The 60,948-nt window shown below is 34.2% G+C and overlaps 5 protein-coding genes across 9 annotated transcripts; 2 read left to right on the forward strand and 3 right to left on the reverse strand.

The window, feature by feature from the left end:
- Positions 1-1,503: 1,503 nt before the first annotated feature.
- Positions 1,504-4,263, reverse strand: LOC110848693. Of its 4 annotated transcripts, XM_035851461.1 has the most exons (5): positions 3,701-4,221; positions 3,329-3,632; positions 3,149-3,250; positions 2,329-2,780; positions 1,504-1,629 (listed from the first exon to the last, which is right to left on the reverse strand). In XM_035851461.1, the coding sequence occupies exons 2-5, from the start codon at positions 3,616-3,618 to the stop codon at positions 1,607-1,609; spliced, it is 867 nt and encodes a 288-aa protein (XP_035707354.1). In that variant the 5' UTR covers positions 3,619-3,632; positions 3,701-4,221; the 3' UTR covers positions 1,504-1,606. The 4 variants fall into 4 exon arrangements, 3 of the variants coding, with proteins under 3 accessions (XP_035707354.1, XP_021951653.1, XP_021951654.1); XR_004834741.1 differs by having other exon boundaries at positions 1,504-2,780; positions 3,149-3,245; positions 3,701-4,263; XM_022095961.2 differs by having other exon boundaries at positions 1,504-2,780; positions 3,329-3,641; positions 3,701-4,202.
- A 36,005-nt stretch (positions 4,264-40,268) lies between these two features.
- On the forward strand, positions 40,269-43,623 carry LOC110848376 (glycine-rich cell wall structural protein 1). Its single transcript, XM_035850975.1, has 14 exons — positions 40,269-40,361; positions 40,436-40,589; positions 40,697-40,801; positions 40,893-40,944; positions 41,011-41,171; positions 41,238-41,297; positions 41,482-41,517; positions 41,660-41,737; positions 41,792-41,845; positions 42,084-42,236; positions 42,312-42,326; positions 42,395-42,424; positions 42,829-43,038; positions 43,511-43,623. Exons 1-14 carry the CDS (start codon positions 40,269-40,271, stop codon positions 43,621-43,623), a joined length of 1,314 nt encoding a protein of 437 aa, XP_035706868.1.
- On the reverse strand, positions 43,504-47,618 carry LOC110849276. Its single transcript, XM_022096675.2, has 7 exons — positions 47,157-47,618; positions 46,406-46,570; positions 46,247-46,313; positions 45,646-45,891; positions 44,801-44,872; positions 44,472-44,717; positions 43,504-43,890 (listed from the first exon to the last, which is right to left on the reverse strand). Exons 1-7 carry the CDS (start codon positions 47,301-47,303, stop codon positions 43,871-43,873), a joined length of 963 nt encoding a protein of 320 aa, XP_021952367.1. The 5' UTR covers positions 47,304-47,618; the 3' UTR covers positions 43,504-43,870.
- Positions 47,619-47,893: 275 nt separating this feature from the next.
- LOC110848495 (lamin-B1) lies at positions 47,894-54,883 on the reverse strand. Its single transcript, XM_022095725.2, has 9 exons — positions 54,521-54,883; positions 53,269-53,519; positions 51,504-51,673; positions 51,021-51,153; positions 50,820-50,861; positions 50,144-50,317; positions 49,890-50,078; positions 48,206-48,468; positions 47,894-48,128 (listed from the first exon to the last, which is right to left on the reverse strand). The coding sequence occupies exons 1-9, from the start codon at positions 54,855-54,857 to the stop codon at positions 48,056-48,058; spliced, it is 1,632 nt and encodes a 543-aa protein (XP_021951417.2). The 5' UTR covers positions 54,858-54,883; the 3' UTR covers positions 47,894-48,055.
- Positions 54,884-57,711: 2,828 nt separating this feature from the next.
- On the forward strand, positions 57,712-60,612 carry LOC110849398. Of its 2 annotated transcripts, XM_035851596.1 has the most exons (4): positions 57,712-58,120; positions 58,925-58,936; positions 58,997-59,098; positions 59,556-60,612. In XM_035851596.1, exons 1-4 carry the CDS (start codon positions 57,795-57,797, stop codon positions 60,019-60,021), a joined length of 906 nt encoding a protein of 301 aa, XP_035707489.1. In that variant the 5' UTR covers positions 57,712-57,794; the 3' UTR covers positions 60,022-60,612. The 2 variants fall into 2 exon arrangements, with proteins under 2 accessions (XP_035707489.1, XP_035707488.1); XM_035851595.1 differs by having other exon boundaries at positions 58,925-59,098.
- The last annotated feature ends 336 nt before the right edge of the window (positions 60,613-60,948 follow it).

A 60,948-nucleotide genomic window follows, 5' to 3' on the forward strand; every position in this document is an offset into this window, starting at 1 on the left:
GGACACCGCGTTCGAATATAATCACGTTTTATGATCCATTTTTTTAAAACGTTTTAACGACAAACTTGATGCACATAGTCCGAGGCAAAAAATATATTAGTTTATACAAAAAAATTATAAAGTCAATGGAAAATTTGCATCTGTTCCATTTCCTAAACTTTAAAGTATAATTGGTTAAATGCATGCAGTTAATATTTCTCGATTTGTAAATGTAAGCAGCTCGATGTCGAAAATTTGTGTGCATTTAAAATGGCTACTAATTTGATAATAAGATTGTAGAGGATTATAACTAGATCAAGATTTAGAAGTTTCATGAAGGATTTATGCAATTCTGAATATTTTTTGGATAAAATAATATGCAATTTTGTCTCTGGGAAAACTCCAGATTTGCGTGTGTTTCAGTTTTATGATCCATTTTTTTACCCTTTAATGTGTAATTAATTAACTGCACGCTGTTAAGTATTTCTTGTTTTGGAAATGTTTCAGTTCGGCCTAAAAAATGTGTGTGCATGTAAAAAGTTTGTAATTTTGATTTACATATTAACAGTTTCATCATGATTTAGACATGCAATAGTTCAATGCTATTTTGTTGCAACTTTGAATTTCTGCTTGATAAAATAGAATTCAATCTTGTTCTTTGGAAGAAACAGCACTGGAATCTGCTCCAGTTGTTTCTAAACTTTTTTGATTTCTAATTTGATGCAAGCTGCTAAATAATAATTCTCCATTTGTAAATGTAGCAGTTCAACGTCAAGAATTTGTGTTTAAGTAAAAAGGATTTCAAAATTGATTAAAAGATGAAATCATCACACTCTCAAAAGAATCAATCATGGTTTAGAACTTTAATGCATTTTTATGCAATTTTGGATTTTCTACTGGATAAAATAATTTGCAATGTCGATTCTAGGAGGACTACCAACTCTGGTTGAGTTTTAGGATTCATTTAAATTTGATTCATGCTGCAAAATATTTCTCGTGTGAATGTTAAAGAGCTTGTAAATTTGATTAAAAGATGCTGTTCCACATGGATTCAATCATGATTTAGAAGTTGAGTGATATTTTTGTGGAATTTTGATTTTCTGTAAGATAAAATAGTATGCAATTTTGTTTCTGGGAGGACATGGTTCAGTTTTACTATTCATTTTTTTCTTAAGTTTAATAATGATTTTGAAATTCGATGTAATTTTTATTCAATTCTAATTTTCTGCTGAATAAAATACTCAATTTTGTCTGAGAACAAACATATTCGGATTTCCAGTTCAGTTTTAACACCAATTTTTTAAAGCTTCAATGTGCAATTAATTAAGTGCACGTTGTTAAATATTTCTCGATTTGGGAATGTATCAGTTCGGCGCCAAAAATGTATGCGTATGTAAAAAGGATAGAAGATTGATTAGAAGATGAATGCTTTAGTCGTAAAAGTTTATCGTGATTTACTAACAAATGAAAAATTATTAAAATATTTAAAAAATTATTAATTAAAATTATTAAAAAAATTGTGCGTGAAAAATTTAATGCAATTTGTATGCAATTTTTATTTTCTGCTGGATAAAATAGTATATGCAAGTTTATTTCTAGGAGAACACCCCAATCGAACCCACGCTTATTATACCGTCCGTTTGTAAATTGCTATCAAAGTAGATTTAAATTAATTAGCCAGATACATACATACCTTATAAATATAAGAATAAACTTTGTAAAAGATGGGCCAGATACAAAACTGATTGGGAGAAAAACGACCTCAGAAATGTCGACGAAAAATTTCAGAAACAAAATCAAATTGTCGGCTAAAGGGGGTGTCGTATTTTTAAGGATTGACTCTAATAAGTGGGCAATTGTTTGATGATACACATATGCAAAAGGTATCAAGTTTCATGAAATATTGTTGGTTATACATTTTCTAAACTAACGCTAAATCCTAAAATTGTTTGCAGATTTGTACTAAAACTGGAAAAAATCGCATGTCCTGAACATACTCAGGACTCATTTAATTAATCCGCTCTTCTTATAAACTCCAAACTATCTGACATTAGCCTAAAATAAAATAGCTAACGATAGATATTACCACTGAAAATATGAAGAATTCAATCCGAGAAGTTTCCCCAAGGAAATAAAACCCAACTATTTTAACGACATGATGGTACACCAAAGGTCTTGATGCTGCTCTGAATATAGTCATGTCAAACCCATCAGACCCATATGTTTTCCAGCGATAGCACCAATACGCCGTTTGAATAACAGCTGTAAGCAAGTTTAACGATATAAAGTCTTGCACCACTATAGTCGTAATTACAATCAGTTTTGCCACCCACCCAGCGGCAATCTTACTTTTAACAATTATTGTATCACTAACTAAATATTTGAGAATCCCGGGCCCGAGGAAGAGCCACTGAAATCTATATGCGTCCCCCATGACCTGACGGATCCGTAATCCTCCCGCCTCTAAAATCCTATGTACAGTTTGGGCACAATTGCCCCTACTCAGCATGTACGGAGTGTTTTTAATGTGCTCCCATTCTTTCATCATTTCTTCATAATTTAGCTTTATATCTTCCGGAAATAATATTACGCTGTTGGGGTAGCGTCCTTCTTCGCGAATATCGTCCCCCAAAGTGCGTTCAATATTACGCCGCATGGGTTTGAGAATTGCCTTGATAGTGGTTTGATCTTCATTACTAGTAGGCCATCCACTAATATAGGCACGATTAACCAGGAGCAGTGATGCGTGCCCAATTAAACCCCTTTCGGGTTCCCAATTGAGCAGGGCTGTTTGCGACTTCCTGAAAAAATGTTACAATTAACTAGCGTATAAGCCCGTCTAACGCCGGGCGATGGAGAATTATTAGCAGGAAATATCCCTCGGCTACGGATGCGAAAGTAAAGAAAGTCAAGTTTCTAATGGTGCGAAAACTCAAATCAATTAAATGTCTGATGTCCCAAGCTATATAAGCACCCCAGGATTACCACCATCAGACATTTAAATCACTTTTTAAAATTTAATTTATTTTGAATTTTCGTCCCATTCGAAACTTGACTTTCTTTACTTTCACTATATTTGCTCTCACTTCCGTTGCCGACAGACATTTCCAGTTTATAATATAAGATTATGATTTAGTTCCGGCAAAAATGTACTTTGCAATTTTCATACCAATCTTGTGGCGATTTAATCTCCGTCCCTGTTACGTTGTCCACGAAAGGTAAGATCGCCAATTGGATCTCACTTTGATCGTAAATAGCAAATTTCTCTGTTCTTTAAAAATAAATTTCATAAGATTTTAAAACACTTCTCAAAATTTTAAATACACACATACATAAGTAAATTAATTACATTTGAGATATCCTCCCCGTGAAATAGGAAAGCATTACAATTAAATATGCATAAAATGTCATGTTTTGGAACGATTCGAGGTCCAACTCCCTCTGATTGTTTTCATCTGCTACAACTTTAAACTTGTAGAAGATCGCAATCACGATAAAGTGACCGAACATAAGAGATTTATCGGAAGCGACTTCTAAGAATGAATATATCCCGACGAATGCGACTAATGCGAACGCAATAATTGTAGCTCGTGTCATGTAGGTCATCCAGGTGGTAAGTTCCTCCATTGATAACACCATTTTGAATGGCTGAACTAAAAAGTCTGATAATTAAAAAATAATACATTATGTAAGTTATATGCTACTATTCAATGCAAATTACCTTTCTTTTATTGACGATTACTAATAAAGTTGTATCGTTAGTTGTAATGTAGGAAAGTATATGTTAGATAAATACAAATGCATATTTGCAATGTATGTAGATAAAAATGAATAAATATAAGTTTCCCAAAATAATTTTACAAAATGAGTAACTACGAGTAGAGAGAATTCCTCTCAGTCAGAGGAAGGAACCAAATGTAGTGTGTGCAAAAATCCATGTCCATACAGGGTGGGAAAAAAAACTTGATTTAGCCAGAGGTCGGCGACGCCGGTAGCATTTTACGCCTACGATAAATTTGATTACGTATTCTTTGAACATTTGGGGACGCCGTCAAAAAATCACCAAATTTGCCCCGGCGCCGAGATTTTTCGACCTCGACCTCTGAAATATTATGGAATAGAGTGGTTTAAAAAATGGTTAAAATATTTATTTTGAGCAAACATTTATTTATTTTTTGTATTTTATGGTTGTTTTATTTATTTATTTATATTTTATTTATTTTATTACTAATTGAAAAAAGTGCATGTTCTGGATTTCCACATTTTTATAAATTTAATATCTCTAAATGATCATGAACTTCCGTCACAAATGAAATACATCTTGTGAAGGAATTATGCATACCATGCATCCTCCCTTCTCATCACTCTCGTCTCCATATCCATACATTCTTATCACTGTCCGGACAGTGACTCCAGCTTCTCTATACATTATGTTCAAGGACAAGGAGTAGCGTCGTCTCCTTCAGAAGGAGAAATACCATCCGCCCTGCAAGAATCACGGCAGAGAGGATTTGGCGTCGGGAGAAGTACAAGCTTCTTCTCACTCTCCGTATACTCCACATCTGCTGCATCTGCTGCATGTGTAAATGGGGTTAGTTTAAGTGAGCCAAACTGACATAATGCATGTTGATCTATACATACGCATTGATTCATGCAAACGCCAGGATTCCAAGAAATAGTTGGCCTAATACGATTACTTTTCCGTCCTAGCATAATTTTCACAAGACGAGTTCGAAAAAGTGTTTTTTACCCACCGAAATGGACAAATTTGACTGTCCATGTATTCAATTGTGTTAACTACTGGGAACAGTTATCGTACATATTTAATAATAAATATTTTTGGAATGGAACTACATACTCATAGTCTTCCTTCAAAAAATTGGGCCAAATTTCTGCTGGAAATAGCCGTTACAATGTTTAGTCGGAATATGCCAGAAATATATTACAATTCATCTCTCTCTTCCCTAACTGCTACTAGTTTACATCAAACCACATGAAATCCATCCTACTAAAAAGGTTACCTATGAGAAAAAACTAGTCGAGCTCGTGTGCGGACTTGCGCCAGCCTTGTACAAATCCTTTGACCTACAGCTTCCTTACACCCTGTAAATGTATGAATTCGTGGAGAACGTTAAGTCACTTTTTGTAAGTTACAGGATGTGAGTGATTCAACGTTATCCACGAATTCATACAGGGATTTCAATATATTACGTCATTATTTTAGTGGTGGGTGGTTTATCTCTTCCTATCTTTCCCATGTTAAAATTCCATATCCCTTAATGCTTATGTAGGGTGGGTGGGTGCTAAAATCGAGAATTTTTGATGACGTAATATATGGATGGCCCCATAATTTTGCCAAGTCTTGATTATTACACAGATAACTATAACGACTTGATGAGCAAAGTAAACAGTTGGTCCATTCTTGCCGAAAAAACATTTGGGACTTGTTTCTCCAGCGATCATTAAGTAGCTTCAGCTACTTTATGCGAAGACTTTGTCTGTCTGTCTGTCTGTCTGTCCGTCTGTCAGCAGGATAACGGAAGAACGGATTGAGATAATCGAAATCGGTTTTCGCCATTATACATATGACCCTAGGGGGAGGATCCTATCAACTTTTGGGGGCAACCGGACCACCCCCCTTGGCGCCAGGGGGTGTGGTCGGGGCAAAATGAGATTTATAGTGCAATTTGATCTATTGATGAAATAGAGTGAAATGAAGTGATCCCGAGTTGTGCCACACCCCCTCGGCGCCAGGGGGTGTGGTCGGGGCAAAATGAGATTTATAGTGCAATTTGATCTATGGATGAAATAGAGTGAAATGAAGTGATCCCGAGTTGTGCCACACCCCCTCCGCGCCAGGGGGTGTGGTCGGAGCAAAATGAGATTTATAGTGCAATTTGATCTATGGATGAAATAGAGTGAAATGAAGTAATCCCGAGTTGTGCCACACCCCCTCCGCGCCAGGGGGTGTGGTCGGGGCAAAATGAGATTTAAAAAAATTGAATCTATAGGTGAAATGGAGTGAAATTGAGTGTTTTCGCGATGTCATGGGAGTGGTTGGGGTGAAGTAGTCTGAAGCTACTTCCGTATGCGCGTTTGCGACGGTTTATTTATATATCCTACTTGTCTAGTTAAAATCTGCATACAGTTTAAGATTTCTATCTTAAAAGAACTAAATTTTTTGGTTGATAATTTAACTTTTTTGAAACGTGTTTGAAAATATTGCACGCTGCTGAAATACAATAGATTGTTAAGGAGTAAAGAACAAAATGAATACATGGTGTAAGTCATAAAAGGTCAGAGTTTTATTTAATACACTCTAAATAATTTGGAGATAAATTGTCACCCGCGGAGGTAATATAGATAGTGCTCTGTTTTTGGGTAAATATTAAGATGACGTTTTGTCACCAATGGAAATAAGATAATAAATAAATTTTAAAAAACAAACTTAGGTGAAGGACGCGCTTAAAATATTAAAACAAGAAGCATTACAAAATGTCATAAATCGTTTAATATTTACTAACTTTTACTTCACCGGGGGCCCAACTAACACAGGAAAAAAGGTATACTTTCAAGGATTTGGAACAATTATACGAAATGCGTAATATGTATTTGTATATTAAACTTGCAAGATTTGAATGATTATCTTTCAATAAATCGCGACACCTCTTATAGAGGAAATTTGCTCATGTTCTGGCGTATTTTTAATAACTTCTGTAATGCTGCCCTTCATATTTAATCAAGTCGTTGGTTTAGCTACGTTTATTATTGATTATCATTGCTTTGAAAATTTAACAGTTGGGCCCCCGGTGAAGTAAAAGTTAATAAATATTAAGCGATTTATGACATTTTTTAATGCTTCTTGTTTTAATATTTTAAGCGCGTCCTTCACCTAAGTTTGTTTTTTAAAATTTATTTATTTAATTATTTTTAGTGATTTGTGAACTTATATGCATAAAATCATATGCAATTCTGGCTGTTGGTCGTAAAACAATATCCCTGGTCGTCGTTTTTAAGAATTTTTGAGCAGTTGCTAAGAAATGGTGCATTATTTAGAGGAATAATTTACTGGAATTAGATCGCTTTCAACGTCAGTTTCTCGCCGGTAATTTTTTAGCCTGAGTCAGGGCTTAAGGAACCGTCATAATTTCCGTCCGTCCATCCGTCCCAAAACACGATAGAGCCAAAACGACTGAACCGATTGACTTGAAATTTTTACCATATGCATATTGGACAAAGTTAGGAAACGAGTTTGAAGATTGGCGAAATCGGTCAAGTGGTTGACCACTGGGGGTTATCGGAGTGGTCAGAGACTAAGTCCCTGGCTCGGGCTATATGGAGTCTGCACTGTAAATTATGTAAATTCAATGAAATTATTCCTCTAAATTTTGCACCATTTCTTAGCAACTGCTCAAAAATTCTTAAAAATGACGACCAGGGATATTGTTTTACGACTAACAGCCAGAATTATAAAATCTTAAACGTTGTTAATTCTCCTGTTTGTGGACGCTTGGCATACCAATTTAATTCCGCAGTGGGTGTGGATGCGTGGCATGCCAATTTAATCCCCCAGTTTCAAAATTTTAAGGATTGTTCTGTTCTGTCAAGGATGCCTTGACACTTAGCGATCTAATAATAACGTAATTCGATTGTCTAGCAACATTGGATATGTTGAGTATTGAATAGCGATGCTGAATAAACTATCACCGCACGTTAGCAACCAGTAACTTAACACGTAAATAGGTTGCCTAATGCAAATATTTCAAAAAGCTCTAATTCCGTCAGTTTTGATCCGATTAAGTCGAACAAAGGCTTACAATTTGCGTATTATCCTGGAGAATAATAAAAATGGCAAGCCCCCGGTCGGAAACACTTCCTTGATGCCAAGAAATGGATTTGAAATTTTAGGCATCGGACTTTCTACCTGAAGGAATTAGAATTTTTTTAAAAATAAAAAAAACGTATCTGTAAAACAGAATTCTCTGGTTCTTTTGTTTCAGCATGTTTTCCATGCAACGAACGGTTTGGGCGAAATCTCAGTGCGACCTTTTCAAAGTTGCAGCTGATTGCATACCTAGGCTTCGCCGTAACCATGGTGATCTTTTAACATGATCACCTTATGGTTACTTTTCCTTCACCTAAGAAAAACTCGTGTATCAAGCACATATCGTTTCTGGTGATGTCGTTTCTTTATAAAAATTGAAGATTTTTATGTAACTATAAAATGTTTTTGTACATGAAAGTATTGAATTTGTTAATGCTGATGTATCGTGTGTTTGGTTACACGAATATTTAACTTATTTCCCATTGGTGACAAAACGTGTGATTAATCATTACCCAAAAATAAAGTACTATAGTACATCCGCAGGTGACGATTTGTCTCCAAATTGAAATTACATGCATACCTATCAAAATAAATAGGGTCCTATAAACTTTATAAAATTTATAAAAATTCGAAAATTTACTCAAGGTTGGGTAAAAAAATGTGTAATCCTCTTTTTTGCTCAACCTATACTTTTGTTTAGAGTGTAATTGTCGTTAATATTTGTTAACAAATATAATTGTAAATTTGCAGTGATTACGGTTATTATTTCAAGACGGTGTGGAATCGCGTTATGGATCCTGTTTTCTCATTACTACATGGGGTCAGGAATTACCGAAACACACTGGTGGTGGTGCTTATCGTGGGGAATATTATATCCCACTGGTGTCCGGGCACTACATACCCCACACATCATTCCCCCACATTACATTTCCCATATATCATTCCCCCACAGTTAATATCTTCACATGTCATACCAGGCACACCTCATTCCCCCACGCATAATTCCCTCACTTATCATACCCAGCACATTTCATTCTCCTCAGTTCATGCCTCCAGTTCATGTAGGTAGATAAATTGGAAATGAAATGGATAAATAGGGGTTCTATTTTACTTCTCAACATTAATAAAAGCTTGATATAATAACACAGTATAGTTAGTTAAATGTGGTCCTCATTTATTAAAAATTTTTTAAAAATATGAACAACCTTATTCCCAAATTTGTTTAAAAATTGTAATGCCAATTGTACAATTTTGTGAATAGAATGAGACACAGGTGTAATAAGACAAAATGAGGACCCCATGTGAATTAGAGTATACACCGTGCTAAAAAAGGCTCCACTTTCCAGTACGGCTAGAGTTAACTTAACTCGATCCAGAAGCCCTTGGGGTACGGTTAGCATAGGGATTTTAAAGGTTACGCTGAATGATTCATCGGACATGAGAGGAATCCGCACTTTTGAGAATCCATGATTTTTGATGCAAGGTCCAGCGCGAGCTCACTCTTGACCACTTTTTGCGAACTTGTGGCGCCTATAACTTGCTGAATTTTGCGCATCTGCCCAAGTGGTGAACCAAATGTTGTTTCTAGAGACTTGCTCTTCCAAACTAACATGGTCAAAAAATAATCTGGGCTGAACATGGTTTGCGCCTCCATTGTGAGTGGTTATTCTTTTTTAATTATGAAATAATCTGCCAGGAAACCTTTCAGATTTTTTTCAGACTATTAATATTGCTTGAACAGTAGTAGGTATTTAGTTCGCAAAATATTGTTCACAAATATTACTATGGAAAAAGTTCATAAATTTCTATTCGTTACCGAACTTGGACATTTGGAATTTTAAAAAATGTATGGCTTATTTAAAAGGCGAAAGATTAACACGACTTGAAGGGAGACCCGAGATCTTATTTTTTTAATTCCAGGTGCAAACTCCTATAACTGCAATTATAATGGAAATTAACAAAGTTTTTCCTTTGACAATTTGAGATATATGAACCACCATACCATATCTTCCGAATTTTGTTATTCGCCTTCACATTGTTGCTTCGCAAAATTCACAATCTCCAAAAAGTTATGTTAAGATGCGAACATGCAAAATCATAATGAACACCCTCATTATTTCTTCGTATCGCAATTTGCGATTCGCAAACGAAATCACGACGGTTACGAGACTTTATAATCGTTATAAGATTTTGTCATCGAAAAGCACTTTACTACGCCTTTAAAAAACTTTACCCTTGTTTTTTTCTTCATAAACTATTTTACAATACTACAAATACGACGAAATAAAGAATACCCTAATTATAAAATTAATCTTATACCATTCCAGGCACACTATAAATGTGTGGTCGTCTGGAAAAGAAGGCGTTGGACATGCAACCCTAAGTTTATCAAATGGAGGATATATCAGTTTGTGGCCCGGGCGGAATACCGATACCGTATGTTTGGGACACCCACTGAAGAAGCTCCCAGTTCAAAGTGAATTTCAGACGAACTTTAATCAGGACGTTATTAACGAAGGAAGAAAGCAACCAGATTTAAAACTGAACATCCCAGCCCATCTTCTCGACTCGAACAAGATTACTAAGTGGAAAAATTCCTATGAAAAGAATGGCGTATACAAATTAAAAGGAATGAATTGTGCGGAAGCAATTGAAACAGCATTAAACACCGGGGGACTTTATCTGCTGGGGGGATCGCACCATGGATTCTCAAAAGTGCGGATTCCTCTCATGTCCGATGAATCATTCAGCGTAACCTTTAAAATCCCTATGCTAACCGTACCCCAAGGGCTTCTGGATCGAGTTAAGTTAACTCTAGCCGTACTGGAAAGTGGAGCCTTTTTTAGCACGGTGTATACTCTAATTCACATGGGGTCCTCATTTTGTCTTATTCCTGCAGGATTTTACTTTTTTGGGAACATACGTTGGCTGGTTTACGACATAATGAGTTATTTTGCAAAAATTCCAGAGTTGGCATTTTATCTACCAGGGGTGGTGGTGATAATTTTGTTAGGATATTATCCTGGGATTATATCGGTATCCCGGCACTTCGTGAGGAGACTTTCCTCCCTGGTTGTGTAAAATGAGGGAGTTAATTCTGAAAAATTATGTATTAAATGAGTTAATTTAACTGGCACGCTTAATTTATGGATGACCAATTGTTAAAAATAGTAATGATTTATACATACAAATTATTTATAGTATTAATGGTAATTGTTGAAAATAGTTTTTAGGATAAAAAATGCTTTGTCTAATTTTATGACATTCTAGAAAGCTCTATTTAGGTCATGGAAATTTGTTATGTCTTTATGATTTTCCAGCAATAACTTTTCTTTGAATTTGATGTTTTGAATTTTGACTGGACAAGATTTTATTACTTAAATTGAGGCCATTTCCTGCTCATGCCTTTTTCCAGGTAGATTGTCCAGACATTAGTTTTCAGGTAGAAACCTTTAGCATTAAGTACATTCATGTATAAAAGCAAAAACCTCTGCGTAATAAATTGACACTCTTATTTTTACTTTGCACAAAAGTCGTCGTCACTCTGTCTTTCCTTACAACGATCCGTAAATACATACCTCTGACAGTAATAAAATAATAGAAATAATTTTTTAATTTGACAGAGATTGGAGAGAATTTGAGTTTATTTTCATGCATAACTTTCATTTTATTTCATACGATAACTTGTATAATCTGGTTAAAGAAAGCAGTATTTGGCAACGTGAATTAAATTGACGATTTAAAAAAGTTTACTATTAGAAAATGGACAGCAAAATTGAATCGGGCCCTCCCAAATAGAAAATAACGCACTATTTTATCCACCGCAAGGTCAAATCTGCACAAAAATTAGTTTGAGCCATTAAATCATGGGCCAAGAACATGAAATCTGCTGCTCAAATTTTAACTCTTTTTTACATATACATACAGGATCCGCTACTAACACGTGAACGCGGTCACTCTTGAATTGCTCCGAAACGGGTTGGAGTTTCGGTTCCAAATTTTGAGCATAGGGACATGTGATTATTGACAAGGGCTGAGCAAAAAATTAGCTCTCTAGATTCAAAAATGACCCTACCATTGACCTTAGAGTAAGAGGGTACCATAAAAACACTTTCCAAACTTAATTTTTCGTACACAGACATAATTAACCACTTCAAAATTCAAGGACAACAAGTTTCGAAAACAGGGATACATAAGGTACTGATAAATGAAGGTCAACAACGACAAGCTCACAAACGACCAAAGGACAACCATCATGCCTCATACCCGAGTCCGAAAAGTGCTAATTTGGCCAGTGATTAAGAAAATTGACCTATTGACCTCTAAGGGCAACCCTCCACCCCAGAGAGCAGTGGAACGTCTAACCAAAGTGTCATAGATTAGTGTGCGACGAGCAATTAAAATTTTGCAGAAGCAAAAAAGAAGAAAAATCCGAGTCCATCAGCTGACTGAGAAGCATAAGCAAAATCGTCGTCTGACCTGCAAAAAATTTTATATAAATTACCTGACAAAAGATAAAAGTGACTTTCTAGTGTCGTTGGATGAAGAATTATTTTCTTTAAAGATACCAACGGTCATAGAAAAATTTACTATACAACCAAAGAAGAAAATAATTCCAGAAGATTGACCATCCCGCACACGGAAAACTTTTGCAACAAGTTAATGGTGGTTGGTGCATTATCTGGTCGTGGTGTCCTCCCACTTATCAAAGTTCCACAAAAAGTGAAGGTAACTACGAAGTACTTCATTGACTTTGTTTTAAAACCGCTTTTGGAGATTCATGTCCCAAAACCATATGGCAAGGACACAAAAAAAGTGGTAGTTCATCACGACGCAGCGTCATCACACACCGCCCTTTTGACCGTGGATTACGCCAAGGACTTAAAAGCTAGACTCGGGATAACAATCATCCAGGATAGTGAAATACCTATTAAGTCACCTTATGTAAGTCCCATGGATTTATTCGGCTTTGGATATCTGAAACGAAATCTTTTCTCCGCCACCCAAAAACTTTTGACGGAGTTTGGAAAGTTTCGTGAGACGAGTGGTCTAAAGTTGACTTCGCCATGGTCAAATCAGTGTACAGAAGTTGAAATCGCCGATGCCGACTTGTAGCTCGAGAAAAGGGCTTTCACATAAAAAATGTTCGGGACCTAAACTCCAAGCCGTTCAACCAGTAATTGAAGGTCAAAAACGTTCACGTGTTAGTGGCGGAGCCTCCGTACGTGTTTGACGTGGAACTGGCATATTTCGGAATCGAGAAATATTTAACAGCGTGAAATTGCACGTTTCAAAAGTTTAAAAAATGGAATCGGATGCGATGTCCTCCTCATGAACAAAATTACATTCTACATATTTTATGCACCAGAAAATCAAAATTGAACCAAAATTGCTTTGAGAATTTACATTTGTTATCCAAAATTGTAAGCCTTTTTGATATGCATGCACATATTAGACATGGAACTGGTAGATTTCCAAATCAACAAATATTCTCATTGCAGTGTGGATCGGAATAGATGTGTAATTAATCGTGTAATTATGTTTAATTTGATGCACGCTGCTACATAAAAATTTCTCGATTAGAAATGTCAGTACCAGTTCGACGTCTAAAATCTGGTTTTTGTAAAAAATATTTAAAAGTTCTGGAACAAGTAGATTTTTTTCATTCATTCAATCTTGATTTAGAAATTCTGTGCAAATTTGTATTTTCTGCTGAAAAAGAAATATAATGCAGCGAACGTGGTTTCTGAGAGGACACCGCATTCTCATCTGGCCTAGTTTTACGAACCATTTTCCAAACTTTTTAATGCACAATTAAATAATTAAATGTTCGCTGCTAAATTTTTCAAACAATTTTGATTTTCTTCGGGGTAATAATGCAATTTGGTTTGTTTCTGGGAGGACAGAACATCTAAATGTGGTTCAGTTTTAAGACCCATTTTCTAAATTTTACTGTGTAATATGCAATTAAGTAGTTAAATGCACGCAATTAAGTAGTTAAATGCACGCAATTAAGTAGTTAAATGCACGCAATTAAGTAGTTAAATGCACGCAATTAAGTAGTTAAATGCACGCAATTAAGTAGTTAAATGCACGCAATTAAATACATGTTTCTGGATTTGGAAATGTATCAGTTCGCATAGATCGGATATTTTGCGTACTCCGGCCTCCGGCCGGCCATGCGTACTCCGGCCTCCGCGTACTCCGGCCTCCGGCTGGCCACGTGTACTCCGGCCTCCGCGTACTCCGGCCTCCGGCTGGCCACGTGTACTCCGGCCTCCGGCTGGCCACGTGTACTCCGGCCTCCGCGTACTCCGGCCTCCAGAAAAAGCTGCGTACTCCGGCCTCCGGAGGCCGGAGTACGTACTCCAAGCCCGGAGTACTCCGATCTATGTCAGTTCGACGTCACAAGTGGGTGTATGTAAAAAGTGGGTGTAAATTGATTAATAGATGTGTCCGCAGGATTTGAGAAAAAACGTAAATTTGAACGTACCTATGTAATTTTGATTCTCTGTGATAAAACAGTGCACATGCGCAATTTTGTTTCTGGGAGCATTCTTAGCTAGTTTTAAGACTGATGTTTAAACGCTAAGTTCTAATTAATTAAATGCAAGCTTCTAAATTTTTGGAGATGTATTAGTTCAACGTCAAAACTGTGTACGCATGCAAAAACCGTGCAAAAGTTGGTATAAGATGTTCCAAATCTTCATCCGAAGTATGATCATGATTTAGAAATTCAACCCAATTTTTATTTTCTGTTGGATTACGTAGATTTTTTCCTGAGGAGGACATTACGTCCGAATCTGGTCCAATTTTACGAATTATTTTCTTCGCTTTCGTAAATAATTTGATTTGGACATGAAGCTCGACGTCAAAAATGCGTGTGAATGAAAAACAGTTCATAAAACGCTATTCCATGTTAAATCCTGATTTAGAAGTTGAATACGATTTCGATTTTCTGAATTCTGGGAGGAAACAGCATCTGGTCCAATTTTATGATCATTTTTTTATATTTTTCAATGTCCAATTTGATTCCCACGGCTAAATATTGCTCAATTTGTAAATGTTTTTATAAGTTCCGAGTGAAAAATGGAAACTAGGTAAACACGGTTTTAAGCCTGGTTAAAAGATGTCTCAAATTTTGATTTAGAATTAACGTTCTATTCAATTGGTATGCAATTTTGGCCCATTTCCTTTCCTAAACTTTAATGTGTAATTGGTTAAATGCAGGCAACTAGATATTTCTCGATTTGTAAATGTAGCAGCTCGACGTCGAAAATTTATGTGCATTTAAAAACGTTACTAAATTGATTACAAGATTGTTGAGGGTTATAACTTAATCATGATTTAGAAGTTCAATGCAGAATTTGTGCAATTCTGATTATGTGTTGGATAAAATAGTACGCAATTTTGTCTCACGTTTGCATCTGGTTCAGTTTTATGATCCGTTTTATAAATTGTAATGCTAATTAATTAATTAATTAAATGCAAGTTGCTAAATATTTCTTAAATTTGGAAATGTATCAGTTCGGCGTCAAAAACGTGTGTATGAAAAAAATGAGTATAAAATTGATTAAAAGGTGTCTCCTCAGGAATTTATGTATATATTATATTTCATGACTTAAAGATACATATCTAACAATGCGATGGTGTGAAGTGTAACCCTCCGATTTGGTTGAAATTTCAAAATTATATGGTCCATTTCAATACAGCTAACGTTTCTTTAGGCAGTTTGTGCGATGGTCAGAATTTGCCAAAATATTTGACGTCAAAGTTAAAAAATATGCAATTTTTAGCACGGGAAGAGAATGCACTCTTAAAAAAATCAATAACCGTTGGTATTGATACGTGACTCTACCGCGTGGTATTGATCCGGTATTGAATTAATACTACGTGGTAAAAAATTTAATACCAATTAGTATTAAAATTACTACCATGAGGTATAATTTCAACACCGGTTCTATATCAATATGGTATAACCGTTTAATACCAAGGCGGTAGAGTCACGTATCAATACCGTTAGGTTTTTTTCAATACCAGGTTTCTAAGAGTGTGGAAGTTGAGTTTGCTTACTCCGGTTGGTAAAAATCGCCCGTTTTTTCAACTTTGCCCTAAAATATTTTGACAAATTCTGACCATCGCACAAACTGACCAAAGAAACGTGGGTTGTATTGACTTGGACCACGTAATTTCAAAATTTCAACTAAATCGGAGGGTTACACTTCACACCATCGGATTGTAAGTTCAATTATGATTTAGCAATTCAACGGTATCTGTATTCACTTTTGATTTTCTGATTAAAAAAAAATATTTCTTGACTTGTAAATGTATCAGGTGTACACTAAAAATATCGCATTTCCATCTCTTCCAGTTTTACGATTTATCTTCTAAACTTTTGAATGTCCCAAGAATTAAGTGAACTCTGTTAAATATTTTCTTGAGTTTGGAAATGTATCAATTCCACGTCGAAAATGTGTTTGCCTGGAAAAAAATGGTTACAAAGTTGATTAACAGATTGTTGCGTTGTGGATTATATTTAGAAGTTTAATGCAGTATTTATCATTACGTTTTGAAGTTTACGAACGTTCGCTAAATCATTTGTTACAAACTCAATGCAATTTTGATCTAATTCTGATTTTCTGATGAATTAAATAGAATGCCATTTTGTCTCCTGGAGGATACCTGTTCAAAAAATTAGTTTTCATTCAAAGTAAGTCATCACCATTTTTGACGGAAGACTTTCATTCACATTCGGTCATTTTCCTTCAAATTCATTTCATTTCACTTCATCGGACTTCATTTCTTACTTCTCCCCATGTATTAAGCATAGGGTGAAAAATGAAATGAGTGAGAAATCCTTTCATTCACAGTCATTCCATCTGAAATGACGGAATCTTTCAGTCATTTTCAGTCAAATCTCAGGAAATTCATTTTCATTCACTATCACTCACCATCATAATCACTCAAATGAATGAAAGTGAACAGGTATGTCTGCGAGTCCAACATCCGCATCTGGTCAAATTTTAGGAAGCATTTTCTAAACTTTTTAATTTCCAATTTGATGCACGCCGCTAAATATTTCTCGACTTGGAAATGCATCAGTTCTGCGCGTGAAAATTTTGTGTATGTAAAAACGTGTATGAATTTGGATATCAGATGCGACATTCGTTTTCCATTACATTTTACATTCTCCGCGCTGCATTTGAACTGCGCAGTTGAGAATCACTATTCTCTCTTACTTAATTTTTTTAAAGTTAAATTTTTAATTATAATAAGTAACTTCTTTTATGTGGTTCTGTCAGTGTTAGCACCTTCGGTTCTCTGTAAATAGTGGCACATCAAGTTATCGTCGATTATAGTAAATTGGTGCTTTTGAGAAGATAAGAGGATCATGTCGGCTCATCCCATTCTCATCCCATTCTTGGATTACTTTTGTGTCGAGCTCCCAGATGGAGTATGCAGGGGTAGATCTGTGCGCAGACTACCCCTTCTCGGGCAAGTTTTCATTTCGCAAAATATTTCCATGCAGCCAAAAATCAGCAAATCCGTCAATTTCTGACAAAAAAATATTAATCGAATTTTCTAATAATTTTCATAATGGAGTCGTCAATCACAATTGGACTGCATCGCCATCATATTTATCTTATGGAATTGGAAACACCTACTATCTCAATGATCTGAAAAACTCTCACTTTCCACTTGGACTTCCTCTCATTTCCAATCATCGCGACTCGTCACGTAGGATCAAACCCAGAAAGCGTAAGAATAGAAGAGGTCAACACTTTTGGAATTGGCTCTTCAACAAACAGCAAGTCAAATTAAATTTAGTCACCAGTAGAGGTGCAAATATCAACAATTTAATTATAGTCAAAACTAGTCCATCGAATTGCTTACCCAAATTTTTTAATCTACCTCGTTTTTTCTATTCAAATCCTACATCGCTTAATAGTGACAAAATTGAAATTCTAGAAGGTCTTCTAATTGAATATGATGTTGCTATTTTTACTGAAACGTGGTGGAAAGGTGATAATCATACTACTATTAATAATTTTAACCTTTTTTACAAAAATAGGTCTAGAGTGCACTCTTCTAGTAAAAGAATAATGAAAGGTGGCGGACTTGCCGTTTATGTTCGAAATAATATTGTTGCAAAATGTTACAATTTTAACATTAGTCATGACGTTAGATTTGAATCGCTAGCTGTTTTAATAAGGCCCTCTGCCCTTCCGTTTTCTATTTCATGTTTTATTATCATTGTAATCTATTGTCCCCCTCAATTTGCTCAAACCTTACGTAGCGAAATTAAATCCTACTTAATCGAAGTCGTATCAGTAATTCGTGCAAAGTTTAGAAATCCTGGTATATTAATTTTTGGTGATTTTAATAAGTGGGAGTACGGCCACTTTTGTAAGTATTCTAAATTAGACCAAATTGTCAATTTCCCTACTTTTTTCAATGCAAAATCCAATTCAAAATCAAATCTTGATTTAATTTTTACTAACTTAGCGTCATATTACAATGACCCTATTGAGATTCCACCTCTTATTTCAACCAAAAACAACCACCTCCATTGTTGCATTTCTCTTCTTCCTAATGAGAAATTTAATTGTCATAAAATGCGTAAAACTATCACTTGTCGACCCTCTATAGACTCAATTAGTGAGGAATTTGTTTCAAAATTAAACGACATTCAAGTCGACATTCATTGGTTTTCTTCTCTCGATTTGAACACTAAAGTTGCTCAATTGAATTCTATTCTTGAAGAAACGTTTAATCAATTAGCTGTTCCTTATGATAAACTGATTAATATTCATGATCCCATCTGGATCACCAGTCGTGTGCGCAAACTTGTCAAATCCAAAAATAAATTAAGAGTGAAAGGGAATAACAAGTGGCGAGAGTTAGATTCATTACTTAAAAAGGAAATTCAATTATCTAAGAGCAATATTCGTGATAAATTTAAATAAAAAATTATGAGTGCAAATACGTCAGAGTGGTATTCACTTGTAAAAAAGGTTTGTGGTCTCTCCTTGCCTAGTATTTATGATAAAATTTTGAGTGTACCTGATTATTCTAATTTTAATTCCAAGCAAGTAGCTGATTTAATCAATTATCACTTTGCTACTATGTGTAACACTTATGATGGAGTTAACAGGCTTGTTCTCTGTCCAGTTCCGAGTAACCAAAGCCCATTAACTGTAACTCAAATTCAAGTTAACAAATTATTAACTGAATTAAATGTTAAAAAAAGTAATGTTCCTGGTCGTATCCCTGTCCAATTAGTAAAAATGTCGAATTGTTTCATTGTTCCTTTACTTACTGAAATAATCAATTACTCATTTGAAACTTTTTCAGTTCCGGATGTGTGGAAAGCTGGCTTTATTACTCCGTTATTAAAATAAGTAGAATTCTCAACGCTCAATGATATAAGGGCCATTACTCAAACTGATATTTTTTCTAAAATTGCCGAGCAATTTATGTTTGATAAGTTGTATGCTAGCTTGATTGACAAAATCAATTTTTCTCAATTTGGTAGTTTGAAAGGAGCTTCAACTGCTTATTATTTGGGTAAAGTAAATGAATTTATTTTAAAAACGGCGGATATTCCGGGTTCGAAAGTTATCATTGCCGCTGTTGATACTTTAAAAGCGTTCGATTAGCTTGATCACTTAGTTATAGCTCAAATTTTAATAGATTATGGTGTCAACGAATTAGATATCTTATGGATCATGTCGTTCTTAAAGTCTAGGTCACAATGTGTTAAAATTAACCAATGTCTGTCCAATTTTGAAACAATTTCCTGTGGAGCACCGGCTGGAACAAAGCTGGCTCCATTACTATTTATTGTGGTAATGAATTCGGTTTTAAACAAGCTGGATCTTGAAATAATTTCTAAATTTCTAAATTTTTGTCAAGCAGGATTTGTTGATGATCTTGTAATTGTAGAAAGAGTTGTGGGTAATAATCTCCCAAACATGCAGAAAGCTCTTGATGTCCTTTCTAAGGCGTGTTCCGAAATTAATATGAAACCTAATCCCCTCAAATGTGAAATTCTAGTTGTAAACTTTGGTGGTAGGAAATTAAATTTTTCCACAGATTTCTATATAAATAATGTTAAAATTCCTGTTGTTGACAAGTTAAAATTATTAGGAGTTCACTTCACCTCGAAATATGAGTGGAACTATCACATTTCTAAAATTGTGTCTTTAGCAGTGGGCAAATTGTATCAATTAAAAAAATTATTCAAGTCTGGTTTTTCTATTTCGGAATTAATTCATGCTTTTAATGTATATATTAGATCTGGTTTAGAATATTGTGCGGTCATTTGGGGTCCCGGTTTACCAATCAAACTTATTCACAAACTTGAAAAAGTGCAAAAAATTGCTTTATCCATTATTTTAAGAAAACGGGTCGATCATACTAATTATATTGATGTATTGAATTCTTTCAAAATTGAGTCTCTTGAAATGCGTAGGGACATTTCACTTAAAAAATTCGGGTTTAAACTAATAATTGGTCGTTATTCTGTATTTTTGCCTGAATTCGGTACTGGTTCATCAAGTATGATGTTAAGAAAGACTAATATTGTTCATCAGACCAATATTAAAAATGCAAAATATTATAACTCAACATTACCTACCTTAATTAGATTAATCAATTCTGAATACAGGGAAAAAAACACTATATTTAGTTGCAAGTATGAAACTATTCTAATGCTGAAAGATAAAAATTGTGTTTAGTTAATTGTGTTTAGTTATAAGTATTGTTAAGTATCATTCCAACTAATAGTAGTGGCTTAGAGAGTTTGTAAACTGTCGAAACCATGTATGTTGCTTACTTAACTAAATGTTGGTAGAGTCTCCTTCTCTATTTTATAACATGAGGTGTTTTTTTGTATCACATATTATGATAAGATCAGTATAATAAATACTATTATTATTATTATTATTTCCGACATTTCGTTTTTTTGGGGGAATTAAATTAATTTCCCATTAAAGCTTCGAATGTAAATTGCATTCAAAACCACAATTTCCAGGAACAAAATTGCATTATGTTTTATTAGCAGAAAATCAAAATTTCCTACAAATTAAGTTGAATTTCTAAATCATGATTGAACTTCTACAAACCCGCCACGATACTTTTGAGTCATATCTTTACCGATTTTTTTTCATGCACACATTTTAGACGTCGAACTCCGAGAAATATTTTGCCGTGCGTACCAAATTGGATATGATAAAGTTTCGAAAATGTATCCTAAAATTTGACCAGATGCAAGTGTGGTGTGCCTTCCCTGAAATAAAAATTGCATGCTATTTTACAACCAGAAAATCAGAATTACATACAAACTCCGTTCAACTTTTCACATCTCTTAATCAATTTTAAGACCGTTTTTTCAGGGACGAAATATTTTGGACGTCGAACTGATACATCTCCAAATCAAGAAATACTTCAATAACAGTACACACAAAAGAACAGAATTACACACAAAAGTTTAGCAATTAATCCATTTATTTAATTAATTTACAATTAAATGTAATCATTTAATTAACTATCCAATTTGATTCACGCTGGTGAAAATTTCCCAATTTTGAAATGTATCAGTTCGACGACAAAAGTGTGTGTGTTTGCAAATTTTGATGCGTAACATCGATTAATTTTCTTAATTTTTACACATCGTGAATCATGATTCGTGACTTAGAAATTCTATACAATTTTGATTTTCTGCTGAAGAATACAACATATGCAATTTTGTTTCTGGGAGGATACCGCATCTGCATCTGCATCCAGTTTTACGGTCCATTTTCTTAACTTTAAAATGCAGTTACTTAAATACACACTGAACTTCTTGACTAGGATATTGTATTAGTTCTACGTCAACAATATCCATGTTTTGAAATAAAGGTTAAAAAGTGTTTCATAATTTAGAAGTTAATGAAATTTTAATGCAATTCTGATTTTCTGCTGGATAAAACATATGCAGCTTTTTTCTTATTCAATTTGATTCACGTTCCTGAATATTTCTCCATTCGTAAATGTAGCAGCTCGACGTCACAAATCGGTGTGCACGCAAAAAAGGTTGAGAAATTTATTAAAAGATTGCATGCTTATCATGTGTTCAATTTAATCACGATTTTAAGTTCAGTGCGAAAATTTTCATACAATTTTGATTTTCTGCTGGATAAAATACTCAAGAATGCAATTTTGTCTCTGGGACCGCATTCGCATTTCTAGTCCAGTTTTAACACCAATATTTTAAACTTTAATGTGCAAGAAATTACTTCTTTGCACAGTGTTAAATATTTTTCGATTTGGGAATGTATCATTCGACGTCAAAAATGTATGCCTATGTAAAAAGGATATAAAATTGGCTGAATTAAAGATGAATTCTCAACTCTTAGAAGTTCAATCGTGATTTAGGCAAAAATTTAATGCAATTTGTATGAAATGTTGATTTTCTGCTGGAATTTTGTTTTTGTTTCTGGGAGGACAGTAAATCTGGCCCAGTTTTATTTAAGACCTGTTTTCTAAAGTTTAATGAGTAATATTCAATTAGTTAAATGCACGCTATTAAATACATGTTTCTGGATTTTGAAATGTATCAGCTCAACGTAAAAAATGTGTGTTTGAGTAGAAAAAGGTTACCAAATTGGATAGCAGATCATGTGTTTATTTAGGTGCAATATAATTTAAGTGATCAAATAATTTGTGTACAATTTTGAATTTTTTCTGTTAAAACAAAATACAATTTTTCTTAGTGAGGCAAATACCTGACAACGAAAAAAATTGCTAAGTATGCATTTACCCCACCCAAAAAAAGTGACATAAGTCGATTTCTCGGCCATTTCTCAACCGATTTTGATGAAATTTTGCACAGATCATTGTTAGGGAATTTAGAAAAGATGTGCTAGTCGACTTGGCGAATTTTTGATTTTTACCCAAGTTATGTGCCAAAATGTGCAAAAATTTTCCCCTGAAAACATATTTATTTTTATGATTCATAAGTGGTCTATCTCAGCATGCTCTCTTATTGCAAATATTTTAGTCAAAGTCATTCCGGCCATTTTAAGCGCAAAATGACCTAAATCGGTTGAGAAATAACGGCATTATTCAAGTTTGAAAATCAAAAATTTAATAAAAATATTCAGGGTGCCGATAATAACGGCGGTTGTGCAGTAAAAATAATGTCTTTGACAACCAATTACAAGTTTTAAATAAACAAGGCCCCAAAAAATGGGAAATCTTAGTGAGTCCGCGCAATCACAGTTAATAAATAAAATTAGATTGAATAACTTTTGCATCACCGCTCTCGGGATAATTTTTACTGGGTCCACTGTAAATTTAGTTTTGCATACGCATGAACTCTTGCATTCATTAAATTAATTGAGATTACAAGATGGCGTTTTTACTATTGAACGAGAAGTTGGCTAAATTAATCGATATGAAATATAATTGTGAACTGCGAATTTTAAATTTAGAAAGAGTTGAAAGTCTACAATTTCGATATATAAATTTGGACATCCCATTAATTCCTATTCTTCTCAAATCTCCAGACCCTTTGAGGATGGGAGCAATTATTCTAAATGATTAATTAATGCTTCCAGGGAAAATGATACCGAGAGCGGTGATGAAAAAATTATTCAATCTAATTTTATTTATTAACTGTGATTGCGCTGACTTACTAAGATTTCCCATTTTTTGGGGCCTTCTTTATAGGGATTGCGCAATCTCCCGATTGCGTTTCGCTCCTTATAAGGAAACATCGCGAAATTTTTAACATCTGGCAATAGAATTTCCGGGATATTACAGATTTATGTTTGATTTGTGCGTATCTTTAAAAAGGGTTACAAACTTGCTTATAACCGTGCCGTTTCAAGAGTGGTTTTTATATTGTAACGAGCTAAATGGGAGGCTTGTGAGTCGAGTTATTTACCCGTCCTCCCCCCACGTTGCCATTATAGCCCTGTGGTCTTCGCGCCAGGTCTCCAATTTTTGGGGTCGTGAGTTCGAACCCCAATCGGGGCATTTTTCTTCGTTTGCATTATCTTGATTTTTTAGACCGTTTTTGTTAGTGGGGGTTTCATAACGTTGACATATGATGACCTGGTGATTATGTGCACCGAAGCCGAATTATCCCATAATTTTTCACCAGTTAATTTTATTTTGATGTTCAAATTATTAAATTTGGGTAGTTGAATAATTTTCACGCCAAACTAAAATAAACTAGTGTTAAATAATAGGATAATTCGGATGACTCGGCTAATGTAATCGAAGTAAACCACTCTTGAAACGGCACGGTTATAACAGTGTTCCTAATTTTCCTTAGGTCAAGCATGCACGGATGACGGAATTTGGTATTAATTTGAATAAAAGATATACCATCATCTTCCATAATCAAGATGTAGAATTTTAGTGAATTTTTTGTAACTTTGATTTTTTGGTGATAAAAAAGAATGCAATTTTGCATCTTGAAGGACACCACATCTGAATCTGGTCCAGGTTGAGGATCCATTTTTCAAAGTTTTTAATGTGCAATTAATTAAGTGCAGCATGAATGATGCATGATGTATCTCTCGATTTCTCGATCGAAATGTATGTATCAGTTCGACGTCAAAAATGTGTGTGTTTGCAAAATAAAGGTTACAAAATTTGCTGACAGGTTCCATTTTGATTCTCTGCTTAATAAAATAGTATGCAATTTTGTTCCGGGAGGATACGGTGTTCGCATCGGGTGCAATTTTAAGCTCAATTTTTTGAACTTTAACGTGCAATTAATTAAATGCATTTTGCTAAGTATTTCTCAAAATTCGCCAAAATTCGCCAAATTCAATTTTTTTTATTGTGATCCTTGGACTAATTGTAATATGCATTTTCTAAGCTTTTTAATTTCTGATTTGATGCACGCTGTTAAATATTTCTCAACTTAAAAATGTATAAAAAGTTCAAAGTCAAAGTGTGTATGCATGTAAAAACAGGGGAAAAGTTGGTTACAAGATGTACCAAGTCCTCATCCGAAATCCGATCATGATTTAGAATTTCAACGCAATTTTTATGCAATCTTTCTAACTTTTTGCTGAATAATGTCATTTTATTTTTGGGATGACACCACATCCGTAAACTTTTTAAGATGAGATCGCCATAATAAGTCCGATCATGATGTAAAAATTCAGCACAATTTTTATACAATTTTGATTTTTTGCTGGATAACTTAGAATGCGATTTTTTTCCTGGGATGACACCACGTCCGAATCGCATCCAATTTTACGATTAATTTTCAAAGCTTTATTAATGATTACTTTAGTGCAGGCTGCTAAATATTTCTCGATTTGGGAATGTATGTTTGACGCCAAAAATGTATGCGTATATAAAAAAGGTGACAAAATTGACTAAAAGATATTCCATCTCTCTCATCGTCTTCCTCATTTAGGAGTTGGATTCAATTTCGATTTTCTGCTAATAAAGTGGTACATTATACAATCTAAATCTGAAGGTAATCGAAAATTAATTTTCGATTTGAGGCAGGATGCTAAATATTTCTCGATTTGGAAATGTACCAGTTCGACGACAAAAATGTATGTGTGTGTAAAAATGGTTATAATGTTGGTTAAAAGGTTAGTTGGCAAATTCTCATAAGGTCATTCATGACTTGGAACTTCAACTTAACTCTGATATAATTTTGATTTTCTGCGGATAAAAGTGAATGCAATTTTTCGGACGTCTCATTTTCATCTGTTCCAGTTTTACGATCTATTTTCTAAACTTCTTAATGTGCAACTAATGAAATGCAAATTGTATTTTTCGATTTGGTAGTGTTCGACGTCAAAAGTGTGAAGGCATATAAAAAAGTCATAAACTAATTAATAGATCTGGATTTGTCCTGCGATAAGTTTTAGAAATTCTGTGCAATTTTTTGCAATTTGGATTTTCTGTTGAAGAAATTAAACCCAATTTTGATTTTCTGCTGACAAATAGAATGCAATTTTGTCTGTGAAATGATATCACATCTGCATCTGGTCATTTATGTAATCACCAAATACTTATAAGTTGTAAATTGTACTTATAATTTTATTTATAAATTGTACTCAATTAAAAACAACAATTTACAGAAACAAAATTACATTCAATTTTATCAGCAGAAAATCAAAATTTCATAAAAACTTGGTTCAACTTGTCAGCCATGATTGTAGGACAAAAAATTTAATCTTTCACTCAACTTTAAGAAAATGGACCGTAAAATTGAACCAGAATTGGACGCAATGTCCTCCCAAAGGCTAAATTACACATTATTTTATCCATCAGAAAATCGAAATTTCATAAAAATTCCGTTGAGCATTTATCTACATTATGATTGATTGGGTCCATAATATGGCATCTGTTACCCAAATTTAAAACCTTTTTTTATATGCACACACATTTTTGACGTGTAACTGATACATTTCCTATTTCAGAAATATTTGAAAGCGTGCATTTAATTATGTAATTGCACATTACGCGTTAAAATTTCCAAAGTTCATCCTGAAATTTGACCAGATGTGGTCTCCTTTCAGGAACAAAATTGAGCACTCTTTTACTAGCGGATAATCAAAATTGTATGAAAACTTCATAGAATTTCTTGATCATGATTGAACTTAGGAGTTGACATATCTATTGAATATGATCATACAAGTATCTGGGATCATAAAAATGCAAATTTTATCAAAATCCGAGCAAAACTGGATTTTTGGTTTGTAATTTTTGTAGTTTTCAACCCTTTGAGTGGGTGTGACGGGCGCAACTGTGGCAAATTACGCCTAAATTCTAAATCATGGTTGAACTGAAGCCCTGGGAATATCCTTCTACCTGCGTTAATCAAATTTAATGCCAGCTTTTTACATGCACACACTTTGGACGTTTAACTAATACCGATTTCCAAATCGAGAAATATTTAAGGCTGGATATAAAACTGGTATGGATATAAAACTGGGCAGGATGTTACAAAGGTTGGAAAATTCATCCTACAATTAGACCAGATGTGAATTCAGTGCCCTGCAAGAAATAAAATTGCAATCTGTTTTATCAGCAGAAAATCAAAATTGTATAAAAAAAATTGCAACTTCCAAAGTAACTTCTTACAGTGTCGGACAGATGTCTACGTCCACATAGTCGCGTCAATTTCATTTTCAAATTGTCACTGAACTACTGAACCAATTTTCATCATTGATATATCAAATTCTCACAAATTTAACGTAATTTCATAGCACATTATTAGTTTTCCGCTAAAAAATTTATTTTAGGCCAGAGATGTATTTTAATTCAAAATGAAAACAATTGGATGGACAAAAATCAACGTCCAGTCAGAGAAAACATACAAAAAAAACTGTAATTTATAAGGAATGTTATAACAATTAATTTTTAATATTTGGTTGGACCTCCGTTCGCTTTAAGGACGGCTTCAAGGCGTCGAGTCATAGAGTTTACCAAATTCTTGGTCACATCTTCAGAAATGGTTTCCCAAACTTCACGAATTCTGGATTTTAGGCCCGGAATTCCTGAAAAAGATTTTTTTCTTATTTCTCTTTCAATGTGGTCCCACAGATGCTCAATGGGATTCAAGTCTGGAGATTGGGGAGGCCATTCTAGCTTCGGAATTTTTTTTTCTTGAAGTATTCCATGGTGGACGTGGCAGAGTGTTTCGGATCGTTGTCTTGTTGGAAGGCAAATCGTCGTCCAAGTCCAAGTTTTCGAACAGATTCCTGGATATTACGGTCAAGTATTCCCTGGTACTTGTATTGGTCCATAATTCCGTCAACAAATTCCATTTTTCCTGCCCCACTTGAAGCCATGCATCCCCACACCATTACCGACCCGCCGCCGTGCTTAACTGTGGGGTTGAGATTTTTTGGATTCAAAGCTTCTTTTGGATATCTCCACACTCTACGACGCCCATCTGACCCAAAGACATTGAACTTTGACTCGTCAGTCCATAAAATATGTCCCAGAATGTTTGTGGCTTGGAAATGTGGTCTCTGGCAAACTTCACTCGTTTGGTTGCATTCCTCGGTACAATAAGAGGCTTCCGGACTGGTCTGTGGGATTTCAAATTTCCCTTATTCAGTGTTCTTTGGATGGTCATAGGACTAACCTGTTTGCCGAACATCTCCTTGATCTCGGTAGATAGCTTTGGAGCACTAAGTGAGGGTGTAACGTTGACTTTGTTGAGCACGTGGCGTACTTCTCGGTGAGCCAAAATCGGTTTTCGACCACTTCTGACCTTGTTTTGGACTGAACCATTAGCTCTAAAGTTCTTAATGATTGTCTGGATGGTTGTCCTTGCTAATTTATACTTGGTCCCTATTTGTCTCTGCGACAGCCCCCCTTTTTGTCCACCCTTCCAGTCCTGAATGACAAGATCTCGAATAGCGATAGGAATTTCCTTGCGTGTCGACGCCATCATATTTTTCTGGAAGAAAATTATTTAAAAATTAATGCGGCATATGTTATTGATAGATTTATTAAGTTACCTGATTTTATAAATTGGAGAGATTTTTGTTGTTGACAATTAAAGTGAAGTGGACGTAGACTTTTGTCCGCTCAAATTTCATCCTCTCTCGCTCTGCACTATGATTCTCAGTTTTCCCAGAATTTTCAGAAATAACTCATATGTTTTATGAAATTACGTTAAATTTGTGAGAATTTGATATATCAATGATGAAAATTGGTTCAGTAGTTCAGTGACAATTTGAAAATGAAATTGACGCGACTATGTGGACGTAGACATCTGTCCGACACTGTAATTAAAATGGAACAACTCAAAATTTGGGTCATCTTTTAACCACCATTTTTTTACATACACACATTTTACTTGTGGCAAGTGATTCTGATTTTCAAATCGAGAAATATTTAGCAGCGTTCGTCAAATTATTATTAAATTATTATTGAATTATTATTAATTGTAAAACTGGACCAGATCCGGACGTGGTGTCAAACAAAATCACATTCTATGTTACCCAGCAGAAAATCAAAATTGCATAAAATTGCGTTGAATTTCTTAATCATGATCGGACTCCGGACCAAACTATGGAACAATACCAATTTCGTAACTGGTTTTACATGAAGGCACTTTTTTGACGTCAAACTGATACATTTCGAAATCGAGAAATATTTTCCAGCGTGTAATTAATTGTACATTAAAAAGCCTAGAAAATGCATCCTAAAATTTGACCAGATTTGAATGCGGTGTCCTGCCAGAAACAAAATTGGACTCTGTTTCATACAGCCAAAAATAAAAATTACGTAAAAATTGCGCTTAACCCTTTAAACTGTAACGACGACAATTGTCGTTTTATAAGAAATGGTTTAATTCGGGAGTACGACAAAAGTCGTCCTGAAAAATCGTGGTCATGGCGCGGAAGGACGACAATTGTCGTTTCTAGGAGGTCATTGATTTTCACCATTTTCTCTCCGCGACCTAAAATTTGTTGTAATTTTGAGGGATTTCTCCTATGCCAACACAATGCTAAATTTGAAGATTTTCTTCCCAAAAATTTTGATATTTCCCTATACAACTCAATGTTAAATTTTTGGTTTTTCAGTTTTTCGAGTTTTATTAAAAACTCCTGAATTTCTCCTCCCGCGCCATGACCACAACATACTTATAGTGTCCCCGATTTAATGCATTTTCTTGTCGTTAATCATACACGTTAAAGGGTTAACGTAATTTCTAAACCATGATTTATCCCCATCCCTAACTTTTTTTACTCACTATTTACATACCGTTGTTCCAGAATTTCCAGAAATTTTCCAGAAATTTCTTACCGTGTATACACGCGAATATTTTTGACGTCGTCCTGATACATTTCCAAAGTAAGAAAAACTTTGCAGTTTGCATCGAATTGAACATTAAAGCTTAACAAATAATCCATTGATTTAATTAATTTACACTTAATTGTAACCATGTAATTAATTTTTCCCCAATTTCATTCACGCTGCTAGAAAGCTTGGATAATATTTTTTTATTCAATTGTGATTTAGACATTTTGTGCAATTGTTATGCAATTTTTAAATTCTGCGTAAAAAATGCAATGCTGTTTCTGGGAATTGCATTCTCATCTGGGGCAGGTTTACCATTCATTTTCTAAACTTTTTAATGTAGAAATAATTGAATGCAGGCTGCTTTTAAATATTTATCAATTTGGAAATGAGTCAGTACTATGCAAGTTTTTTTTTCTGGGAGGACACGCATCCGTATTGGGTTCAGTCTTTAAACTTTTTAATGTGCCTTCATTGCGCTGCTAAATATTTCTCGATTTAAAAATACATCATTTCGACGTCAAAAATGCGTGCATATATAATAAACAAGGTCCCTAAAAAGGGGAAATCTTAGTGAGGGAGTGCAATCACAACTAATAAATAAAATTAGATTGGAGAATTTTTGCACCACCGCTCTCGGTACCATTTTTACTGGATGCAGTATAAATTTTTCTTTGCATACGCATGAATTCTTAGTTTTATTGAATAAATTGAGGAAGGAATACATTTTTACTGTGTAGTGAACGAGAAGTGGGTTAAATTAACTGAGGTAGATATGTAAGATATGATGGCTAAATAATTATGAGCTACGTATTTGTTTAAAAAAATATACAAATTTCAATTTGATATATTAATTTGGCTACTCTATGCAAAATCATCGAACCTTTTGAGGGAGCAAGTGTTCTATTTAAACGATTAATGCTTCCAGTAAAAATTGTACCGAGAGCGGTGATGCAAAAATTCTCCAATCTAATTTTATTTATTAGTTGTGATTGCACTCCCTCACTAAGATTTCCCCTTTTTAGGGACCTTGTTTATTTATAACTTTTAATTGGGTGATTAGATTCTCCATTGGATGACTGCATTGCACTACCCCTTTTCAGTAGTTTGGCCCGGAATAATTTTATTGAATGCTGGGTGTTTAAAATTGAATAAATCCGTCATTTCTTAACCGATTTATATCATTTTGGTCAAAATGTCCGGCCTAGATTACTAAACACCAAAAGACCTGATCTGGAGGTGCAAAACCAACAACAACAATTTCACGCAGTTTACCAAGCATGTTACAGAAGCAACGATTAGTTGTGCTGTTTACAGTTTTGAATGCAATTTGTTTTCAATTTATTAGTCTTGCGTCGTTGTCAATGACAATGATTCGTAGCACGAGCAGGAATTTCTGAACTTCAAGTTGGAATAACTAAGCCAATTCTTAACGGATTTTGATATATTTATACTTAAAATTTTCGGGATAAACTGCCCTACAATTCGTGGGTATCAAACTGTTGATAAAGTTTGCTAGTAACTAGCAATAATTACAAATGTGTTTCTAAGGCTACATTTTTGCCCATAATTCCGGTCAAGATCACGTAATCGCTTAGTCGGATCAGATCCCGTTTCTATATTATGTAACAATAATCGGTGCAAAATTTCATCAAAATCGGTTGAGAAATGACTGAGATATCGCAGATGGTCACTTTTTTGGGGTGGGTCAAATGCATACTTAGTAATTTTTTTCGTTGTTAGGTATTTGCCTCACTAAGAAAAAAGGGTTACAAAGTGTATAATAAGGTTATCCTGCTTCTTTGCATAATTATGATTTAAAGTTTTTATGCAATCTTGACTTTCTGCTGATAAAACAGAATGCAATTTTTTCTGCAAATTGTTGTTAATGCAATTTGCATTCACATCAAATTCTACGTCAAAATTTGTGTGCATGATGTAAAAAAAGTTCAATTATGATTCAGAAATTGTATGCAGGTTTTATGCAATCTTGATTTTTGGTTGGTAAAATAGAAGATAGTATGCGATTTTGTGGTCTAGCCTTAAGATGCGTTTTTAAATTTTTAAATGTACAATTATAAAGTACATAAATGCACATTACAAAATATTTCTCCATTCGGACATGTATTCATCCGTTCGACCTTACTTAGGCGTGTAACCTAATTTGCATAAATCTCAGTATGTCCATATTCTGCGATACGGGCTTTCCATGCTGAATAAACTCTATGAATGTGTCTGGCGATTGTGTCAAAATTTGCAAATCAGGTGACCGGCTAACAAAGCTCGAAGATATGTAAAAAACGGTTCTTATGGTTGGTTAAAAGATGTCCCAAAGTTTGAGTAGTTCAATCTTACTATAGAAATCAAGTTAAATACAATTTTTATGCAATTCTGATTTTCTACTGGATAAAATACAGTGCAATTTTTTTCTGGCAGGACACCGGGTTAAGATCTGGTTTATGTAATTGTGGACCACAATTTGTGATGCATTATCTAAACTTTTAACATCCAATTTGACGCGTGCTGCACATTTTTCTCGATTTAGAAATGTATCAGTTTCGAAGTGAAAAGTGCGTTTGGACGAAAAAAAGGGTTATGAATCTGAATAAAAGATTAGTTGAACGAAGTCTCAAATTTTGAGTAGTTCAATCTTAATTTAGAAATCAAGTTAAATACAATTTTTGTGAAATTTTAATTTTCTGCTGGATAAAATACAATGCAATTTTGTTTCTGGGAGGACATATGGTTCGCATATGGTGCATTATCTAGATTTTTAATATCAAATTTGATCCACGGTGTAAAATATTTCACGATGTAGCACTTTGACGTTAAAAATGAATGCGTACGAAAAATCGGTTTTAAAAATTATGGATAGATGACTCCCAGATAACAGTATTACTATATTATCTAATAGATAATAGCTATTAATCATAATTTAGAAATTGAATGCAATTTTTACGCCATTTTGATTTTCTGTTGGATAGAATAGTATGAAATTTCATATCTCGGACTACACAACATCCGAATGTTGCCCAATTTTGCGATGCATTTTACTTTAATGTTTACAACTTTACTTAGGATTAGCACCATGCTAAATATTTCTTGATTTAGAAATGCATGAAAAATGTGTGTGCACGTTAAAAAAGTTTTAAAGTTGGAAAACAGATTCCACGTTTTGTGTTCAGTCATGATTTAAATGCAATTTCTGTGCAATTTTGATTTTCTTCTGGTAGAACAGAAGGCTATTTTGTGCGTGTAAAAACTGTTGCAAAATTGATTAAATGAAAGATATTGGGGGTAATAACTTAATTATGATTTAGGACTTGAATACTATTGTTATGTAACTTTATAATATTCAATTTGATCCACGCTTTAAAATAGTTCACGATATAGAAATGTATCACTTTGACGTCAAAAATGTGTGTATGTAAAATATTAGTATAAAATTAGTTCTAAGGTTTACAAAAACAGGCTTGCAAAAAAGGTAAAATAACAGATTTCATTTTTTCATTATTTCAATCATGATTTAGTGGAATTTTCGTATAATTTTGATTCTCTGCTTAATAAAATAGTATGCAATTTTGTTTCTGACAGGATACTGCAGTCGCATCTGGTATAGTTTTAAGCTGAATTTTTAAAACTTTAATTTACAACTAATTACATGCAACGTGTTAAATATTTCTGGTTTTGGAAATGCATCAGTTCCACGTCTAAAATGTGTGTGTATAATCACAAATCCTTATCCGAAATCCGATCACGATTTAGAAATTCAATGCCATTTTTATGCAATTTTGACTTTCTACCGGATAATGTAGAAAACAATGCGATTTTATTCTTGAGATGACTTGTCCGTCAATTTTGTAATGCTAATTTTATGAACGCTGTTAAATACTTGTCGATCTGAAAATTTATCAGTTCGATGCCAAAAATTTGTGTGTATGTAAAAAAGGTTGCCACTTTGATTTAAAGATATTCTATCATTTAGTCCTCCATATTTAGAAATTGAATGTAAAATTTATTAAGATCTTCATCCGAAGTCTTAAGATCTTCAACCGATCATGATTTAGAAATTTTTATGCAATTTTGCTTTTCTGTGGATAAAATGGAATGCAATTTTGCTTTTCTACTTATAAAATGGAATACAATTTTCTCTCTCTGGGAGAACACAGTATCCGAATCTGGTTCAATTTTGTGAAACATTTTAAACCTTTTACATAATATCCAGTTTGATCCACGCTACTGTATATTTCACGATGTAGAAATGTATCAGTCCGGCGTCAAAAATGTGTGTATGAAAAAAATGGGTATAAAATTGATTAAAAAAGCGTCCTTTCAGGACTTCATAAGATCAATAACGCTTTAGTAATTTAACGTCATCTGTGTTCAATTTTGATTTTCTGATTTTTTTTTAATATTTAAAATATTTCTTGAAAGTTTGCACATAAGAAATACTCCCATACGAAATACGCCATAAACCAAGACAATGGCATGAACCTGAACCCATATGGTCATCATTAATGCTACCCCTTATTTAAATTCCATAAATACATTAGTGCAACAAAATATCATTTTCAATTTGAGAAAAGCACTGTTTTTTCGATTTCCAAAAAATTGTTAAAAATCTTGATTTCCTGATGATGCTGCAAGTTCAGCATCGAAAGCTATATAGAATAAATTGCTTTTACAATCTACACCCATGTATTCCGACGAAACCTGCTCAAATTTAAAATATTTCTTGACTTGGAAATGTATCAGTTTTACATAAAAAAATATGTGTACACCGCATTTGCATCTCGTCCAGTTTTATGATCTATTTTGTAAACTTTTGAATGTCCCTATAATTAAGGGAACTCTTAAATATTTCTTGAATTTGGGAATGTATCATTCGACATCAAAAATGTATTCGTATGTAAACAGGTTGTAAGATTGATTGCATTCAGCATAAAGGTTAAGAATTCTTCTTTCATTAAAGATGAATTCTCAACCCTCAAAAGTTGAATCGTGATTTAGGCAAAAATTTAATGCAATTTGTATGAAATGTTGATTTTCTGCTGAAGTGCAATTTTGTTTTTGTTTCTGGGAGGACAGCTAAATCTGGCCCAGTTTTATTGAAGACCTATTTTCCAAAGTTTAATGTTTAATATGCAATTAGTTAAATGTACCCTATTAAATGCATGTTTCTGGAATTTGAAATGTGTGAGTTCTACGTCAAAAATGCATGTGTGCGTAAAAAAGGTTTTAAAGTTGGATAAAAGATGCCAGTTTTATTATTTGTGGTATTCATCATTTAAATGCTTAACGCAATTTTTGTACAATTCGGAATTTCTGGCTGTGTTGCCGGCGGAAAAGGTCGCAAAATTGGGTAACAGATCGCATTTGTTTTACTTGTTCATTTTCGAAATTCTATGCAATTTTCATCTGATTTTGATTTTATGTTGGTGAAATAGTATGTAATTTTGTTTCTGGGAGGACATCGTATTCTTAATTAGTCCAGTTTTAGGATCCATTAAAAAAAATTTTTAATGTTCAACTTGATGCACATAGTCCGACTCAAAAAATGTACTAGTTTATACAAAAAAATTATGAAGTTGATGACAAATTCGTATCTACTCCATTTCCTAAACTTTAATGTGCAATTGGTTAAATGCAGACTACAAATATTCATCGATTTGTAAATGTAGCAGCAGCTCGACGTCAAAAATTTATGTGTATTTAAAAGGGTTGCAAAACTGATTAAAAGATTCATGATTTAGACGTTTAATGAAGAATTTATTCAATTCTGATTATTTGTTGGATAAACTAGTATACAATTTTGTCTCACATTTGCATCTGGTTCAGTTTTATGATTCATTTTCTAAATTTTAATGTTAATTAATTAATTTGAAACTCAAATTTTGAATGCTCTCTGCTAAATATTTCTCGATTTGGAAATATACCAGTTCGACGTAAAAAATGTGTGTGCATGTAAAAACGGTTATAAGTTAGGTAAAGAAAAAATGAGCTATTGATCTCATGATGTAGAAATTTAATGTAATTTTTATGCAATCTCTGATTATCTATTACTTATTTACTTACTTACTGTAGTACTTATAAAATAGTATGCAATTTTATCTCTGGAAGGACACTGCCTTCCAATTTGGTCTAAGAATGTCCAACTTGATAGAAATTTTAATTTTGAAATAAAAAATTTGTGTCTAAAAATTTATGTGTGCTAAATTTTGAATTAATTTGAATAATAGATATATCATCATCATCTTCCACAATCATAATATAGATTTTAATTCATTTTTTTACAATTTTAATGTGTGGTGATAAAAAAGAATGCAATTTTGTTTCTGGGAGGAAATAACGTTAGAATCTTTTCTAGGTTGATGATCCATTTTTGAAACTTTCTAATTATTAATCAATTAATTAAATTAATTAATTTAAATTAATTAATTTAATTAATTAATTAAAATTAATTAATTAGATTAATTAATTAAATTTAATTATTTGATTAAACGCACTCGATTTCTCGATTGAAATGTATCAGTTCGACGTCAAAAATGTGTGGGAAAGTAAAAAGGGTTACAAAGTTGATTATAAGATACTCTTGCACCAATAGGCTAATAATAATAATATAATTCCATCACGATTTAGAAATTCGCAGCTATTTTTGCATAATTTTGATCTTCTGCTTTATAAAATAGTATGCAATTTTGTCTCTGAGGAAGGCACTACATTAGAATCTTTTCTAGGTTGACGATCCATTTTTCAAACTTTCTAATTATTAATTAATTAACTTAATTAATTGATTTAATTAATTGATTAATCGGGTTGGATGGATCGAAATAGTTCGACGTCAAAAATGTGTGAGAAAGTAAAAACGGGTGCCAATTTGAGTATAAGATACTCTTGCACCAGTAGGCTAATTATACGATTTAGAAATTCGCAACCATTTTTGCGCAATTTTGATCTTCTGCTTTATAAAGTAGTATGCCATTTTGTTTCTGAGGAGGACACTGCTTAATAAATAATTGTTAACTAGATTAATAACTAGATATTTTCATTCCTGATTCATATTTTAGACTTATTTTTATCTCGAATAATCAATAATCTACCAACTTTTTATACAATGAGAATGAGTATGCAGATAAATCACAATGGAAATATCCGCAATAAAAAGTTACCGATTTCCTCAACTGTTAAAAACAAGACATTGCAAATGAATTTTAATGCCCATTCTTACTGCGTGCATATGTATGCAAAAATTTGCATATCTCAATGCACGCGACAAGTAACTTTTAATATTTGCTAGTACGCATTTTTGGGCAAAAATTTGCAACTTTTTGATTTTGCAAAAAGATGAGTACCATGAAATTTTACCTAGTCACGATAGCCACATTTCTACTAATCCTACCAGTATTTGGGGTAAGTTAACTGCGTGTCTCAAAAATAAAATTTGAAAAATTTTCTAAATTTTGAAATTTCCAGGTCTCCCTCGTAAAACGGTCCGCATCTCCGGCAGAATCCGATGGCGATGACAATTTCAACACGTCCGACGACAACCGTCGACACGGCGTTAGTGGTTCTGGGTCCAAAGCGGCAAAAGAGTTTAAAGACCTTGGTGACAAGTAAGTAAAAAATAAAATTTCGACCAAGTTTCAAATTTGAAACATTTTTCAGAATAAAATCCTGATCAAGTTTCAAATTTAAGAAATGGATAATAAAATTCTGATCAAGTTCTGAATTTTAAACTTTAAAAAATTAAAATTCTGATCAAAATTACAAATTCTAAACTAGTTTTTTTAAATTAATGATTAAGGACCGCCAAGAAAATGGCGGGAGATTCAGATGTGTCCTGGAAAGACAAAGCGGCTCGCGGTCGCGAAATTGAGGAGCGCGGTAATCTCGTCCAAGAGCGGGAGCGAGGAAACGGGAACAAGATCCGGGCCGCGAATAAAGCCTCGCTTATCAAAGCGATGGAAGATATGGAGAAAGCGGGAGCAAGCATGATGGCCGATAGTGGCATGGAGGATGGCAATAATGGCGATAGTAAAAATAGAGGTGACGATGATGAAGACCCGCCCCGCCATAAATCCCGGAAAGGAAAGGACGAATAAAATATGGACAAATAAATTTAATTAATCTAAAATTATTTCATTTCAGCCAATAATAATAGTCTGAAAAAAATATTAAAGGCTTCCTGGCAAGTTATTTTATATTATTTTCCATAAAAACCTCGTAGAAAATTTCCAAAGGAATTGAGTCCATTAATTTACATATATGAGCTGAACGGTTGTAATTATAATTTTATAAATAAAGAACGTCCGGGAATGAATGGGAATGGTCTGAAAATGTGGTCATAAAATCACAATGAGTTATCGGAATTTTAAACTTTTTGCATATGTATAATACCAAATACGTACCTACATAATTTAATTAATAGCTAAGGCCGCCACACCCCCGTTGGCGACTAGTTCGATTTTCTTGCGAAGATTTTTCATTAAATTTTTTCCCGAAGTTTTTGCCACTTCCGAGGTGATTTTCTTCCATCGTCCTTTGAATTTTCGAAAGGTGTCAGGCACATCTTGAAGCCGGGAGTATACTGACTTAGAACGTGCCCAGAATTTTTCGATTGGGCGGAGTTGGGGTACATTAGGTGGGTTGATATCTTTTGGTACGAAATCAATATTTTTCTTTCTGAGGTACTCGGTCACTTTCTTTGCATAGCGACAAGTGGCGAGGTCAGGCCAAAACAAAACTTTATCATTTTTGTGAAACCTATTAATAAATGCTTCCAATCCAGCCTTGACGCAATTTTTCAGATAAATATCTTGATTGATATTCCCTTCGAGAACTACCGGGTCTGATACATGTCCGTGACTGGAGATGCATTGCCAAATGCAATATTTCTTTGGAAATTTGTCTTTTTTTCGTACTTTTTCTTCATAAGCCACTTCAGAGGGATCCGAGCTATGAAAAAAATGACGCCCTGGAAGATTTGAAGGGTCAACCGGAACATACGTTTCGTCATCCAGGATCACTACTTTTCCACGCATTTTCTTCAACAATTTTTGACAGCAATCCTTGATCCGACTTTCTTGTACGGGCTTGTAATTTGGTGCAGGTTTTTTGGTCCTTGCTTTGATTCCTAATTTATGGACCTTAATTTCCCCCAGGTAGCTTTTGGAAATTTTGACTTTCCTGGCAGCTACAGCTACTGACGTTGATGGCTTGGTTTTGAAAATTTTTTCAATTCTATTTTTCACTCGAGTGGTCGCTAGCTTCGCCGGACGACCAGCTGGCTTCTTGAATTGCACATTTTCGGAATCCTTGAACTTTTTTATGTAGGAATACACATTTGAACTTGGAATTCCTTCCTGCTTAAAAAAGTTCCAGGTCACCTTGGAGTCTCGGTTGGCTGTCGTGTTGTAGAACTCCATCACTCGTTTTGCTAACAGCTCCCTTTCAAACAAGCTTCTTCTACCCTTATCCATTTTTGAAATTTAAGAGTGATATACCAAATTGACCCTAATGAAGTGGGCTTTCAGAAATTTAAATTATTATAGTTCGCGGGTTTATTGATTTGTCAATATACTCGCTAGAGCGCGCATTCCCATTCATTCCCGGACGTTCTTTATTTAATTCAAATGTATTGTTATCTTTTAAAATATAATTTTAAAAAAATATGCATAATTTTTAATTCAATTAAAATTGTATACCAATTAAATTTATTATACATGAATTATTTCTCCCCCTAAATTTTGTAATTATCTCTTCCCGCTAAAAGTCGCCGCTTAGTTATGTTTTAACTACATCTCTGAGGTAAAGATAGACAGAAATTAGGTAGGTACTCTTCATTTCCGTGGTGTCACTTAATGATAAAATTTGCGATAAAATTCGCGATAAAATTTGGAATTACATAAAAATCATGTAATTCTTGTCCTCGTTACCTAATCCACTCCCAAAAAATTCTCGCCTTTTACATGAGAGCCTTGCCAGCTTTTATTTTTTTACGAGTCCATTGTATTTTCCACGCTCCGAAAACAATACTCCAATAATTATGCCAGTGTCGTAACGTATGTAAGTACCACAAAATTCACCCACTCTTCGATAACTCAAAACCGGATGTGTGGCGTCACTCGTTCAATAATCATGACTCAATTTTTCATTCAACTTTCCACGTCACAGAAAAAAAAATTGTATTTCCTAAAAAATTTCTTGCCAGACGTGAAATATTTTTTGAAATTACAAAATTCTGTCTGACTTCCTTGTTTTTTATACCTGCATTTAATATTTATAGTTTAATTACCTACGAAATATTTCATTGAGAGAATTTCATGATTGCATAACACATCGAAATATGAATTAATTTAATCGTGGCACACGTCAAGTCAAGGAATGCCATTGATCAGTCGAAGGACGGTTCAAGTTCCGCTGGTGGATTGTTACGTAATTTTTGAGTCGATTGTTTAGCCAGGAATGTTCCCCCGACCGACCGACGTGACGATGGTTGGCAAAGAGTTGTGTAACCTTGTAAGTATGCTTCGTGACGAAAAATAAAGGTTGTCCCGAGAACAATGGGACAATAAAGGAAATAATGAAAATTGAGCTTGACAAATTCATGTTTCATCATTGATTTGTCAGCCACTCACTCACTTTCCAGCAGTCAGTCCATCTGGAAAATTTGGTGGTCATGAAGTTAACAAGATTTAAGCTTATCACGCTCCTCGTCGTAGGCGTCGTGGTGCAGATTGGGTGCAGCGATGCGAGATGGGTGCATATACAGGTATGAATTAATTAATTATTGAAGTTAATTGAGGCGAAATTAATTAATTAACTAATTATTTTGGGGGGGTTTAGAAACGTTCCTTAACGAAAGAAAATCGCGGGGGTGGTGGCGGGGGAGGTGGAGATGATGGCGGGAGTGGGGATGGCGATGGGGATGGTGGTGGTGGGGGCAGTGGAGGCGGTGGGGGTGGGGGACGAGGCAGCGGGGGTGGGGGTGGACATGGGGGTAATTTACTTAGTTGAATTTTGGCGGGGGATAGTTTATTTATTTATCTGTAATTTTGAATTTTGGCGGGGGAATTAAATGCAAACTGAATTTGGCTTTGATTAAAGGTGGTGGCGGAAGGGGTGGGGGTGGTGGTGGGGATGGCGATGATGGGGATGGGGGAGGAAGTGGGAGTGGTGGCGGTGGGGGGAGAGGAGGCGGGAAAGGAGGCGGTAAGTTTGAATTTTGCCAGTTTGAAATTCCCGCTTTAACTCAATTTTAATAACGCAGGTGGTGGCGGTGGTGGCGGCGGCGGCGGGAAAGCGATCGACGCCAAATATACAAAACAATTCACAGATCTCTCAAATAAACAGAGGTAAAATTAAAAATTGGTACGAAACAGGAATTTATCTAATCTCACTTTCCCCCTAAATTAAATTAGCGAGGCGGTAAACGTACAAGTTGCGAACCAGTGGAAGCAAAAGGCCGCGGAAGGGAAGGGCATTGAAGTGGCGGGAGAAAACACGCGTCGCAAGGGTATCGCGTATAACAAACAGGTCGAACAGATTCAGGACAAGGCTATCATGAAAGCGTTAGGAGAAGGTAATAATTTGCAAATTTAGCCAGACCGGAAGTTGATAATTTTATTTTATGCAAATATATTTCTAGTTGGACAAGCCACCAATGAGATGGGAAGCATGATGGGTGGAAGCGGAGATGGTGAAGGAGGTATAATTAATTTAAAATTTAATTAAAATTAATTAATTTAAAATTTGCATATTAACAATCTTGAGGCACATTGAGACTTAAAATTTAAATACTTAGCAATTAATTAATCAATATAGGGATTAAAAAGACGACGCGGGATTAATTATTATTTTTTAATTATTTAGCAATTATTTTTTAATTTTAGGCGGTGGCGGTAGCGGAGGTGGTGGCGGTGGTGGTGGTGGAGGTATATAATTAGCAATTAATTAAAAATTTGCATATGAATAAGTTTTGGGCAAAATTTTAAGATTTATGATTTAAATTCAATCTCTAATTACCAATTAATCAATTCATTAACATTTAAAATTATGTTATCGAATTAGGCGGTGGCGGCGGCGGCGGCGGGGACGGTAGTGGCGGTGGCGGTGGCGGGAAGAAGAAAAAAGGCAACGGAAACGGAGGTATCAATAACGTTTTGTCTCAATGAGACTATAATTTGCTCATGTCGTGAATAGTTTTTGGAATCATAGGTGGCGGTGGGGGTAGCGGAGGTGGTGGTGGTGGTGGAGGTACAAATTAAACAAATTAATTACAATTAATTAGGGAATTAGGGATTAAAGTTAATTAAAATTAATTTACAAATTTACACGTTATCTAATAAATGAGATTTTAAATTTAAATTTAATTCCTAATCACTTAGGAAATTAGGGAGTGAAGTTAATTAAAATTAATTAAAAAATTTGCGTTATCTAACAATCTTCAGACAAAATGAGATTTTTAATTTAAATTTAATCCTTAATTACTTAGGCGGCGGGGGCGGGAGCGAGAACGGTGGTGGAGGTCAGTTAAAATTTAAAAATGCACCGCGAAATTCGGACAAAGTAATTGATTTACTTACTTCATTAGATGGCGATGATGGTGATAATGGCGGGAGCGGTGGCGGTGGCGGCAGTGGGGGCGGTAAGATTTAAAACGAACGCACGAATGAACAATTTCCGGAATTTTTTTCTATTTATTTTGCCCGAATATTCGTAGGTGGCGGATGGGGCGGTAAATTTAAAAAGATGCCTTGAGACAAAAATGTTCACATTAGTAAAATATTTTTTTTCTGTTTTTAGGTGGCGGGGGAAGTGGTGGCGGTGGTGGAGGTGGAGGTTAGTATGTAAATAATTTAACGCATAACTCATCGTCAAAATCATTGGATTTTTAATCATTTCTCGCCTCTGGGAATTTATTTTAAAATTCTGACCTACAAATTTGTATTCAGTGAGTTGATTAAGAAAAAGGCGGTGAGTTTTTTGTGGCAAATTCGACGAGTTCCAATTTTTCTGAAGGCTTCTCAAACTTGAGATCTCTTTCTTCAGAAAGGGTCAAAATCTGGAGTGTATATTTTAAAAAAATTGGCAATGGCCTATTCTACAAATTTGTCGGCCAGAATTTTAAAATAAATTCCCAGAGCGGAGAAATGATAAAAAACGTGCTGATATTGACGACTTTGATCACGAGTTAAAATCGAGATTCGAGAGAAAGTAATCCACAAATATTTTCACAGATGGCGGAGACGATGGCGGCGATGGAAGCGGTGGCGGAAACGGCAAGAAGAAAGGTCGCAAAGTTAACAAAGGCAATGGGAACGGAGGTGGTGGCGGATGGGGCAATGGGGGCGGCGGCGGCGGAGGCAGTGGGAGTGGCGGTGGTGGCGGGTGGGGTGATGGCGATGGGAACGGTGGCGGGAGCGGGAGCGGGGGTGGCGGCGGCGGCGGTCGAGGAGGTGGGGGTGGTTCTGGCAGAAATAATAATAATGGGGGTAGCCGTAAGGGTAGTGGTGGTGGTGGGGGTGGTGGTTGGGGTGATGATGAAGGAGGTATCCTTAAGAAAAGTCACAAGTCTCATCTTGCCTCACTTAACATTTAACTTTCACTAATCGATCGGTATTTAATTAATCTCTAATTAATTAAATAATTAACGAACTAACCAATATCGATCAGGGATTTAACAATATTGAGGCAAAATGAGATTTTGTTCTTAAATTAACATTATTGAGGCAAAATGAGATTTTGCTCTTAAATTAACACTATTCGGGCAAATTGAGATTTTTGTTCATACATCAGTACAATTTTGTTGTCGACTTCATCACTTGCGTGCTCACTTCCATTATTTGTGGTCCAAATTAATTAGTAAACAATGACGATAATTAACTAATTAATTATGCATTTTTTCTTACTTTTTTCCAGACGGAGGCGGAAAGGGGCGTGGTTTCACTAAACCAAAACCAAAGCCGGAAGATTTGCATGCGGGACGATCCCTCACGTCAGATTCGGAGCCGGGTGACCCCAAAAAAGTGTAATTCGAATGGAATCATAGATTTAATAATTGAAATTCGGTCAAAAAGCAAAAATTTTATGGTTAGTCTTCTTATTTACATTTTTTGTAAACTTTATTTTTCACAAAAATTAATAAATGTGTAAAAATAAGGATTTTTGTAAGGGCGAGAGAATGGTAAATTAATAAATGTAAAAATTTTGAAATTTTTGATTTTCTTTCGAAGAAATTATTCTCATAAGATATTTAGTTTTAGGGGTTATTTGGAGGAGTTAAAGATGCGAAATTTTTTCTGAAAATTCATAAAAGATAAGTTAAACAATGCACCTATAAAAACTAATTTTTGACGCCATTCACTTCAATATTTCTAACGGCGTAAAACTTGTAAATTTCATAAAATCGATTTTTATCATGTAAACGAAAAATTTTATAAATAAGTTTGGACGCTAAATCTCGGGGTAAATTATTGCAAAAAATTTACAGGGTTACGAATATTTTGGTGAACTGCATCCATTCAAAAATAAAATTCAGAAACATGGAATATTTTATGACCCGATTCACTTCAATTAATTTTTGTAACACCGTAAACTTTGTCAATTTAATAAATTCCGAGTTGTACCAAATGAATATGTAATACAAAATCTTGGTGTAAATTTTTGCAAAAAATTTTACAAAGTTACGAATATTTTAGTAAACTGTGTTCATTATTTACTATTTTTACTACTTAACTAATTTCATAAAACGCACTAAATATTTGCAAATATGTAAAAGTCTTGATACAAAATTGTAAGAGCTAAAATTTGATTGTAAGTTTTTACAAAAAAAACTTACAGGGTTACGAATATTTTAGTGAATTGCGCCCACATAACTTACCCGCACTGCAAAAATGCCCATTAAACGCCAACCTAGCCGCTAAATGGTCCAGGGTGGAGGCATCTGGGGCGAAAAGGGTCCACTCCCTCAACATTTTGGTGGCATTGGGCAGAAAGCTATTTTCCTTTGTAAAGTTCGCAATTTCGTCATATGGAAGCGTTAACAGGAGGAAGAGACGCTCCGGGTACATGCAAAAGGAAGGATTGTCTGCTAGAACGGTGGCAATTTTCGCCTCTTTTCCAGCAACTATTTGCATAAAATAGTAATTCAGCTAAATATGGAAATTTGATAAGAGCTTATCAAAATGGTTCTTATTGTAAAAAACTTACTTGTGAAATGTCCCGGAAAGTCGAAAGCGAAACCGGAATCGATAAATGAGTCGAACATTTGTCGGATTCGTTCTGAAAACAAGTAAGAAAAAAATGGTGAAAGTATAATTTACATAAAATTATGTAATTATGAAATTGTGTAATTTTTGCGTAATTTTGTGAAATTAATACGTCAGTAAAATAGTTATCAGTATTTGTAATTTATTAATAACCACACAGATTTGCTTGCAGAATTGAGGAAAAATTGCGAAGAAAACAATCAGATTACTGTTTGGTTATAATTTTTATAATAATTTTTTATGGAAAAATTATGAAAATTTTATGAATTTCAGAAGAATATGTAGTTTAATTATTTTTCTCTGCCTAAATTATGTAACCACTACCCTACGGAGATTAACGATCTTTATAAATATTTTTTACGTAGGAAACTAAGAAATAATTTTTTTGACGTGAATCCAACTCAAAAAAATATAACTAGCATTTTATGCACATTTTACTTTCATCAATTTTTGCCCCCAAATTGAATCAACTATTTAATCAACTAATGATAAAATTTGAAATTTGAAAAATTAAAAATGTGCCAATTTGGTCTAAATCGATAAAAGGATCGATTCAATTTGGGGCTACAAATTGATGAAAGTAAAATTTGCATAAAGTGATAGTTAGGTATACATATTTTTTTAAGTTGGATTCACGTAGAAAAACAATATTTCCCGATTTTCATATGCATGAAAACTTATTAAAAATCTTGTAAAACCTTGCATTTCGAAAATTTTTCCGAATCAAAAATTATTCCAATGTTTCAAATCTTTACGTAATTGAATTCTCCAAAAATTTGGAAGTACCTGCAGCTTCATGATTTCCTTCGTTGTCAAAGAGAGCCGTTAACATGACCACATTCGCTTTAGCGCCCATGGTCTCCACCCACTTGCGCAAGAGAAGGGTCGCCTCAAGGACAAAATTGTCAGATTTCTGCTTCGGGTCGGAGATCTTTAATATTTTCGACAAATTTGATAAAGAGCTGTTCCCACATTTCGAATATTCCGGGTAATCTTCTAATATTTCCGCTATTCCCATTTCCCCATCGCGTACTGGGAGATTAGAAGATTTTGAAGTTAAGTTTTTTATAATGGGGCAATTAAAAAAAGGCTTTCAAAATTTTTCTTAATTTTCGAACAATTATTATTTTTTCGAAAAATTTAACAACGATTAAATTAATCCTCGACACGAATCTGAGTCAGATTCGGATTCCCGGACACCCGAATTCGGGTTCGAGCATGAACTCAGTCCTTTTTTTTAGGATTCCCCATTTCTTGAATCTGAATCCGGTATTTTGGGATTCGACTCCGATCGAGTCCAAATTCATGCACTAATTTAAATCTCGAACATTGAAAACCCCTTAAAATTTATATTTCCCGAGAAAATTCGCCTCCATCTCCCTCTTACCAAGCAAACTTCTCGTTTCCTGATTTGTATACTGCTCTGAAGCCGAAGATCGTCGGCGAATACGACGCTAAATTGAAATTTATTTTGCATTTGATGAATAATTGAAATTCTAACGCCATGCATTTTAATTTTTAATGCAAATTAGGAACTTGTCCGCACCCGACCATTCCCGCCGAAAAGTGCGGTATCCTCGATAAGCTGGGCGAGCCGGTCGTTGTCCGTGTCCCTCAAGGAGAAGAGGAGGAGGTCAAAAGCGTCGGGCAATTTGGGAATGACCATCTCATACAAGAGATGGGCGGCCGTCTCATCATCGCCACAACACTTCTAAGACGAGACAATTTCATAATTTTAAGTGTTTGACTTCATTTTTGTGACATTTATGAAGGAAGTTTTTGACTGAAACAGTTCTGGGTTCTGAGAAAATCCGAATTTTTACAATTTTTTACGTCATTTTTCACATTTATAAAGTTTTTGCTACTTCATTTTCATTTCAATTTTGAGATAAAATCTACAAAAGAAGTACCCAGATTCAATCTGATTATGATGAATAATATATTTTGATTTCTTAAAAAAATATTAAGAACCTTTTAGCCTGCAAATGATTTGTAACTTGACATTTGTTAACTTTAATTTTACAGAAAAATATCGTTCTTAATCACGAATTGATATGAAATTCGTAGTAAATCTTTCCATGTACATATAAATAAATCACCTTCACGCAAATCTTTGTAACTTCTAATCGTTATGTAAATTAAGTTTAAAGTCGCCTAGATTAAAATAAAATTTTATTTTAAAGTAAGCTCGATTAATCGAGCTTATTTTAAATGTGCATGGATAAATATTTTTAATTCTGTAAGTAAAGGAATTTTGCAGAGTTACGCAATATTAAATATGCAACTAATTATTTTACCAATTCCTTCACTTTGTCCCCGTCGAGTACATCATATTCGTAAAGTTTGTCCAACAATTTTCCTAAATTTCTCGTGAGCTTGGTCAATTTTAAGAGATGTTTGCGAATACTGCTTTCCTGCACTTCTTTCAATCCGTCCTCCTCCATTTTCAGGGGTCAGAAAGTTATTATTTCACGTAAGTACATATAACAACATATGGACACATATTAAAAGTTGTATTAAAACTTAATTTAAGTCATGCCAAATTCTTGCAGTAAACTGGGCCTTTTTGGTTATTATGGTTTATCATTTTGGGATTTAAGATTAAAAAGTGAGCCACTTAAATCGGAATGGATTAGAGATTAGACACAGATTTGTAAATATTTTGTGGAATACTGTTCATTTTTATTAATCTGTTATACAAAAAATGATTAACCTTGCTTGAATTTACAGGTGGTTCAAGTTTAGGATTATAGTATATCTGTAATCATTGCTGGACCAAGTAAGTATCTGATTATGATTATCTATGTATCACAATAATGTTGGATAAGTTTGTGTATGTGTATAATTCAGTTAGATGAATGTCAGTTATTAAGCAGAATAAGTAACACATGCAAATTTGCAAATATTTGTCCCATGCAGTTTATCGAGACATTAATACGGATTCATTTTCATGCAAATTTAGTGCAAATTTTTGTCCGTGCAATGCACATATGGTGTGAATCTTGTAAACATTCTTCGAAAACGGGATGCGAAATATTTTTGCAATTTTTATATTTTTTTTATTAACGAGCACTTCATTTAATTAATCACTCTGACAAAAAAATTATTTCAGACAAAATAATAATCAGTCAATTCGGGTTAATTATTCGGATAATTTACTAATTAAGGATATATTAATAAATATTTAATTTCGAAATCAGGCTGCAGTTTGCTGTTGAGGAGCAAAATTCTGGTTTTCATCCTTCTTAACAAATTCGCCAATCTCCAAACTAAATAATAAATTTAATTCAATTTAGTTTTAAATTTTAAATTTACCGCAGTTATAATTTTAAAACTATCTGCTTACCGCGATTCTTCCGTATCCAACAAGATTTTATAAGCGGCCAATTCATTATCAAGCGCAACCTTAACATCCAACAAGTGCTGACATCTGTCCAATAATTCGTTCTGCTCGCGAATCTTGACTTTCAATAATTCATCTCTGTTCGCAATTTCCGCCTCAAGTTTGGCACGTTCTGCTTTACGTTCGGATTCCAAATCGTCGAGTTGAACGAGAAGGGCGTGGCGTTCAGTTTCGAGACGGCGGACCGATTCGGTTAAAGTTTTTACCTAGAATTATTCATAAAGAGAGGGTCAATGTTTATGGTGACAAAGTAACCACTTGCCAGAAATACTGAAAAATTGGCAAATCTTCTAGATTTTTTTGTCATAAATACGTATATAATTTGTAAATTAGTTACAAAATATATGAGAAATGATTGAAATGTTATTTCAACGATGGGGAGGCGAATTTTTTTTGCTAAAAGAAATTTGTGCACAAAAAATTAAGAGTATTATGTTCAGCAGTTGAAATGTTTTGAAAATTTGTATTTTTATGTTCTTTGGGTAAATATTTTGGTGTTTTTTTTTGCCTAAATATTAAATACATATTTTAACGATTTTTCATAAATATAAATAAATACAAAAAAAATGTTAAGATTTGAGTGATTAATACGCCGAAAAAAATTTGATGAATGAAAATATTACATGTTAAGATTTGAGTGATTAATACGCCGAAAAAAATTTGATGAATGAAAATATTACAGAAAAATTAAATAAAACAGGTAAAGAAAACACCCTCTCTGCTTCAGATTCGATGATTGGAAATTTGAACGCGAAAATATTGAGGCAATTCACGTCAGCCTTCGTAACCACGTAAACTTACGAACTTTTCGAATGGAATTTTCACCTACGAAGAATTACGAAGATGAAACGCATGTTTTTGGTTCGTAAGCTGATCTTTGTAAGTTTACGGAGTTACAGAGTTACGAAGGTTGACGTGAATTATTTACATAGTTTCCAAAGTAATTCGACTTGCAAGTTTACAACTAGGTAAAATTTTTGTTGGAAATTCCAAGTTGAAATTTGCTTCATATTAAACCTGCACGATTTCTTGACCGTACAATAATATAAATTTCTCAATATTTCTACTCGTTTTTTAGGAATTTTTCCATGTGGGAAGTACTACGTGAGATTATGAAGTTACATTTCGGACAAATTGAGGCAATTCACGCAATCTTTGGTAACTTTATAAAATCCGTGCTTTTTGTACAATAATTTTACAAACTTTTACAAAATAAAAAGAGACGCCCTTGATCTGAGCAAGTTTACAAAAATTTGGGAGCTAATTTTCCTCAGAAATATTTGTAAAATTTCGTAAAAGTTGGAAAGTTTAGGGAATTTACGAGGTTACCAAAGCCTGCGTGAATTGTCTAAGTATTTGACAAAGTTCGACGTCTTTACGCATTTTTGTGCATCATGCTACAATATAAATTGTATTTTAAGTAAGCAGTGTTCGAGATCTATGTTCATGTTTTGACTTAAATTTTCCAAAAGTCTCTTCATTTTGCTGAAGTTTGCAAAATATTTTGCTGAAGTTTGCAAAATATTTTGCTGAAGTTTGCAAAATATTTTGCTGAAGTTTGCAAAATATTTTGCAAAATATTCCCGATTGCATTTCCACAACTTTTGTACCACCCATGTAATCTCACCTCTTTCAAAGTTTTCTCTAATTCGGCTCCCTTTTCGGCCAAATTATTCTTCAATTGTTCCTTATTTGTGATGTGGTCTCGTTCCTTCTCCTCATACAGACGGGCCTGCTCTTCCTTGTTCTCCACCAGTTTTCGGGTATACTCGTCCCTCAGATTTTTCATATTTTTCTCCAACATACTTTCAAATTCCTGAAAAAATTTGAATTTAAAGATTTTTTAAAATAAATACTTTCAAATTTTTGGTTTCTATTAACCTTTTGCTGTTTCTCATTTTGTTCGTGCAGCAATTGATTTGCTGTAGCCTTCATTTGAATCATTTCCGTCTCGATGAGCGTCGTCTTCATAGTTTTTTCTTGAATTTCACCCTTAAGTTGAGCCTCCAAGTCGAGTTTGGCTAAAATTTCTTTTTCAAGCTCGGTTTTAGTGTCCTGGAAAATTTTGCAAGTTAACAATACCATTAATTACATCAAAAAAACCATTAATTTTAAAGGGTATGCTTATTCGGCAATTTTCTTGAATTATTATTTTTTTAAATTTGCATAATATATTTTTCTGGTTATTTTTTTTCATTAAAATCATTGTTCGCCAAATTATTTGCACACTGAAAAAAATTTACATAAGCGTAAATTTTCATGAGTCTATTCTGCTTATATTTTTTATTATTGTTCGTTAAAAAATTATTGTTCCCCAGAATTATTTGCACACTGCAAAAAAACTAAGCTTTGCATACGCGAAGATTTTCATGGGTTAATTCTACACAATATAGTTTTTTTTAGTATTGTTCATTAAACAAATTATGTTTGTCAAATTATTCGCACATTGCAAAAAAATATATTTTGCGTAAGCGTAGATTATCATGAGTCTCATTTTTAACTGTTTTTTGTATCCCGATAACTTATGTAATTAATTGCCTTGTTAAATAATAATTACCTGAAGAACTTGTCCCAATTTGATGGCCTCCTCCTTCCATTCCTGTGTAAACAAATTCATTTTATTGTTGCAACATTCCCATTGAAGATAAGCCACCGGCCGGTGTGTTGGAATGGCCATGATAAGCACTCGTTGCACTTATCTTTATTGTATTATTATGTGCATAATAACAACCATGATAACAAGGACGCCACGACTTACGTTAAGTTCTCGTTCTGTTTTATTTTTAACTTCGGTCGTTTTCTTAAGCTTGTTCGTAACATCGTTTAATTGCGCTTCTAAGTCGGCAATTTGTTTCTTAAGTCGCCCCACTTCGTCCAGGGAGCGTTGTAAGCTAGATTAAATTTCGGAAAATTATTTCGAAAAATTCGGAAATGCGTGCAAAATTTGCAAAGCAAATTGTGTTTTGAAATTCTCCTCAAACTTTTCAAAATTTCTGCAGAGACTCACTCATAAATTGAGTAAACTTAGGATAATTATTTCGAAAAATTTGGAAATGCATGTATGTAAAATTTTCAAAGTAAATTCTCCTCAAACGTTTCAAAATTTCTGCAGAGACTCGTGAATTAAGTAAATTTCGGATAATTATTTCGAAAAATTCAGAAAATTGGAGGTAAATTGTGGTTTGAAATTTTGGTGTAACTTTCTAAAATTGATGGGATGCCAGGATTTTGGAAAACTTACCTATTTCTAGCATCATCTCCTTCCTTCTTAACCGCGCCAAGTTTAAATGTGAGGACGGTGATTTCCTTTTTGGCGTTGGCCAGGTCATTGAGCGCTTTTTCTAGGTCGCCGTTCGCTCTGGTGGTGACCTCGGTTACTTTTGCGCTGCATTGCTCCTTTTCTACCTCCAACTAAAAAAGAGTTAAATATGATGTTTTAAAGCTTATGGGATTTTTAGTTGGGAATTTTTGCATGCAAAGTAAAAATTTGTTCGTGAAAAATAAACTATTCACCATTACAGTTCGTTAAAAAATAGAGACAATAAGATCTGGAAGGTTACCTGGCCGAATTGGTTTACATGGCACAATAAATAAATTTTAAAAAACAAACTTAGGTGAAGGACGCGCTTAAAATATTAAAACAAGAAGCATTAAAAAATGTCATAAATCGTTTAATATTTATGAACTTTTACTTCACCGTGGGCCCAACTATTAAATTTTCAGAGCAATGATAATCAACAATAAATGTAGCTAAACCAATGACTTGATTAAATATTAAGTGCAGCATTACAGGGGGAATTATTAAAATACGCCAGAACATGAACAAATTTCTCTATAAGAGGTGTCGCAATTTATTGAAAGATAACCATTCAAATCTTGCAAGTGTGTATACAAATACATATTACGTATTTCGTATAATTGTTCCAAATGCTTGAAAGTATAGCTTTTTTCCTGTGTTAGTTGGGCCCCCGGTGAAGTGAAAGTTAATAAATATTAAACGATTTATGACATTGTTTAATGCTTCTTGTTTTAATATTTTAAGCGCGTCCTTCACCTAAGTTTGTTTTTTAAAATTTATTTATTTAATTATTTTTAGTGATTTGTGAATTTATATGCATAAAATCAGATGCAATTATAAAATCTTAAACGTTGTTAATTCTCCTGTGGGTGGATGCGCGGTTAACAAATTTATTCCCCCAGTTTCTGAATTTTAAGGATTGTTCTGTTGCAACATACGTTGACATTTAGCGATCTAATAATAACGTAATTCGATTGTCTAGCAACATTGGTTATGTTGAGTATTGAATATTGATGCTAAATAAATTATTAGAGCACGTTAGCAACCAGTAACACGTAAATATACATACGTAAATAGGTTGCTTAATGGAAATATTTCAAAAAGCTATAATTCCGTGAGTTTTCATCCGATTAAGTCGAATAAAGGCTTAAAATTTATGTATTATCCTGGAGAATAATAAAAATGGCAAGCCCCCGGTCGGAAAGACTTCCTTGGTGCCAAGAAATGGATTTGAAATTTTAGGCATCGGACTTTCTACCTGAAGGAATTTGAATTTGGAAAAAATAAGAAAAATGTCACTGTAAAACCGAATTCTCTAACTATTTTGTTTCAACATGTTTTCCGTACAACGAACGGTTGGGGAGAAATCTCAGTGGGAGTTTCTCAAAGTTGCAGCTGAATGCATACCTAGGCTTCGCCGTAACCATGGTGATCTTTTAACATGATCACTTTATGGTTACTTTTCCTTCACCTAAGAAAAAAACAATTAGTTTAGAAAAATTTAAGGACATTTGTCTCCATTTTATTACCGAATTGTAGCGATAATCATTCCCAATTATTATCAACCTAATTTGCAAAACTTATGACAAATTTAGCCAAAAAGACTTGTCTACTCGATATGCAATTTTGCTCAATGATTGAAATTGCAGCATTTTGCAGAATTGTCCTCATAAATAAAGTTGATTTTGCATGATTTTTTTTACCGTACCTGAGTCATTAACTGATTATTGGCTGCCTGTAGTTGTCGATTTTTTTCGATGATACGTTCCAACCGTTTATTAAGCAGAACGAGCAAATTCCTTTCTGCCTCACGACTCCCAAGGAGGAGAAGTTCGGTCATGGAACCATCCTCTTTTTCTGGAATGTTGGGGTCACCCAATTCCACCTTAAGGATCACCTCTTTCTCGGGATGGTTCGATTCTTTAATCTCTGCCTTCAAGGTGACCTCTTTCTCCACTTCTGCAAAAAATTGAGACAATGAGGATTGCGAGTTAACAACGTTAGCAAAAAAAGTTCTCAAATTTGCAAATTGTGACTGGAAAATTCATTTGCGAACTTCATGATAACCTCTTTTTCCACGTCTGCAAAAATGATTGAGAGTTCGTATCGTTAATCACGTTTGAAAAAAGGTCGCAAAAATATTGTGACTTGAAAATGCATTTGTGAACTTGCGTATCTCTCCAATTTAGTTCACAATTTTTTTAAAATTATGCTGCGATGCGAATATGCAAACTCGTAATGAACACCCTCATATATTCACAAAATATTTGCATTTATAAAACTATTTCGGAGAAAATTGCTAGAGAATGCGTTAAAAAAATTACGTTTTTTAACATTTTCACATCGGAGAAACTTTCTCCATTTTTTTGCAAGGAAACTTTCTCCGAGAAAGTTTCCTTACTAAAAAAATAATTGGAGTACGCCAACCGATAAAACTTGAGAGTTCCGACGGATCTAAATTTTCCAAGGTTAAATAATTTTTATCGAATTTGCATTAAGACGTGATAGTCACACAATTACTCATTCATAATTTTCGAATCATAGATGATTTTGCCGGACTGAAATTGGTTAAAAGTCGTAAAATCACGAAAGCTCTCAGGCTTTCGTAAAAAAAACTTTTGATGAAAACTTTCTTACATGTGTGGTCTATTTAAATAATTGCTCTGAATTTACATATTTTATCGAACTCAACGCTTGAATATTTTGTATGAAAAAGTCATAATTTTTGTTTCCAAAAGTTGACTTCGATATAAATATGTAATAAATCTGAAATGGTGTAAAAAATCGTCAAAAAATATGCTGTCCTAAAAAGTTAACCCAAAGGATTTTGACATATTTAATTCACACACTTTACAGAGTTTTAAGCAAAAATTGCTTAAAACAATTGTTCTCATCCGGATTTTAACAAAATTTGCAAACTTTACAAATTTATAAATACCAAAAACTACTCATTAACTCACCATCATGCGTCGGACTTTGTGGTGGGGGTGGGATTTCTACCGCAATTGCGATATCTCCACCACCCCCACTTTTTTTAACTGATCCCTTCTTTCCCTTCTTGTGCCCCCCACTTTTGCTGCTCAAATCCTGTTCCGGCTCCATTTTTATATCTAATTCTTCCTGATTTTTAAAATTCGAAAAAGATTTCTGTCTTTGCAAAACCAGCAAAATTCCGATCGTCGTTGTCGTCGCGGCTAGTACAACTTTCGTCAGGAAGGATGTCGTCGAGACCTCGGTGAAAAATTGTGTGGGCTGAGCAACGTCCAGAAATCGACTGAATTGAAAACCTGGGAACATTCCAGGTCATCCGTGAAATGGTAAAAATATGAGTGTGACAATGTAATAATTAATTTCGTGTGTACCTTTCGGCTGAGGTAATAGACTTGGAATTTAGTACAAAATAACAGGCTTATCTTGATTTCAAGGGCGCGTATCATGTTTACACTAGTTTGCAGTATGTCGGATAAGGTGTAATTGATCATGCATATTATATTTTTAATAGGGTGATGATAACAATGAATTGTATTGTTATTGCTTAATGAGGGAGATGAGGTAATTTTGTGGTAGGAGTATTTTTAAGTTGGGTGGAAGTAGTGGTCTCAACGGTTCGGTTCGGTTCGGTTCTTGGAAGAACCGGTTTGGAACCGAGAACCAGAATTGAAGAACCGAAACAGAACCGAACTTTTTTTAACTGGAACCGAACCGGAACCGGCCAGAACCGTGATAGAACCGGCGGTTCGGATCAAACCGGTAGTGTTATCAATATGCAATAAACATGCAATAAACAACAAACAATTCTAATTGACGTTTTTTTGATGAAATATCACATACAAGTCAATAACTTATCTATATTTAAACAAGCAAATTCTAATGCATGTCAACGGCAAAACCAGTTATTGAAGTTAGAAAACAATTCCGAGTTTGAGGGTGCAACCGTGTCAAAATTCCATTCTGGAAACGTTGGGGGGTGTAACCACGTCAAAATTCCATTTTGGAAACGTTGGGGGTGTAACCACGTCAAAATTCCATTCTGGAAACGTTGGGGGGTGTAACCACGTCAAAATTCCATTTTGGAAACGTTGGGGGTGTAACCACGTCAAAATACCATTTGGGAAACTTTGGGGGGTGTAACCACGTCAAAATTCCATTTTGGAAACGTTGGGGGTGTAACCACGTCAAAATACCATTTTGGAAACTTTGGGGGTGTAACCAAGTCAAAATTTCATCTCGGGAACTTTGGGGGTGTAACCAAGTCAAAATTTCATCTCGGGAACTTTGGGGGTGTAACCAAGTCAAAATTTTATTTTTGGAACTTTGGGGGTGTAACCAAATCAAAATTTCATTTTGGAAACTTGGAGGGTGTGACCAAGTCAAAAATTCATTTTGGAAACGTGTCAGCAAGTTAAAATTACATTTTGGAAACGTTGGGGGTGAAAAGTTTCATTTGGAAACTAGGAGGTGTAGTTCGGGAAATTCGGAAAAGTTTCGCTAATTTATGTATGAGGTTCGGTTCACCCCGAACCGGCCGGTTCGGTTCGGTTCTCAAAGACTTGGAACCGGAACCGAACCGGTAATAAAAGTTTCGGTTCGGTTCGGTTCTCAGTATAAACCGGAACGGAACCGGAGCCATCGGTTCCGGTTCGGTTCTATGAGAACCGAGAACCGTTGCGACCACTAGGTGGAAGGGGAGATGATGCCATTTTGATGGAATGTTCATTCTGTTTTTTTCTTTTATCGGGGAGGAAGAATGCATTCATGAAAGTTTGATATGGTATCATGCGTATGTAAATATAAGTTGACGGAGGTTACGTAATTTTTTATTTTGGTTGCATTTTTTGATAAGTAATTTTGTAAATGGTGAGAATTTTCTAAATGAAAAAATTTCTAAGCCACAAGCACATAAATAGGCGTCGGAAACGTGTTTGATGGGAATTGGCAAAATTATGTGGAATTTACATATTTGAATATTCATGACAAGTTCGCATGATTCTTATAATAATAAGAACAAAGTTTTTAAAAATTGCTAAAAATTGATTCGCTGAACTTCAGTTTCAGGAAATTTCTAACTTTTCAAAAAATGTGTTGGGATGCGAAACTGCGAGCTCGTAACGAGTGGGTCAAAAAATGTGACCTGTGTACCAGGTTTGAGACCACGTAATTTTACCGAGTCCTAAATTTGTTAGACAGTTACTTGTTTGATAACCTTTTTAAATGGACAGATTGGTATTTCCAAATAAAAAGATAAGCCAACCTTCTAACATTAAAAAAATATCGTAAAAATGCACTTATTTATACAATTATCTGTAATGCACACATGAAGTGACGAGCTGTCAATATCATCGTCCTGTCCAGTCCAGCATGAATTACCTTCAACACTAATTCATTTTTATGAACTGGCTGGAATAAATTTAACGGAGACAAAAGGTACATAATTTTCTGCACCTAATTGGTGTAGAATAGAATAGAAAATCATGCAAGTAAAACTTTCTTAATATTAATTATTCACAACTTCGCATAGGCAGCCTGCTTTGAAACAGTTGTAATATGCCACATTTTCCGCGTTAGTTTGTATATACTATTTCTTTAACCAACAATTGTCCACGAATCGAAACTTGATATTACTCGGGTGGCATTAATCTGCGTACAATTTTGGGATTAATTGTAGGTATACTTCAAAATCTGGTAGAGTCACGTGCTGGTATTGATTTGGTAATAACTTCATACCTGAATGGTGGTGATTTGTTTCTTAGTGGTAAATTTGTCAGTACCGCAACATTACTAAATCGGAATGCCCGTTATTACCAGTGCCGGTAGAGTCATACATACATGTACTTCGGTCAGTAATGATGTACTACTAGTTTTCTAAGAGTGTACGGAATTCTGGAATTAATAACATGAAATTCTAGCATTATTTGCACAAAATTCTGGTAATTCTGCAACTAATTTTGCCAATCCAAAATTCTGCATGGAATTTACATGCAGTATAATAGTATGATGTCGAAGTATGTATGTACTGCACGTGCATCCGGGGGGCTTATCATCAAGCATAAATTTGATAAGTGGCCGACCGATGACAGACGTTATGTTTATCTGGGATGGGATTACAGTAAAAATTATCTCCTGTTATTTTACATACACAACGAATGAAAAATCGTTATTAGCAAAGCCGGCATACTTACTTTTACATACTTTTCGTTTGAAATCGTGTGTATTTTAAAATAATATTTATGTAAAATGATCGAATTTACTGTTGAGAAAGTTCTCGAAGGAGTGAAAGCATCGGCCTTATTTGTTGCCTGCTTGGTGCTAATATACCAATTTTTCGGTGCTTACGCCACCCTGAAAGTGAGTTCTGTCCTCATTTTCTATTATTTTATTCCTCAACCGAAGCTATTCGCGACGCTGGCGGCGTTCTGGATTCTGCTCCCGTTTCTGAGAAGGTCCATTCAAGCCCACAGTTTGTACCAGACGTATGAAGGATACGTTCCGTGTGAAGAAATCCGAGGAAAATTGAAACCTTGGGATCTAATCGAGTTTGAAAGACCTACCAAGAGAATTGAGTATGTGATTTTAAAAATATGGGATTTGTTCCTAAAACTAGTGCAAGAAATAAGGGCAAGAAAGTGGTTTCTTGAAGGTATTCTTACCTGCAAGAAATGCACGGCGGTAGAAACTATAAATGTCCCGCCGCTAGATTCCATACGGCGTGTGGCGGGATGGCGCAAATATTTTTTGTTTCTTGCTTTGCACAAGTTATCACTTGCAATTAATAACGACAAGAAAGTGCCGTTGTACAAATTATTTTTTTGAAATTATAAAACTTTGAGTGGTGCTTTATCAAATCAAAAATTCGAATATAAATAATTAAACAGGTGAAATATTTTTTGCCTTAGCTCATTCTCAATGAATCAAATCCTACCTTTATATTCTATTTAATACGCAATTTTCACACATTTTGATTAACACCGTCCAACTTTGACGACATACAAAGTTCACCTTAAAATCTCAAATTTGTTCAGAAGATTTTGAAATGTAAGTTTTTAGAAAATTTAGCTAACCTGATAAATTCAAAAGCTTGTAAAATTTACAGTAGTTATTAATGCGGTGCTTGCTTTGCAGTGCAAGAAATGTGGCAAACCCGCATTAAACGAAACAATGTTCGTAACGGGGAGATTACCGCTGAATTCTTTATATAGTGTGGCCCACAGGTGTATAGTTTGGCAACAAAATTTAAAAAATGAATAAAAGGAAGACGCAAATAATAATCAAAATTTCAAAATTTGATCCTTCAAAAAATTACTTTCAAATATTTTATTATTATTGATTTTTATTATCAAGAAATTTACAACAATTTTGCCTTACAGAACTTCCAACTGGTATTTTGCCTGGTATTTTGCCAACTTTTTTCGTCAATTTAACCATTTCGGTATATACAGGGGAACTGATACTGTATATCACTGGGTAAATACGCCGGGAAGTAAAGTTGCAAAAATTAATACGGACAGCTTAAAGGATGCGGCAGATGGTGCTAACTGCAGGTGAAATATTTCGCCAAGAATCCCATTAAATAATGAGCGTACTCACGCCAACGTCTTCTTTAGCATCGTAACTCATTTAGAAAATTTGCAAAGCTCGACAAATTTACATATGTGTGTACGTCGTGATGAGGGGATTCGCAAAATATGAATTCGCAAATCTCACAAAAGTTGTAAAAACATAGTTCTCGATGCATTTCTGATGGTACAGTAAAAGGATGAGTAAGGATGAGGATGTAAGGATGAGTTTGCGAAATAAAAATATCCTCATTTGCTGGGTAAGTTTGCCAAAAATCTCATAATTTTCCAGCAAAACTTTTGCGAAATCTGCTAAAAGTTATTTAGTTGCTACATATGTTCAATTTGCGAGGTATGCGAAGGTTAACGTGAGTATGCCCAATATAATACAAAAAATACTTATACAAAAATACAACTAAATAATTTCTTACTTATCACTCAGGATCAACAATTTGGAAAAATTTGCCAAATTTCACAACCTAACACGTAGAGAAGATTCCGAAATTTATGCCACTATTGTGTCCTACCTTCGATTATCGAAATCCGGCACTTTAAAGTATAACGAATTAACCGAAAATTGCGAACATTTCGCCACTTTTTGCATCTTCGGGAAACGCATCAGCATTCAAGCCGATGTGATTTATGAGTTTTACAGTGCCAACTTTTATACCGGATTTGTTGAAATTTTCATTATTTATATGGGAATTTATTACGCTTGTAAATTAGATTGGGTACAAAATAATGTATTAAGAAGTGAAATTCTGACTAATTTTTTGCTGAATCATGTAATTCCAACTTTAGAAAAAATTGCGAAATTTTCCGAAGAAAATGAATATCTTTTCATTTTCATATTAGTGGTGAGTATAACTCCGATAGTTCTCTGGGTTTGGTCTTTAGTGGAAGAATGAAGGCGTAAATTTATAAAATTTTGTATAATTCTTTATTACTAGCGCGGTTATGTTATATTTTTTTTTACAAATTTTAGTTTCCCCAGTAAAAAAGGGTATGTATTACCATTTAGGTCCAAATATTTGTAAACTTACATTAGGGCAATTCACGCAGTTCTTGGTAACTTTGTAAAATTCGTAAACTTACAGAATTTTACACATATTTCGAAGGAAAAGTAGCTTTCAAATTTTTGAAAACTTGCTCAGATCAAGGGCGTATTTTTATTTTGTAAAAGTTTGCAAAAATTGTTTTAGCTACAAAATTTATGGGATTTTACAAATTACGAATGACTGCGTGAACTGCGTCGTTGTATGTTTAACTTTAATTTGATATACACAAATTCAACACAAATTTGAACATCATCTAACTGACTTTATTGTATTCAAGCACTTATCAATCTTTCTAAACGGCGTCAGACAACTTCATTTACTCAATTATTTATTTATTACCAGCTTGGTTATATTATTTTACCAATTTGAGGTTGACGTAATTAAAAAAGTATTCCTATTTAATGTCAATGGAAGAATAAAGGAGTAAATTAATTTCAAATATGTGTTTATTTTTTTATTACCAGCTTGGTTTTATTCTTTTATCAATTTAAGTTTTACGCAGTTTAAAAAAAAGTATGTATTATCGTTTAGTTAAAAATGACGCCTTTCTTGCCTTCATACATTGAAGCAATTCATGCAGTCCTTGGTAACATCCGTAAATTCCGTAAATTCTGTAAACTTTTACAAAAATTTGGAAATGTTTCAAAGGAAAATTAGCTACCAAATTTTTATACGTTTACCCAGATTAAGAGAGTCCTTTTATTTTTTAAAAGTTTGCAAACTTATTTTACAAAATTTACGGATTTAACAAAGTTACAAATGACTGAGCGAATTGCA

This window comes from Folsomia candida, unplaced genomic scaffold (assembly GCF_002217175.1).
Source record: "Folsomia candida strain VU population unplaced genomic scaffold, ASM221717v1 Fcan01_Sc004, whole genome shotgun sequence".
Taxonomy (NCBI): domain Eukaryota; kingdom Metazoa; phylum Arthropoda; class Collembola; order Entomobryomorpha; family Isotomidae; genus Folsomia; species Folsomia candida.

Bases quoted from the DNA above. Each gene is read 5' to 3' on its own strand.
- LOC110848693 (XM_022095961.2), bottom strand. From the start codon at position 3,618: ATGGTGTTATCAATGGAGGAACTTACCACCTGGATGACCTACATGACA. The intron at 3,251-3,328 runs GTAATTAATTTA...TTATTTTTAAAG, and splicing joins ACGGGGAGGATATCTCAAAT to AACAGAGAAATTTGCTATTT. The intron at 2,781-3,148 runs GTATGAAAATTG...ACATTTTTTCAG, and splicing joins ATTAAATCGCCACAAGATTG to GAAGTCGCAAACAGCCCTGC.
- LOC110849276 (XM_022096675.2), bottom strand. From the start codon at position 47,303: ATGGAGGAGGACGGATTGAAAGAAGTGCAGGAAAGCAGTATTCGCAAA. The intron at 46,314-46,405 runs GTGCGGACAAGT...ATTTCAATTTAG, and splicing joins TTTTCGGCGGGAATGGTCGG to CGTCGTATTCGCCGACGATC. The intron at 45,892-46,246 runs GTAAGAGGGAGA...CTAATCTCCCAG, and splicing joins GGAAACGAGAAGTTTGCTTG to TACGCGATGGGGAAATGGGA.
- LOC110848495 (XM_022095725.2), bottom strand. From the start codon at position 54,857: ATGTTCCCAGGTTTTCAATTCAGTCGATTTCTGGACGTTGCTCAGCCC. The intron at 53,520-54,520 runs GTGAGTTAATGA...AATTTTTTGCAG, and splicing joins ACAAAGTCCGACGCATGATG to AAGTGGAGAAAGAGGTCACC. The intron at 51,674-53,268 runs GTACGGTAAAAA...ACTCTTTTTTAG, and splicing joins ATAATCAGTTAATGACTCAG to TTGGAGGTAGAAAAGGAGCA.
- LOC110849398 (XM_035851595.1), top strand. From the start codon at position 57,795: ATGATCGAATTTACTGTTGAGAAAGTTCTCGAAGGAGTGAAAGCATCG. The intron at 58,121-58,924 runs GTATGTGATTTT...TTTGCCTTACAG, and splicing joins AGACCTACCAAGAGAATTGA to AACTTCCAACTGGTATTTTG. The intron at 59,099-59,555 runs GTGAAATATTTC...CTTATCACTCAG, and splicing joins GCAGATGGTGCTAACTGCAG to GATCAACAATTTGGAAAAAT.
- LOC110848376 (XM_035850975.1), top strand. From the start codon at position 40,269: ATGAAGTTAACAAGATTTAAGCTTATCACGCTCCTCGTCGTAGGCGTC. The intron at 40,945-41,010 runs GTAAAATTAAAA...AAATTAAATTAG, and splicing joins GATCTCTCAAATAAACAGAG to CGAGGCGGTAAACGTACAAG. The intron at 41,846-42,083 runs GTACAAATTAAA...TTAATTACTTAG, and splicing joins AGGTGGTGGTGGTGGTGGAG to GCGGCGGGGGCGGGAGCGAG.